Raw genomic sequence first — 60,948 nt, forward strand, 5'->3', positions numbered from 1 at the left:
AGAGTTATCATAAAGCGATTGTACATGTATCTGTCCGATATGACAACCCGGAGCTCCACTCTTATTTTGAAAATCTAATAATTGGCAATGATTAATATTGCTTATGATAGTAATGATTATGATAATTGTGAAATTAGAACATGATGAAAATGATAACAATAACCATACTGATGGTGTTTTGATAGTGATCATGTTTTAAAGAATTAGCAGCAGTCGTTCAAATAGTCGATTGAGTACTATGCGTATTGTTGTTATTATCATTATTATTAGTATTATTGTTTTTATTATTACTTTATTATCATTATTATTATCATTATTATTATTATTATTATCGTTATTATTATTATTTATTATTATTATTATCATCATCATCATCATAATCAATCAAAATAGAAGCAACAGCAGCAGCAGTAGTAGGTGTAGTATAGTAGTAGTAGTAGTAGTAGTAGTAGTAGTAGTAGTAGTAGTAGTAGTAGTAGTAGTAGAAGTAGTAGAAGTAGTAGTAGTAGTAAAAGAAGAAGAAGATATAGTAGTAGAAGAAGTATAGTTAAGACAGTAGACGTAGTTGTAGTATAAATTATAAACCTCGAATAAAATACTAGAGAATCGAAGTTATTTGTACCGTCTGAGATACAAAAAAAAACACTGACTTCAATTTTTTGTTCCGTCTCTTAACCATTTCATTGGCGGTTTTATTTTCAGGAACCCTCTGCTCGCCACCTGCTGTATTAGGTGGTGGATCAATAAGTTTTTCCCCCAACGAGACTTGCTATGATGAAGGTTCATCCGTGAACGTCACCTGCAGTGGATACCTATTCGGAGAAACAGAAATTGGAGAGTGCTTTAACGGATACTGGGAAACACCGCAGCAGCCAACATGCGAAGGTATAATCTCATATTTTCACCTCCTGAATGCTTATTATTTTTTGGATTGTGTAAAGAACTTTAAAACCATCAACGCGATTAAAATTTTGTGGTATTTTCAATCATAATGAAACCGAATAATTTACCAGGGATGTTTGATCCGATATGATTTTAATTCGGGAATGAACCAGGTGATGAAAATACATCAATAAATAAACAAACACCCCAGTACACCATAATCAGACCCCCCAAAATAAAACAATTTAAAAAAAACAATACACATACACTCACAAAGTAATGATGATAATAATAACAACAAGAAGAAGAACAAGTTTGAAATGAATGAATTGAAAATAAAATAAGACTATACACCAGGTTGTGAATATTTAAACAAACAAACCCACACCATTTTCTACAGGGAAACAACGAAAAGGTTTACTTAACCGTTCCAATAAACTATACTGTGCACATTCATTGCGGAATTTAAAAAAAGAAAAAATTATGCTTTGTCATAGCTGCTGTTTTATCCAGATCCTTGGAACAAATTTAATTTCAAATTCAAGTTCAAATTTGTTTCCACAGTTATAAATATACATATATACAAATCATTGACATTAAGAGATATATTACATATGGAGGGGTCAAAGAAAGCACAACTTCTTGTATAAATTGGCCCCAATGTAAGTACCACCACCCCCCCCCCCCCGAACAAAAATATTGTTCAGTTTAATATTATAAATGGCATTGTATTGTGGTAGTATGATGTGCATTTTTATAATTAATTAATTTGTTTCTTTCTACGATATTTATATTATGTAGAATCAAGTTGCCCAGTACCCACAGACCCCCAGAACGGCTCACTAAGCCCATCGGGTAGTAACTCTTTATACGATGAGATTGAGTACTCTTGTAACGAAGGCCTCTTCCTTGATGGTCCCAGCATGGCAGTTTGTACCGGGACGGGGCAGTGGTCTCCAAATACAATACCATCATGCTCTGGTGAGTACGGAGGAGGTTTGATAGAGATTGTTGGATGAAATACCTATAAGGAAAAGAATGGGATTTTTTTTTTCTTACCTGATTGCTAAGAAGGTATGAAAACTGAACCCGGATCACCGGAATCCAAAACCCCAGTTCTACCGACTGAGCTATCGTGCCTCCTCAAGAGGAGAAGTTTCTCAATAGTATTTATGATGTTTATCGTCAATTAGGCCTACTGCTGACTTTAGCACTTCTACTTCTACTAAGCATCCTATTTCTACTACTACTATACTACTACTACTACTACTACTACTACTACTACTACTACTACTACTACTACTACTACTACTACTACTACTACTACTACTACTACTACTACTACTACTTCTACTACTACTACTACTACTACTACTACTACTACTACTTCTACTACTACTACTTCTACTACTACTACTACTACTACTACTACTACTACTACTACTACTACTACTACTACTACTACTTCTACTACTACTACTACTACTACTACTACTACTACTTCTACTACTTCTACTACTACTACTACTTCTACTACTACTACTACTACTACTACTATTTCTACTTCTACTACTTTTACTACTACTACTACTACTACTACTACTACTTCTACTACTACTACTACTACTACTACTACTACTACTACTACTACTACTACTCCTACTACTACTACTACTACTATTATTACTACGGCTGCTTACATGTATACTACACTTCTTCTACTGACTACTACTTCTTCTACTACTACTTCTACTACTACTTCTACTACTCCTACTACTCCCACTACTCCTACTACTACTATTATTACTACGGCTACTTACATGTATACTACACTTCTTCTACTGACTACTACTTCTTCTACTACTACTTCTGCTACTACTACTACTACTTCTACTACTCCTACTACTCCCACTACTCCTACTACTACTATTATTACTACGGCTACTTACATGTATACTACACTTCTTCTACTGACTACTACTACTACTACTACTTTTACTTCATCTGAACGTATAATTCTAGCATTCTATTATTTATTTTCGTCTTGAAGGGAACTGCACGATTCCTGTTATTGCCAATGGCCAAGGTACCTCATCTGATGACGTACTTCAAGAAGGGAGTCAACTGACTATCACGTGTTCGGAAGGCTATTCTCTGATTGGTATAGCCAATGTTACGTGCCACAGTGAGGAATGGAATCCGGCAGTTGGGGAGTGTTTAGGTAAAAAGTTTCATTGTCTTATAAAATGATATTTCCAGGTTCCCCATTCATCCCCCTTTTCGCCAATTTGAATATTAGTTACGTTACACAAATGAGAATCGATATTTTCATTTCCATTAGGCCATAAATGATAGATTACCGCACGTGTATTAAACTAATGAATATACAAGGCCGACAGTTTTTTTTCCTGTTGTGGTGGTATTATAGTTTCAAGTTGGACGTGATTTTCTTAAATGGTTAAATATTGAGAACATCTTTTAAATTTGACATTGCTTCAATTTTGACATTTCTTCAGCGAATTGCCCCTCTCCGGACGTTGCGAATTCGGACTTTGCAACTAACCAGGGGGAGATCAACCATGGTGATTACATCATTCTCACCTGCGACGAGGGTTTCACTTCCGGTACGGGGGAAAACGTGTCAGAGCCATTGACCTGCGGTAATGGTACATGGGATACAAATGTATACTGTTATGGTAAGTTTTTTTTATCCGTGTTATTTGTTTCCATTGGCATACAAAGTTGGCCTTTATGTACAGTTCTGAAGACTCTATACCTCCTATTGTATCATTATTTTCCAAAGTCATTTGAATAATTATTTGCTTGATATGTCAAAGCTAGATCTGTAATAACATAAAGAAGATAAATTTTATGCAAACATGCTAAAGAAAATATAATAACAACAATAATACTATCGTCATGTCAGCGATGTCAGGCTATAACCAGTTTGTCTTTCATTGATTGGTTGACTAATATCTACTCGAATTCATAACATGAAGTCCAATGTTGACGTCTATATCTTTTAAACTCCAATAGCCATAAAATAGTTCCATTAGGTAAGAGACTAACACACAATTATCAGGGGGATCAGCTAAAAATGTACGGATAGGCGCCAAGTTTTTTGATGATTAACAGCAATCGGACGGGTTAAATTGGGCGATATCATTTTCGGTGTTAATCTTTTGGTGCCAGCACCATTCTTATCATAAAGTTATTCATGGGATTCATCTCACCAGGCTTTGAGCCATCAATGATATAATTTGGATTATTTTAGTAACCTCCAAAATTTATAGGAAATCTAGATAAGACAGTCTTGTGCTTCCAGTGCCAGTACTAGTGCCAAAATCAAATTTGAAATCATGTGGTGCCTTTAATACATTTCTTTTAAAAGCTAATTGCCCATCGATCTCGTCCCCTGACGATGGATACGCTAACAGCCTCGTCGAGCCGTTCTATCATGGTCGTATCGTGACATTTAACTGCAGCACTGGGTTCACTTTGGTTGGGGATTCCAATTCGACGTGTAATGATGGAAACTGGACGAATGCCGTTCCCGAGTGCAAAGGTATGGAATCCGTTTACTGTAGTAATTTCGTACGTTTTAATAAAAGTTTTGTTTTTCTTTATGTCGACCATGATGGTGTAATATTCTTTCATTTCACAATTAAAATTCGAATTACTAATTAAAACTCGAATTACTCACTACTCCGGCCTGCAAAGCCATTGTGATTGGAGAATTTACAGACCTGCTAATAACATGAATGATTCCCGGCACTGCCCTAGGCCAAGGCAATTTGATCTACATTGCTCTTTTATCTTGCAACAAATAAATGAAAACGCTTCATGCATTATTTACACCAAAGTGTGCACGTGTTTTTTTTATTTGTGTTTTTGTTTTAAGTAACCAGGTCATACCGTCAAGACAGCGGTGGCGATGCGGCCTTTGTAGTATCGCGAAACGCACAAGTAAAGTGAATAATGCCACTTTTTTTTCAGCCTTTGAATAAAAAAAAAACAGAAGGGTAGGAGTTACTCGTAATAAGCTTACACGAAAAAGAAAATCTTGATTGGGCTCTGCTTTTATTTTATCAACCATTTTTTGTCAAAGTGAAGAGTTTTGAAAGCATATTGACCAGGTTTTTTTTTGCATGAACCCATATTTGTTTAGCCGACTGCTTGGTGCCTTACATTGGGAACTCCAACCTGAACGACACGACGAATAGCACGTACGTTCCACACGGTAGCTCAACGATGGTTACCTGTTACGATGGCTTTACGTTCGGGTTCCGATCTGACTTCGATGGCAACCTTGCATGTGATGATGGGGTTATTGATAGCTCCGGAATAGCATGCCTCGGTGAGTTAACAGATATACACGTTTAAAATGCTGTGCAACATACTGTCCACTGTGTTGGGTAATGTATGTTGGTAAAGATATATATATTCTGGGCAATTATTATCTAATTGAGCAAATTTATTACCCAATTTGGACAGATTTTAACCAATAGTTGTGTGGAGAGTGTGTTGCCCAGTGATGGTTAAAGATTTGTCTTTTTGGGCCCAACCTCTTTAAGATTGTATATTACTGCGAGAACAATACCACTATCGAGAAAATCCCGAAATGTACTGATAATAGCATTCTATGTTATTCCTTTCAGAGAATTGTGCAAGTCCCACAGTGCGTAATTCTAACTGGGCTAACCAAACCGACGTATTTCCATATGGAGCGTCACTTGTCGTTGAATGTGACGATGGCTTCAGTTCTGGATCCGGATCGTTACAAAACGAAACACTCGTCTGCGAAGGCGGCTCTTGGAATGACAGTGTAAACTGCTACGGTAATATATGATCCGTAATATTGATGAAAATATGTTCTCGAAAACACACAAAACTCCAGATCGGAATTAAGAGAAGTGGAGAGATATGAAAGAAAATATAACAAACTACACTCCTTTTCAGGTCGGTATACCACGACATCTGAAATTGCGCGTTTCGCTCATATTTTGGTTGCTGTAATTCGTATTGTATACATGCTTGCAATAAAGTGCTAAAATTAAGCTTTTACAGGTCAGTATATAAAGATATTCATTTCTGCCTAATGAAATACCTAGTCTTGTTTGTAAAAACAACATACTAAACTTAAAGTTTGGACATTATGACGGTCAAAGTGAGAGGGAGAGAGGAACATCGGTCTCTCTCTAAACCAACTGGGCTGTCGAATGCTAAGTGACGCGATCACCCCCCCCCCCATTACGTGATCCACGGTACGCAAGTGGTATGATTCTGCCTGATGTGGTAAATTCAAATCAATGTTTAACTTGAAAGAAATAATAATGCAGAAAAAACAAACACCTTTAAAAAAATATATATATACTAATGTTGAAAACGGTTTTCTCTTTCATGTGGAGGTAATATCTAGAATTATTTCTTTAACGAATCGTCTCCATTTACCTGTTATTTCAGAAAATTGCCCCACTATATCAGCACCAGATGGAGGTAATATGTATCCCGATTCCGCATCATTTTACCACTCAAACTCGGTCTACTTCAACTGCAGCGAGACCTATCTCTTCGTCGGCCAACCTAATCTTACTTGCGACAGCGGTACTTGGTCCGATCCTGTACCAGACTGCAAGGGTAAGCTCCTTCGAGTTAAGGGGTGCTGAACTTAGAGCACGGTGTATACCCTGAAATATGCCTAGGATGCTTCTTGATAGTGTTGAACCATTATACCCTTTCAACAAAACGATTTATTTATTTTATTTATTTATTTATTCATGCTTATTTTAAACAATTTAATCTTTGGTGAATAATGTGTTAGATAGTACGATGATCGGAAGGAACATATCGATTGTATAGTGGGGGTTTGATATAAGACTACCATCAAAATCTGGTGCAGCTTCATAATTATGAAAGGGGTCAAGCCTGGAGATGGCGCTGTCTAAAATTGGCAGGTGGACATTTACTTTAAAATATTACAGAGTGTGCTTGGATGTTTTAACACGTATGTATAATGTCATGTGTATGTGTAAGTGGGGGGGGGGGTGTGTGTATGGGTGTGTGTATATATATTTGTTTGATATTTTATTCCGCTTCTTCGCGTTAATGATTTGTAGCAAGCTGTGTAGGGCCGGATGTGGAAAACTCAGACTTTACCGATTCGACTGACTTGACCCAACATGGTAGCTTCGTTGAGGTGCAGTGCAATGATGGATTCACATCCGGTGCCGGGGATGAGGCGGAAGAGGTCGTATACTGTGACGATGGTAGTTTCAACAGAACTGTTTATTGTTATGGTAAATAAGTAGGGGTTTTCTTCTCTGAAAAAAAAGTTTGTTTAATTAACAGGATTGAGTTAAAAGTTTGAGATCAGCTCCGAAATTAGTATAATTCGTAGTAGTCGTAGAATTAACAGCAGGAGCAACAGCAGCAGCAGTAGTAGTAGTAGTAGTAGTAGTAGTAGTAATAGAAGTAGTAGGAGTAGTAGTAGTAGTAGAAGTAGTAGTAGTAGTAGTAGTAGTAGTAATAGAAGTAGTAGGAGTAGTAGTAGTAGTAGAAGTAGTATTATTAGTAGTAGTAGTACTGTAGTAATAGTAGTAGTAGTAGTAGTATAGTAGTAGTAGTAGTAGTAGTAGTAGTAGTAGTAGTAGTAGTAGTAGTAGTAGCTGTAGTAGTAGTAGTAGTAGTAGTAGTAGTAGTAGTAGTAGTAGTAGTAGTAGTAATACTAGTACTAGTAGTAGTAATAGTAGTATTAGTAGTAGTAGTAGTAGTGATAGAAGAAGTTTCATGTGTCAAGTTTGGTTTCTTTTCCTCGAATGAATTCAGCAAAAAAGCTCCACAATCATTCAATTTCATTTGTTATTCCCTTTTAGTTATTAACAATCTCTATTTTATATGAATATTTACTGTCTAGTCCTTCTTTCTTAGTTATCACTATATTTGTCTCATTAAAAATGGTCACTGTCTGGTTCTAAATCTAGAAAATTGCCCGAATATAACTGGGATCGAGAACGGAATTGTGGAATTATCCGGACCTCCCCATTTCTACGGGGACAGTGTCAATTTCACTTGTCTCACAAACTATACACTCGATGGTAATCAGACGGTCACGTGTCTGGATGGCGAATGGAGTTCAAGCTTCCCAGAGTGCAAAGGTAATGTTTTTTGTGGTAATTTGTTCAAGAACTAGTCTTTCGATAAAAGACCAGAATGTTATAGCTTACCCACATAGCAGCTCATTAATATTATGCAAAAACAATTCCAAATCGGTTCAAAAACTGATTGAATTTTTAAGTAATGTCCATTTATTAATTCATTTGAATATGAAAAGTATGTGTTTACTAGGTCCATTTACCAATGAGGTAGTGTTAGTTATTTCAAGTTTTTATTTTTATTGGTATTGTATTTTTATCGCTTAAAATATTAATTAAAATGAATTAAATTATTTTGCTGCGTTGGGGATGCCAAATGCAAGCCAGGCATTCCTGCTTTAATACCCTTTCAATTTCTAGCATTTAATTCACTAATCAAACTATACCCAACGTATTTTATTTCCTAAACCGCCCATTGATTGTAATCATTCATTTTGGGGGTTCTCTGATGTCACAGCGGACTGCCGAGATCCAGGCACACCTGTCAACGGTAGCCAGGTCGCTAATTCCTCGTACTCACACGGAGGACAGGTCTCTTTCGAGTGCGATGCCGGGTTCGATATCCTAGGCTCGGAGACGATAACTTGCGACAATGGAACCTGGTCAGGTCTTGTCCCGATTTGTGCAGGTACTCACATTCCTATGCCCATAAGTTTGGTTTAAACAAATGAGAATAAAATCCGATATGAATCAATTAAATTACTTGATTTATCAAAAGTGAACTAATCTAAATTATTAATGTGAATTAACTTAGATAAAAACAGAATAATTTTCTAATGACTTTAAATAGCAGGTACTGTCCAGATTCCCGACGTAGTATTAACCCGTAAAGGTCTAAATTAAAAAAAGCAAGCCTTAAATCATGTCATACTTATATCACGTATATACTTAATATACTTTAATACTTATCAAAAGAATGGCTTTTACGGTTTCAAGTTCAAGTTTCAAGTTTGAGTAATGAAAAAAAAAACAGACGTATGAGAACAAACGAAGACCAATGAACAGATGCTATTATAAGAAAGGTTTTATGCACGTAATGTAAATATTTGTACAATTTCAGAATCCACCCTGGTAGATCAAATAACCCTGACATGCGCGTATGATAGCTTCACGGTACAAGTTCCATACGCATTGCTGGACGGGCTGACCCCGGAACAACTCGTGTTGGAGAACGACGTGAACTGTACTGGGGTAAACGATTCCTCGGGTGTAGTCAACATCACCTCCAAGCTTGGAGATTGTGGGACTGAACTCATCGAAGAAACGGACACTGATGGCGTAAGTTGATAAAGCCCCTCTTACTCATTTTTTAAAAGCTTATTGGTGGGACTTCTTTTCAAGGTTCAGAGCGGAGTGAAAAGGGTGATACAAAAAACAACAACATTTTTTTTTCATCGACAGGGAAGCGGGATGAGATAATCGGATGTTATAACAATAGCCCGCCAAATGCCCCCTGGTGAAAACATATCCGTTCTAGTTGTCACTATTGTTTACTACTTGAACCCATATCTATTTTATGGTTGGATGATGTACATTTTAGATTCTTCTGAATTAAAAAAAATAAAAATATGAATATAATATAGGAACATCGGAATGGCCTTTGGAAGGGGGAGGGGAGGGGGATGATGCTGACCATGACTTTTGTTTAAAAAAAATAAATAAATCAGCTGGCAATTCTTATGTTTATTTGTACACGTTCAATGAAAGAAAGGTTTCGGCGACCCCTGTAATATAATACCATTCTGACACCTTTTTTTACATAAAATCCTGTCATTTTTTCTTGTCAATAAAAATATATATGGTATCACACCATGCAGATTTTATGATGATAATGTATATACTATGTAGCGAATGATAATTGACAAAAAAAAATTACATGAAAAAATAAAAATAAAAACATCAACGGTTTGATACAAATATGAGGTTCGCTAGAAACCTGTACAAATAAAGGAGTCAATAAATGAATATAAACGAATAAATAAATAAATACAAGAGTAAATAAATAAATAAATGGATAGGTAATGTGATATTCTTAAAAAGTACATGAAATATGACTAAAACAAACGCGATTATGATTTTCGTAAACGTACTCTCATACTTTGCATAGGTATTTTGTAAATTTTATTTTTTGTAACTGTGAAAAAGAGTGTAACAACATGTTTTTTATACATTGAAGGTCGAGAAAGACACAATCATGTATAAAACACAAATTATTGATGTTTTTGTTTCTGTTTAAGGTTGAAACAACATACTACGACACCTACAAGAATCGTGTCATAGCGTACTCGCCAACTGGTCTGCTTTCTGGTCCTCAAGTTAACTTACCCCTCACCTGCACATACGATCGGGAACGACTACTTGATGGAGTCAAATACCAACTCAACAACTACACCATATCCCGTTCCCTCGCCGAAGACGGCACTTATCAGTTCTTGTTCGCTGTCTACGAGGACGAGAACTTCGACACCGTCGTCGACGACAGTGTCGTTTACGTAGATTTGGGAGAGGATGTGTTTTTCGGAGTTTCGTTGATGGGCGCTGGAGGGACGCTCCGGGTCAACGCCCAGACTTGCTGGGCGACGCCCTCCTTCCAGTCGACGGATAGTATCCGTTGGGAATTGGTCGCCAATGGGTAAGTACTTATATATCCATCTCTCCCCCTCTATTTCACCCCCTCCCCCGTCTTTAATTTCTAAAGAATGTTCAGATCCGATCAACCATCTAGCTCTTATAAGATCATGAGTAATGTCTTGATTTCAGAGCTAAACGCATTGTAGGCATGGGCACTTGCCTTTCTTCATCGACCCCCACAGAAGCTTCAAGAAGATTCCCCTTTTACTAATATACTATTCATTTCCACGTCATTAAATGTGTATATCTTCCCCAATTCATTAAATCATTAATAAATATTGTTATATGTATCGTTGAAATAGATTATAACGTGTGTCCTTCCACGATCAAGATGACCAATATTATATGCTGTAGCGATCAAAAAATATTGTAAATACAATTAATGGCAAACCGAACATACCTATTTCACAAAGCAACCCGAATTCACTTTGCACAGTGCGGTCTTATAGCCTTTACCAGGCGCGATAGCTCAGTCGGTAGAGCGGGGGATTCGTATTTCGGTGACCCGGGTTCGATTCCCACTTGGTGCGCTAGTGCCCTTTGGTAAGGCATTAATATTCAGTACCAGGTCCTTCGGAGAGGACCTTAAGCCGTCGGTCCTCTGGTTACTTTCTTACAAGCATTCATGCTTTCTTAGTAATCAGGTAAAAATTCACCACCAACCACCAATATTTCTAGTGCTCTTACTTATTCTTTCGGCTTTGTCTTTGCTTTTGTTTGTATGACTAATGATTATTGAGAGCTATAATTATTGACGAGCAATAATGTGGTTTTATTTCTGCCTTCTTGATTGATTTCTCCAAATAGATGTCCGAATGATGATGCTTTCCTTTTCTATGAAGATGCCACACGTGCTCTTTTCAGTTTGTCAAGTTTTCGATTTCTAAACAAAGGTGACTCGGTAAGAATTGATATTTATACTATCATTATTTATTATTATTATTGTTTGGCGTCACCTGTGCGTGTGAGGCGAAAGGCGAACTAAATCACTATTACCCGCAGTTCTCTCCTCCCGACATATGCCCGATATAACTGACTGGGGGAGTGCAGGTGGACCACTACACCCGGGATTCCCCCTACTCTTATACGAAGAGTGCAGTGGGTTCTTAACGTGAAAAGGTGGTGACTCTCTTCTACACGGGGCCTCCATTTAATGTCCTGTCCAAGGGACGGAGTGTTTTCCACTGTAACATAGCCTGCATCTACGGAACAGGGGGAGAGACGTTTACACACCGGCTTCAGTCATTCGACCGGGGTGGAATCGAACCCACGATCTTTGGTTCGACAGGCAGACGCTTTACCGACTGAGCCAACTTCGCTCTCGTGCTCAGCCAACTTCGCTCTCTTACTGGGCCAACTTCGCTCTCTTAAATTGATAAATGTCAATAAATTTAATGAGATTCTAAGTTTGATATAATAACTGTTTTGGGATCGATGAATGTTTCTGATGAGTACATAAACCTGTTAAAGATGGTCTGTTTCAGAGTCTGCTCTAGTTAGGGAACATAATCCGGGAACATACTGCAAGGCTGTGCGTTAATAATCTGAAAATAATTTTCTATCATAGGTGTATATCCATTGTGACGTATTGGTGTGCGAGCTGTCAAATTCGCAGTGTAATAACCCTTGGGAAGATTGTGCTGGTTCGAATAGTAGACGACGACGGAGAAGTGCTGCACACATTGGCCCGACTAAGAAAAAGAGGTTGAGAGTTGGGCCGTTCAGACGATTAGAATCATCGTACTCGTACAGTCGTCATATTTTGCCAGATTCCTCGCAACACGCAGGTATTTTATAGAGCCAATACTTATTTCAAGTTTAGTATGTGATTATAATACAATCACTGGCGGATCCAAGGGCAAGGCACAGCCGGCTCGTGCCCACCCCCCCCCCTTTTAGAAGCAAAATTAAAATTTGTAATGTAAAAATGCCGTAGAAACAGAAGTGTGCCCCCCCCCCCTTTTTTTGACAGGGAAGACCTTTTTTTTGCTCGGAAAAATTTGCCACCCCCCTTGAAATTCCTGGATCCGCCCCTGAATACAATACAGTAATTTTGTTGGGATCCAAAACGGTTCATATCATTATAGCAGTTCTCTATTTTTTACATTAATAATTATGAAGTCATATCTAGATTTTATGGTACAATTTGACATAATTGCTTACATTTAGCCGGCAGTCTCGGAATTATTTCCACTTACCAACGCAGACATAACATATTCCGAATCCCATTAACAAACTTTAGAGCACCGCAGATTGACTTGGGGGAAAACATGGTAATACCAAGTTTTCCCCACGTCAATCTCACTATCAACGACACTACAAACAAATAATTGCAAATCAAATATAACCATACAATTTCTCCAACATAATTATAACAGTGCAAAAAAATAAGATACCGAAAAAATGACTGGAAGCTCTTGTTAAAGGTGACTTTATTTTTCTTTCACATTATACAAACCATTAATGAACTAAACAAATATCAATATCATCTTTGAATAAAGTAATGCAAGATCGAAATAAAGTAATATAATATCAAAGTATAATAAAAGTAATTTATTAAAATTAATTTATTTTATTTTCTATAGGGTTGCCGCCCTCTGTAGCCGGATCTCCTACCGCTTATATCGTCATCATTGTGAGTTTAGCTGCAGTATGCTTGGTCCTCATCGCCAGTCTTTCATTTGTAACCACGAAGTTGCTCATGGCGAGAACAAAGTAACAACCGTTAATCATCGACGTTTACTAATACTACCTGTATTAGATTGAACTGAAATCAGTATATGGTCAACCATCTCCCAGATGGATGCGATTTGATGATGCTTGCTTTACTGCGCATGATCAGATCAAGTTGTAAGAACGATAAACACAGAACAACATTGGTTACAGTAGTGTGACGATGACAAGCAGGGAAAGTCGTCACTTCATCGCGCTTTTTTAATCCTGAGCAGGTGTCTTTTCTCAAACAGGATTCATGGAATTGTTACCAAACAGAACTAAGTTAGTCGAATTCTCGAAATTTATTTAATGGGAATTCTGAATGGAATCATTTCTATGGGATCATCATTTGCTTCATGGATCTGCACCTTGATAACAAAGCTATTTTTGAAATTCCAAATTGCAGCTATCGGTATTATGATAGGAAGTAATATCAAGAAACAAATGAAGATTGATCATATAAGAAAATTATATCACCGAGTGTGCTTGGTTAAAACGAGAACTACATATTAATTAATCTATCCTTCGAATTCGAATATGAAGCGTCAACCGTGGTCCATCCAATCAAAGGGATTGATTTGTCTTAGTCCAACCCAGGTCTTCCATTAAAAAAAATGATGGCCTCTTCCTGATATTTTATTGTCTTTTTTTTTCCGATCGATGGTTGCATAGAATTGAACTTGAAACAAAAAGAAAATCATTTCAATTAAAAACGCATCAAAGCCGGATGTATTATCTGTATCCGCTGAATATGAAATAATATCAAAATGGCGAACGTTAATTTCGTTGGCATTCTACCGTCAGTCTGAAATGTCAAACTTTAAACGGTATAGCCTGGGTGATGGGGCACTTAAAAAGCATGCAAGGTAATCTGTTGGCCCTTGTTCAAGATATATATTTTTTGGTCACCCATAAGTTTTTCTTCTAATCAGCATTTTTTTCATGAGACCATCACCCCCCCCCCCCTCAGGGCTTGTACTTGTCACACTTTCGATAAGTTATTTGTTTGAAAAAACAATTTTAAGCATAAATAGGTAAGATGTCTTATAGTAGAGGTTGAAAATTATCTCTATTCTCTGATGACAAACATTGGTAGTAATTGTAAAGAAATGTATTATCAATTACATTTATGAAAGAACAGCTTTATAATAAAAGAATCGATGTTTACAATACCTATCGCATGAAATTGAATGTAAAAATGCATAGACCGTACATAATAATGATTGTTTTAGAAGCATTCTTTACTTGCTGAAATCCCATTCTCTTTTGATTGATTGATTGACAACGAATTTATTCATTGCAAAATTTTCAACAAGGTTACAAAGTAAAGCAAAATATAATATAACATTATGAAATGAAATAGAAACCTTCTGAAAAGCAAAGCTTGTTGTTGAAGGTTTCCTTCATATTTTTCATATTTTCATATTTTTATCGAGAAAATTGTACCAGAAATGATAGCTAAAATGAAGAAAATCTAGAAAGTATCTTCAATTCAACAACAACAAACACATCTTTATAATCTCAAGTGTGTCTAAAGTAGTAGAGAACCTGTTTTGAAAACAATATTTGTATATGTTTTATTACTCAGACTATGTCAATTGTGTGGCACTTTTATATCTAATAACTTATGATCCGATGTCTTTTGCACTTTAATATTATTAGCATTTTCATTTTGTTTTGTTTGTTCTGAAAACAGAGAGGCAATCAAGCGGCAGAGCACCATAGTATGTTATTAATCAATTCCAATTCTTTTCAATATACTGTCGAGTCTATCATTTCATTGTCCGGTAATCACTATCAGGATATGTCAATTGGCTTTTTCATTCACAGTAGCAGGTAGAACAAACATTAATGTTCTGCCTGGATATTTGCACGCAAAGGAGTTAATCTTAACGATAGTTGTACCCAGTTTATTTTATGGAAACAGTTTGGAAGAAGACCAAACATATTTTAAACGCATGCTTATTTAAATGTGATTGATAACTTGTCTCCTACCACACGCTTCATGTATTTATAAAAAAAAATCATAAAGCAGTATAAATGTTTTATATGGAACTTGTAATACGGAATCACTAGTCAGGCGTGCTGGTACTCTCTTAAAATTTTTTGGCTACATACTGTCCACACAACAATTGGTTAAAACTTTATTCAGTTCTGGGTAGTTTTAAATCAATACACCGTGTTTACATGTGATCGGCTTTTCCATCGGCTCGCGGTTCTGAACCGCGAGCCGATGCAGAATCGGCTTTTTTGTTGCGTGTAAACGCGATTAACTTGCATCGGCTTTCGGTTCAGAATCGGCAATTCTGCACCACCAAAGTAGTAGATTCAGAACCGCGAGCCGATGCAGAATCGGCCTTTTTACTACGTGTAAACAGAAAGCCGATTCTGCATCGGCAATTTCATTTACTTTACCATTATGACGTACTTCAAAGCGCACGGATCCAGCGTTGTATTTATTAGGACGTATTGTTGGTGTGCGGATCATTTCAGGTTTTTGACACGCGAGCCGATTCTGAACCGCGAGCCGATGCAGCGTGTAAACGCGGTGCAAGATAAACCCAAAAGCCGATTCTGCATCGGCTTTTGGTTCTGAACCAAAAGCCGATCACATATAAACACGGTAAATGTCTGCTTTGGGTGAAAACTACACCGTATTGGTTGAAAACTACCCAGAGTTTAATACATTTTTTAACCAATTGTCGTGTGGACAGTATATGTTGCCCAACATTTCAAGAGTGTGTATGGATGTAATGATTAATGTCTGATACAATTCAATTCAATTAATTTTGCATTTATTTCATTCTCGCTTACATAATACAAGATATGCGAAGCTATTAACAAACAATTAAGAGTGAAATTGGAAATAAAATGGGAAACTGCATGAATAAAGCCAAAAAGACTGTGTGAGCTTGATTAGTTGGAAATAAGACTTAAAAATATTAATCGTGATTTCAATGAAGTATTTGTCAGGTAAGTATTCGAGGATCTCGATTTATTTATAAATGGTTCATTGTTTATTAAAAAAAAGATTTAAAACAGGGAAGTGATTGCACCTCTTATGTCAAAACATATTGTTTAATAAAATAACTGGATGTTTATATCAATTGGATTTGTGTAAAACAATGTAAAAATTATGTAAAAAATAATACCTTTATAATGCCTGGATTTACATCTCTATTGATGTTGTTGTTTTATTTAAACCAAACCAGATCAGAGTGAAGCATTCGTTTTGTGGCAGATTAAGTGTTTCTTCTTTGCCCCGTCTTTCAAAGAGCAATTTGAGATTGATTCAAACCAATTTCAAATGGCAGTTGATCTACATTTGTGAAATAAAGAGTAAGTTTAGATCAATTTCAATTTGAATTTGATTTGAATCTATCGTAACTTTTTGTAAAATGGGGACACTTTATATGAAGGTAACCAATGATCTCTCTTTTATTTTAAATCAGGCTTAATGAGTGTTACTAAAATCCAAGCTATTAAGATACAAGTATTTGTTTTATAAAATCACGAAATTCCAAGAGAATTTTATTTTCAAACAACATGCACAAGTCACGATAACGTAATGACGGGTTTGCGTATGAACATCACACACAACTTTTGTTTCACAGAAGGCACCACAAATTCCATATAGTTATTCAGTGAGAAATCTAAAATCGTGGGGGAAAAATTTCCAATACGATTTTTTTTGCTTTTCTTCAAATTCTTAATACTAAATATTATGCTGAGAAACTGTCTGAATATACAGAAATGATACATTCACTAAACGCTTGCCTCTTTTATTCTCGAAAACTGGCAGCTTTCAATAGGGATTAATCTAGTGATTCGCGATATACACGGTGTTTCTTTTAAAAAAGAAGAAATAATGCGTGAGAGCGCACGCGTGTGTGTTGGAGAGTGAGAGAGAAGGGGGGGGGGGGAGTCAGAGAATGGAGTATATTATGGATATGGCGACCTGTATGTTCACATAATCTATACAACCCAGTTTCGCCTCTGCTACAAAAAGTTTTTGTCCGATCTAAATAAAAAAAAGAGTTGTTCTAAGGTCCCCTGATTAAAAATGATAAGTATCTATTTTACACTGGGCTCCAATTCCTAGATTGGTTAAGATAATGTTACAATACTAAATACATAAGAAGCTGAGAAAATATACATCATAATATCTTCCCCCTTGGCAAAGATATTAGAGATGTTAACAAAAATACCCTCATGACCATGATCTTGCTAATTATAATTGAACGATTTATCTTGAAACTTATAGTGGCATGAAAGGGGAAAAAGTTTATAAAACTTTGATTTCGAGAATACTCTTATTTATTATGAATAAGTATTAAAAATCAATTTTACATGGATATCTTGATCTATCAGCAAACTGGAGGAGCAAACTGTTTTGCTCCTGTCAACTATTCTTAGCGAGCAAAACGGAAAATGAGTGTCAACTGGTTGGTTCAAATTATATTGTCTTATTACAGAAAGGTAATTGAAAAGGGGTATTTAGCGGTCAGAATGTTTTTTTCAATATTGGAATATTTTCAGGAAATTAACGACCACGTCTCAAGCGAGAAATGTAGCGAGTAAGCCACACAACTGTTGAACCTTATCAAAGGAAATGTTACATGATTAGCAGTCTAGCCAATATTTGCATATCATTATTTATTACCCTCGCTTTTAACATTGAAATTTAGAAAATATTTTTTCAATTTTCTAGTTTTAGTGAGAAGAAATATGGCTGTTGATTATTGAAGGGATATTTACTTTACATGAATCCAGGGGGTCCGGGGGGGGGGGCACATCCGGCTCGTGCCCCCCCCCCTTTTTGGGAGCCACAATCAAACTTCCTAATGTAAAAATGCAATTTTTACCCAAGTGTGCCCCCTCCCCCTTGAAAGCTAAGGCCCTTTTTTTTGCTTATCAAATTTGTTGCGGACGAAATAACTTTAGATTTAAGGTAAAAAACCTTTTTTCTTTTTTTATGCTTGTCAATCTTTTTTGCCAATGAAATTACTTTGAATTTTAGGTGAAAACCTTTTTTTTTTCTTATCAAATTTTCCTCGGGAAAATGTGCACCCCTTTTGGAAAATCCTGGATCCGCCCCTGGTTATTATATAAAGCCATGGCCACATATTCTGATAGGTAAAGCTGCACCGTACATGAACTCTGTATGCAGGGATAGGCCTCTTATCTCAGTGGAACAACCAAACATGAGTTCTGAATATTCAGTGGCATCGGCACACCACAATCACAATCCATCATAAGAATACCACATTTTCTTATATCGGTGGGGTGGGTTGGGACGGAAGCATTTCCAAGTATAGCACAGGTTTAGATATGGACCTTCGTAGTTATTTTTTTGGAAAACCCTACACTCACTCATTGCAGGTGCGCACACCAATACATCAGCCCTCTCTCTCTCTTTTTTTACCTTTTTTATCTTTCAATATTTATTGAATATATAAATCAGCATCAACAGTTATGAAATAATTAAAGATACAAAATTACAAATCATGGAAAAAAGAAAAAAGAAAATTATATACACAAAGCAACCGGGGGTGAAACATTAATAGAATTACGTATTCAAATCAAATATAGTATAGGGGGAAGGTTAAGAGAGAGAGAGAGAGGGGGCTGATGGTATGTATACAATACGCAATGAGTGCATATAAGACAAATAACTAGTAATGTCCAGATCTAGAATAGCATAGCACATATGAAAAAATGGCCCAAAATTTTACGTCTTCTTTTTCGAACCACAGTTCATTTTTTTGACGTATACTTACTATAGGTAGACTACGGTAAAATAATATGCTTTCTCCCTGCTCAACAAAAACAGATATTCTTCTACTAAAGATGTAAAAATGTACTGCAGCTTTTCTCTATCCAATATTTGTAAAGAAAAATGACACGAAACGAATGCCAATTCAAACTTAAATATAAATAAAAGCAGGGCAGTGGCAAATAATCATGCTACGTGTTTGAAAACGACCTTCCTTTTTTCAGTCACATTGCCCGTGCAGAAAGCCAAGCCCTCTAAATCAACACAATTGATGATCCATGACGTTGCTGCACTTAGTGTTTTATATTTTTATCATTTTATATGTGTAGGAAAAAGAAAGACGGAGAACAACAGACTAGGGAAAATATCACGGATACAGAAGTTGACATACCAACAATTCTTTCAGCGACCCTTTTTATTAACCCCGTATCCGCCTCCTGTTTAAATATGCCGACCTGTTAACATTGAAGAGAAAACTTGAGATTCTGTTTACCAAACCGTACAAAAGCAAATTACAAGATGAATACATGGGTTATTCAGAAGTACATATTAAACAAAATGCTACAGAATATTCAAAAACTTATAATTACTTTAAACATGTATTTTGGCATCTGGAGAATGAATACCCGATCACTGCACTGTCGGAACAAAATACAGGGACCAGCGATGTATTATTAGTAACATTACCACTATATTCTAAAGCAAATATTTCGAGGAAATCTCAATATTACCTTTATTATTACATTAAGCAAGGGACAAAATGATAATTTATGTTTGTGTTAGCATATTCGCTCTATAGTTAAAACAAAAATCATGTTTGAAAATGGAAATATTGTACACATAAGCTCAAGGTTCTTGCGTAATTAAATTCCATAATCTTGAATTCAGATTTGCTAAATCTGGATTACGGACATTACACAAAAATGAACGCAGATTTTAGAATTGGGCAATTATTTTGAAGGTTAGAAATGCGGGGGGGGGGGTGTATGAAAACATTTTGATTTTTTTTATCAGCCAGGGATTTATACCTTAATTACAGTGTGTTGTTGGTAAAATAACGCCACAGGGTTTCAGTTGACGGAGCCGTCGATTAATTGGCGCAACAGAATTGCGGCGCCAGACACAAAGAGAGCAGGAAGCAGTTGCTGCGGTAGCTTGCGGTACTGCAATAAGAGTGCTCAGAATGAATATTTATAGAATAATAGAGCAAGTACAAGTAAATGCCATCTTAAAGGCAAATACGGCTCACGCCCATTTACCAACGATTGTTGATTCGCCTCAAATACCACTCACTTGATTCTCTTGAACGTGATCCTGTTGAAAGAAAGTTCAAGAGTATCTCATTGCAATAGTTTATAACCTCTTCCATATTCCTTTGGAGGCTTACATTGGCAGGTCGTGTATATTTGTATCCCGCTTAATTGGGGCCGAAAGACCGCTGACATCTGCTACAAAATTAATTAATAATGTATCGTTTATTTCTGCAAGGTGTGATCTTAAGTGTCATATTCACCGGTAAGTGATGCAAGTGCTGGTTTTTCAAATCAAGCTAAAATTATGACAAAATAACTTGTCACAAAAAAAATGGCGGGAAATTGATCATTATCATGATCTCTTCCTCCAACGATTTGCACAATATTAGATTAAAGAAAGACAAGGGGGCTGCTCTATGGAATATATTCGTGTGTCATATGAGGACGTTTAACGTTTTTTTTTTTAATAAATTGGAAATTTAATGTCAAGTAACCCTCATTACATAGTACAAAAATAAAGACTTAAATTCAGTTGATTGTTTAAACCCATAATTAAAACCCCCTTAGATGAAATTTCAAATCTAGTTGATGGGGATTGAAATATTTGAGAATTTGATTATCACTTAGGAATATGATGTCGTCGTTTATAAAATAGCATTCTCAAACACAATTACCTGCAGTAATATTCGTTTATTGCAGTTTTCAATAAAGAAAAAAAAAGGAAATACAAAATCACTAATGTAGGCCATAAACGGAGAAAAGCTTGTGGGTCCTTCTATTATATGTTTTATTGAAACAATTCGAAAGAGATGACGAGTTTAACAATCGTATATGAATAATTCGTATATATATATCCTCATGGTGCTCGGTTGTAATATTAATGCCTACATTTCTTTCAATTTCAAACTTGTGAGATTTTCTGCTCCAGTCCAAATCTCGTGACTTTAATATTTAGCTTCTAAATTCACATTTAAATTACTATACATAAACCCTTCTTAATTGTTACTCCTCGTTTAATTCTGTAGATTAATTTAAATGCACTTCGGTTTCTTCACAAATTATTGAATTTTGTATTCCTTTTCTCAATCCAGTGCTTGTGAAGGCAGAATGCGGAGGAGGTAAGTCCTTTTATTTGTTTCGTATAGTTTGTATTTTGCATTTTCATGAATAATATGAATATGATGAATGCCCATACCATAATCATGATAATATAGATATGTTGTAAATGCGGAACGTCATATACAGTTAGAAATTAAGATTAAAAGAATCAACACTGAATTAAAGGTATTGTTTAACTTTGTGAACAGCCGATTGAAAAAATTCTCAAACCAAGATGAAACATGTGTACAAGTGCATGTATTAGAACTAATAAACCCTGAAAACAACCATTATTGAGAATGAAAAGCTAAAACTACATGGCAAACCCCGATTTTGTAAATAGGCGTCTTATAGACGCCTAAATAGTACACAGCAGTGTATGGGATGAAATTAAGATGGTGTTTTCGGTCACTTTATATTTCAATTTTTGAAGCACTAAATAATTATTTTCGAACGCAATTTTTTCTGGGCTTCATTTTTGTAACATATCACAGACACAGGTGTCAAGTATGACCTTCTAGCTCAGTTTTTTTAAAAGTCAAACCAATGTTAACCAATCACTTTAAGGCTTCAAGAACTGTGTCTCGACCCCGCCAAATTGTGTTTGGTTCATATGGCGTTCTCACTACGTTCTTTCGGCTGCCTTTCAGAGGTAGGGTACGTTAATAAATCTGACAAGAGACCATCGACCAATCTGCGAGCTCACGAACGGTCTACAAACAGTTGGAACGCTTGTTTGATGAAGACTTGTAGCCTCAACATGTAAACCATAGAGCTATTAACAGAATAGCTCAATGGTATTACTAAACGTAATGTGATTAAATTTACTAATCTAGATGACCACTGTGGATTATTAAAGCTTCTTTCGCAATACGATTGTTTGGGAATAAAACAGTTTTAGATTCAGCTTCTTTGTAAGCACAACTTTGTAATTAAATGTTACCAACCTTATCTTCTTTAAGTGACACTTTTGATTCCCATGTTTATTATGTTTAAGATACACATAGTTATCTTGGAAAATAATTTCGATCAAAAATGGATTTAGCCCCTTTTGAATTTGAGATCTTCAATATATTTGTTATGAACATATAAACATGCAAAAAATAGTTTCCCCCTCATAAAATCAATTACACATAATTAAGAAAATTTGACGTGTCCAAAGGACACAGATGCCCCCGCTTAACGCGATCAGAAATCCATTCAATATGATTGAACTTAATATCATGCAGAAACCAATATACATATATATATAATTAACAAATTTAGACCTTTGAACCGACTTACATATATAATGAGATGTGACCTTTGACCTGCGGACTCCGAATTCGAACTTAGCCTGTATTTTGTGGTCATCTACCTACACACGAATTTTTTTTTTAATTCATTAAATATTTTTCGAGTTATTGCGCGGAAACCAAGTGGGGGGGGGGACGGACAGGGGCAACGCTTAATGCCCCCTCTGGGCTTCGTCTGTGGGGGCATAAAAACTCTAGGCCTACATGTACTCAGCAGGGGCCCGTTTCTCAACACTTGGACAAGTTAGTCATATAACTTTATCTACCAAACACAGAGTTAGTTCCAATCTTATACCCAAAAGGATTAACTAGAATCCATTGATATCGTATACTATTGGTGGAAAGTACATGAGACGTAGCCTTAGTCACAAAATAGCATAATTTTCAAAAAGTAAAATTATGATAAAACCTAATAATAATAATAATAATCCGCTTTTATATAGCGCTTAATACATCGGAATGACGTGTCTAAGCGCTTTACAGATATATTATTACCCCGGTGATCGGACTCAATCAGTCATTCCCGCACACAATGTGTGCTGTGCACATCCTCCACTCCTTCGGGAGTATTCCAGTCAGTGGCCAGTGAGGCGCACACTGTACTGGACAAGCTACAATGACTTTCACATCCTACCGGGTACCCATTTAGCACCTGGGTCGAGAGTGGCAAAGTGTGGATTTACGCCTTGCCAAAGGACGCCAGACCGCGGTGGGATTCGAACACACGTCCCTCTGATTACAAGGCGAGAGTGAGAACCACTACATCACAGCTCCTCTAAAAACGACGTATGCATACGCAAATATATGATCAATCACTCTATGCTCTCGACCTTACTAACCACAATCACAGATGTAACAGCTTGCGATACTACAGTGTTTGCAAGATACCCCGTTGAAGGTCATGGAGACGCAGGAAACATCACGTTCAGTCAAGAAGGATGTGTAGCTGCAGGCGGAAGCCTTTCAGTTACCTGTTCATGTACTCAACAAGGTCTGGATTCATTCGACTGTGACAGTGGGACCTGGGCTGCAGGTGCATCTCAGATTCCCAACCCCACTATCGTTTGTTTCGGTAAGTTGACAGCCTCAAAAATTTCGCTTGTTTATGATAATAACCACTGTATTCATACTTCTATTCATGTATTTAATATCATATGTCACTGTAAACACCCCAATAACATATGTCTATTACAATTACATTGATAATGTTGATTTTTTATAAGTTGGGGCATTGGGTATAGATTGTCATGTTTTATTATAATTATATGGGGCCAATGGGGCTAATGTTTAATTGTTGAAAATATTGGATTTGCCAGGTGCATAAACTTTGATAAAGAAACATAAAATGTTGCAATGTCATGCGTTACAATTGCCCCACAGGTGTGTTAAAATTATCCTTTTTTGTAACACTTGACCTCTTGTCAAGTGTTACAAGTGTAGGGCCCCCAAGAAAAACAGTGCTTAGTCCACTGATGGGGTTACCTGGGTAAACAAAACGAAATAAATAAATAAATAAATAAATAATTGCTTCCAAATCAATGTGTTTAACCTAACCCAGACCTATTCATATGTCAAGCCAAGATATTATGCATATTTCGTTTTATTTAGGTTTAAGAAGGTATTTAGCTTGATAAAGTTGACATGTCAAATTTGGTAAATTTTGTTACAACATTTATTTTGTAGTTAAACCCTTATTTCTATTTATTCATTTGTTTTTGGTTGCTTGACAAACAGCACCCCCAGTAACTCAATAAATAACATTGGCGTAAATCCTTGCGTCACACCTACTGTTCAGGGGGAGATGATTTATTGTTCCATCCCCCCCCTTGAATAGCATGACGTCACGGATTTACGCCCGTGGTAAATAAATCGATCCCAGGGCCATGCCCTTCCCGGGCTGACAACCGTTGCGCCAGTCTGTCTTATGGAAACATATTCCGCTTTCACACCAAGGTACAGCCGCTGGGTACGGTCGTAGAGACCGTACACAGCGACCGATCGGACGTGCTTTCACACCGTCGTCAAAATTTGGCCAGGCCAAGAGCGATCGGTCGCTGTATATCTGACCTAGCCGGAAGCGGAAGTAGAGATAGCGCGTGGGGGGGGGTCATTGCATTTCGATCGGTCGCTGGGTACGATGAAATACTTTCACACCATGATTCCATCGGTCGCCTGGGTACGGTCTCTGCGACCGTACCTTGGTGTGGAAACAGTATCAACTTCTCTCTCTCTCTTTAAAGCTGCTTGTCAATGCCCTGAACCTGAGGCCCCCACCAATGGTTACATCGTCGGTAATGACTACAATCTTTTCAAGACAATCAATTATATCTGCAATGACACATATAGAAGAATTGGAGCCAGTCAAGCCTCATGCCAGCAGGATGGGACATGGAATCAACAACCACCGGAATGCAAAGGTATTAATTGCACACGATGAACTATTTTCATGAACAGGGTTTAAGTTACGAATCCAGGATGGGTTTATTACCAAGAAGAACATGTTTTGTGTAACATTTTGGTAGTATTCGCACGATTTTTGTGCATTTTAAGCCTTCCTTTAACTATCGCAGATAAATATAATCGTCGTATTAATTGTAATATATTGTCATCCGTGGCAGTAGCTTACAATGTTGTAACGCTTTATTTTACTTTTTTTTTATGAAACCTTCACTGCCCACTTTCTCAGATCAACTTTGTATACCTGCAGTGGCGGACCGTGACCCGGAGGAGACAAAGCATTGGAGGGGCACAGCATTGTTCACAAAGAATACAGTGCCCCTCCAATCATTTGTCTCCTTCGGGTCACGGTCCGCCACTGTATACCTGTGACCTTGAGTCCATGGCATCTTACTACATGTATATCAAATACTAAATTATATATTCTTGTATGACGGTGCTTTCAAGGTGAATCTTCCTAATTATAATATTGCCACTCTCTCTGAAGATTGGCTAATCAAGTATCGCCTGTTTTAATGCAGCCCCATGCGCTAGACCAGATGTCAATGCAACGGTGACTCTTTCTGATCCAGTCGGCCCTTACAACGACGGCGATATTTTGAATTTTCAATGCGACGGCACCACCACAACCATGATAGGAGCCGATACCGCAACGTGTAGAGATGGAGTATGGGACCCATCCCCTCCCTCCTGCTATTGTAAGTTTTTTTTTGTATTTGATTATTAAATCAAACGGTCAATTATGGTTTAATATCATTTGGGATGATTACGTAAGCATTTGAAACAAAATTTATCTGTTCATATGTTGTACGTACGTGCGAAAGATTAGTATTAAAGCCCCCTCAAACAAGCAAAAGAAAGACAAACAATTTTTTCCGTAAACCGAATGACCGTATAGTAAAACACGTCAACTTGTACTTTCTATTTAAATCTGACGATGAAAATGTGCCGACCAGTTCTAATTCTCATTATTTTTCTGTTGTTATTCCTGAAAAAAAAAAACACATTCATTTGTTACTAAAAACTGACGAAGGGCGCGGTATAACATTGGCCGTATTGTGAGCAGAGGATAATGATATATCCTGACCCACTCTCGATCTCCATTTTACGTAAATCGTGTAGTTTTATGAAATGCAAGGTGTTTCCGTCAGCCACCGCATACACAAGAAAGTATACCTTGGAGATTTCATATAATGATAAAAATTATTTGTATTTACCCAAGGTAGCCACCTCAGCGCTGGATCGAAACGGGCACGGCGTTTGTGTTTTTGTAGACCACTAAGAAAACGGTACTTCCAAACAAAATATCACACAGCCACACACACCATCACACACACACCCGAATGCAAATACTATGTGCAAATACCCTCTTACGCGCGTACAATCCCCCAAATATGCCATCTTGTTAACGCTGTTTGTACCCAAACACACACTCGTATATACCCGTTCATCCATACAAATACACCCACACACACCAACGCACACACACGAATTAATATAGGTTACGTTTTCGTCACGGACAATGATATTTGCTTTTATATTGGGTGACTTTCATAAAAATAAAGTATGATTTAGTTAATCGATTTGATTTTTTATATATATTGAACAGATAAATGCACCATACCCGAGACCACAACAGCTACCCTTGGAAATGGACAAACGTCGGGATCAGTCGTAGATCATGAAACAATGATCGACTTCCAATGCAACGAAGGGCGGCACTACAATGATATCGCCATCGGCGATACTACTGGTTCCCAAACATGCAATAATGGCGAGTTCCCGAGCCCATTCGCTACATGTTACGGTAAGTGAAAGAACATTAAAATTCAATGAAGGTGAACTGGTGAAATATTTATTTTTAAAAAGAGTGATCTGAGTCATTGTAAATTTAACAAAGTAATTGATGATAAAATATTTATAAAATTACGGTGTAACTGAAATGAAACAAAGCAGAAAAGAAACACTTTCTTAATTCAACATGCAGGGACATTTAGGTTCATTGTCTGAAATACCCATTCCTTTTTTTATGACTGCAGATGGATATTGAGCAAAAGATATCTTTAGCGAGCAAGAAATAGCAAACGTAGCAAAAGTTCTAAAAAGATGCGAGTAATCGAAGCGAGCGAGCAAGTAAAATGCCTTTTCAATACACAAATATAATTTTGAATAAATTAAACATAAACATAAAAGCAGAAGAACAGCAGTATTCACGATAATTATTGTTGATAAAATTGCAAAATCTGAATAATAAAGAGGGACGAAAGCAGAAAAGAAAGTGCAAAAGAAGAAATTTAAGAGGAAGAAAAAGAAGGAGGAGGAGGGAACAACATAAGATGAAACAGGAATAAAATAATATTGAAGTATATATTATCATGCAAGTAATAAGAGTGCATATTTGTGTTATTTACATGATACCCAGCAAATTGCACAGCAGCTGACCTTGCCACTCCAGCTTTTGCTCAGTTAGAACCAGATTCACCGACTTACTATGACAAGACAACCGTTCATTTCTCCTGTGAGTCCGGGGTCTTGTCAGTGCCAAGTGCGACTGGTACTTGCGAGGACGGCACGTGGAGCGTCCCCGGTTTTGAGTGTGTCCAACCACGTGAGTATCATTTTGATAAATTTAGAGGCCAGCTCAATTTTAATGAACATCAACAATCATAGCAGTTCTACTCGTACAACAACCCTCCATAGTTTTGTACCAATTGAGTATATGACTGTAAAGCCAGTACATATCTTGGCCAAATTGAATGAAACGTGATATATTATTGCCAATCGTTGGTGTAATTTACAATGTATATCCCGGAATTCCACTCCAAAACTACTATAGACAGTTATGTACTGATAATACAATCACAAAAAGATCTTTTTTATTTTCTGGAAATGAAATTTAATAGACTTACGTCGTTCTTGAATTAACTACTTACAGAAAATGAGAAAAAAAAGTATGGGGCCAACGGTGATTTATTATAAGTGATGCTGATAGTTTGTTCCTCTTATCTCTCCTAAAAAAAACATAGTGAATTGTTCCGATCCCGGTTCCCCAACTAATGGCAGAGCAAATGAAAACGACTTTAGCCACGGTGCAGAGGTTTCTTTTACATGCAACGCTAATTTCACGTTGATGGGGCAGTCAAGTATAAGCTGTAACAACGGATCATGGAGCGGGAACGTACCGACTTGTAACGGTAGGAATTGGAATCTTTTGACTGTTTTGTCGTGATATCAGCTCTAGACTTTTACAGTTCATGATAACGTCTTGCGACCCTGATAGAGAGTTTACGATGGGCCCTACATTACGATACGAACGTTCGTGAGAATGTTAAATACTACAATGGAATTGAATAATTTATCATCTACTGGTAAAATATCAAGGCCAATGCTGGAAAAGGACCTTCAAGTTAATGACTACCGACAATACTTCTCATTTTCCCACTTTGAAAACAAGTAATGACACAAATGTATTATCGCTTATACCCTGTAATAGAGAATCCTGATCCAGTAACCAACAGGAGCGCTAGTCTAGAGTGCAGGAGTGATTCAATCCGGGTCACCATTGAGCGCTCTGTTTTGCCTGACCTAGCAGGAGATGTCATCAGATTTGAAAACGACCCGAATTGTACTGGTGTAATTGATGGAGACTTCATCGTTTTCACCACTATGTTTGACCAGTGTGGAACCACTAAGGAGGTCAGTATTACAAAAAAGCTTGATATTGATTACGAGAATGGATTACCATTTCTGGGAAGGAGGATTATTACCACGATTATTAATTATTAATTATTAATGCATACCCCTCTCCAAACATGCCTAATCCGGGAAATCATTCAATAGCCATATCTCTCTTTATTTTGTTTTTTGATATTGCATTTGGAATTCCATTATTTCATACATTTTAGTTAACACTCACTTTGAAAAACAGTGTACCTCGTTCTTTTGGCATCATTGACATGTTTATGTTTCTGTATGGACCCACGGACATGGCGATACTCGGAGTGTTTGATTCAACGCAATTTAGCGCCATTATGCTGTCGAAAAAAAGGGAACGCTTCAGTTCAATACTAACACGCACACTATTATGACATTTTAAATTTTTCAGGGTACTGAATGGCGAACACTTTTTACTATAAAAATATTCGCAAGTCTTTCTGAAAGACGTTCATAGAGTTAAATACCCCCCTATGAAGACGTTCCAGAGAAAGTTTCTAACTTATGGTTTCAGCCGATCACTCTTGATATACCAATAACTATTATCAAAACGACTGATATATATAACTTTGGTGTAATCCTTCTCCAAATTTGTAGGAAGACGGTGATTTAGACGTATACAAGAACCGCATCGTGAATGGGAAAAACAGCGGTAACGTCGTTTCGCGTGACATCACAGTATCATTCCCAATAACCTGCTTCTATGAGCGCGTCCATCGCCTGGAATATGGTTACTCTGCTAGTGGCAGCGCGGGGGTTGTTCAGCAGGCTCTCGAAGAGACAGGCTCGTACAGGTAAGGCTAAGATCGCCAAAAACTGATGATACTGGCAAAAAAAGTCCAGGGGGGAATGGGTTCTGACAAGAGAGAGAGAGAGAAGTTGTGTCTTAAATACAGTGGCGGGGATATTTTACTTTGTATTTGGTCGGGGGAGAGGGGTGGCCCTTTCCCATAGTCATCTGTACATATTAGGTTTGGAGGAGGGGCACATCCACCCCCATCACCCGGGATCTTCGCCATGTCATCTTATTTCAAGGGTCACATTTGAATATCTATTAAAATTTTATCCAACATTAAGGGGTTGGAGATGGGCCTGTAAGTGACATAACAGGGCGGTGCTTCGATTGAGATTTTATTTTTTTTTACGAATCAGGGAGTGTTACTCTATGTTCATGTTAAACATACGATTTCATTCTCCTTTTTCCACTTCGTCTAAAGTGCAACGTTCGACTTTGCGATGTATACCGACGATACTTTTACGACAAAAGCGGATTCTTCTGCCACCAACGTACCCGTCAACCAGAGAGCTTTCTTTGGTGTAGAAGCCACGACCGCTGCCGATCAACGGGTCGTCCTCGACTCGTGCTGGACGACACCCACGAGTGACCCCGATGATAATAGGCGTTACAATTTAATATCGGATGGGTGAGTTTTTTTCGTATTTACAGTCAAAGCGAAGTTTTGGCTTTTGTTCAGTCAGTGTTAATGCTGCAAGGTGCAACAAGTCGAAAGACCCTTCGGAATCTCGTTAACGATCGATATCACTGACTGCGAATTACTAGTCCTGAGGGGCAAAATATAAAGTCACCGCATTAAGAAACCCCTTGAATTGTTGGGGGTGTGCATTGATTGCATCCTAGAGTATTCAAGTGGGAAAACCATCCTCACATCAAGTTGGTTTTAATAAAAAAATAATGAATAAACATACTAGCTTTGGCGAACGTCATTCAAAATTAATGAACAGTGATGTTTTTACGTTCCGTCTCATGTGAGATTTGCACAACCCATAATTCATCATGTAATTTACATTTTTACAATAAAATACAATTATTTTACACTGTGCATTCAATTATCTTCAAACATCTCATTTCAATCACGAATACACAAGAAAATCATTTTCATGAACCATCCAAAAAGGATTAAATATCCGAATGTTATATCACGTCTGAGAATCAAAACCTCAACCACCGCATTATTATCATCATTGTTGTTGCCAAGTGAACTTGAACGTTATTAAAATGTTCTCGCCCAAATGTGGTGGGCATAGATGTAGTGGGCATAGATCTAGTTGACATAAATGTAGTGGACGTAGTGGACGTAGATGTAGTGGACGTAGATGAAGTGGACGGAAATGTAGTGGACGTAGATGTAGTGGACGTAAATGTAGTGTACGTAGATGCAGTAGACGTAGATGTAGTGGACGTATAGATGTAGTAGACGTAGATGTAATGGACATATATGTAGTGGACGTAGATGTAGTGGACATAGATTGAGTTGACGTAGATGTAATTGACGGAAATGTAGTGGACGTAAAGGTAGTGGACGTAAATGTAGTGTACGTAGATGTAGTAGACGTAGATGTAGTGGACGTAGATGTAGTGGACATAGATGTAGTGGACGTAGATGTAGTGGACGTAGATGTAGTGGACATAGATGTAGTAGACGTAGATGTAGTAGACGTAGATGTAGTGGACGTAGATGTAGTAGACGTAGATGTAGTGGACATAGATGTAGTGGACATATATGTAGTGGACATAGATGTAGTGGACGTAGTTGTAGTTGATGTAGATAAAGTAGACGTAGTTGTGATGTACGTACATTAAGTGTACATAGATGTAGTGGACATAGATGTAGTGGACGTAGATGTAGTGGACGTAGATGTTCATGTAGTGGACGTAGAAGTAGTGGACATAGATGTAGTGGACGTAGTTGTAGTTGATGTAGATAAAGTAGACGTAGGTGTGATGTACGTACATTAAGTGTACGTAGATGTAGTGGACATACATGTAGATGTAGTGGACGTAGATGTAGTGGACGTAGATGTACATGTAGTGGACGTAGAAGTAGTGGACATAGATGTAGTGGATTGAGATGTAGACGTCGTAGATGTAATGGACGGAGATTTAATGGACCTAGTTGAAGCGAACCGATAAATTGTGGACGCAAATTTACAAGTGGTGGAAGTAGATTAAAACAATTCATCTGAAAAAAAAAAATGTATTGGCAGCTCGACTTACTGGTTAACATGTTTGAATATATTATGTTCTTCTTGAGAACAGGGGAATCCTCTTAAGACCACATCTCTTATCCGGCATTGGGATAAGTTTATTTTCGTCTTAGACTACATCTCGGCGGCTAGCAATGTGGTGTTGTAAAGTTCCTGCATGCTAACAAATAATATTGTTTGAATAATTATATTCCTAGCTTTAAGATGCCCTGTCAGCAGGGAGATTTTCGTGCAATTACCATGACTACATAAATTCCAAATCAATGATTATGATCGGTGCAGAATGGTAACGATACGTCGCGATACACCTAAGATCAAATTGAAAGAGCTGAAGAAACGTTATTTGAAACGAAATTGTGGATAAATGAGGAGCCCATTAAAAAAAAAAAATTACGTCAATGACAACGTTATCCTTCCGCGATTTCAGCAACGATAACCGTTACGGCACATTTACAATAATCACAAGTCTTGTGAAAAAAAAGGCTCTCGAAGTTGTATCGCACAACAAACTTAGAAGTATCCTCTCGTTCGTAAATCATACGTTTATTTGTTCTTTTCTGTCCCTTATTTGATCAACAATTAAGGTGTGTGGTAGAACAGACAGTTATGCGCCATGATCTAGGGATGAATGGGCTAGCTGCATTCAGTCTCTCGGGATTTACCTACATCGATACTACTCAGGTTGGTTGTGAAGTCATTCATGGTGAAAATAATAAAGAAAAAACAAATAAAAAATGAAAGTTAAAAACAACTTCTCAATTACATTTAATGGTGATTACATTTATCACGTTAGAAAATGCACCGAGCTGCTACGATCGCTACCCTTATTATCCCGTGGCAAGTGGGTTGCCATTTTCTCTACTCCGCTATACAATTCAGCAGTGGAATAACTAAGAGTCAAAATCAGACGAAACAACATTATCATGTTACAGGCAAGAAAAATGAGAAATCCTGCTGGGTATTATTATCATCTCCATAGCTTTACTTTGTTGATTACAGGTTTTAAATAAAGTTCAATGTGAAAGGTTTTATTCATATGGACCTAGGTATGGAAATATGTGGCTTTAAAGTGATTGATATCCACAGATTTTGGTGACACTGAATTTCTTATGCATTTCTTCGTTTTAGCGGACCACCGAAAAAAATGCGGGCGGTCACCGGTAAAAAAAACCCCGTAACAACTCAACCCTTACAAGAATAATACCAATTATGATTATGATGATGTTACTGATGATAATGATGATTACAATTACCATAATGATGACGACCATGATATGATGATGATGATTAGAATGAAAATATTAGATAATTTGATAATCAGTTGATTTTTTTTTCATTCTTAAACTGAGTTGTTGATCGTTAACAGTTATATGTAACAGCCCCATGGACTTAAAGGTATAGTGTATGATTGGTTGTTCTCAGAAAAGGGCAATGAATCAATTTCAAAATTATTACATTAATTAAATACCTATATTATTGCTCGATTTTATCACGGAAAAAAAACTTGCATAACTTTTCTATTTTCATGATATTGAGGGGTGAAACATTTATTACCTATTTTTCGGTTAACCGTTAATACTTAGGACCTTTCTATTGACGCCCTCTCGGGTTAAAAAATAAATTGATCTTAGAACACTGTTCGAATAATGCATATTCATTACGACGTCATGCATATTGATGAATACGTCATCGCGCATGCGCAGTATCTAGAAATCCCCGTATGTGTGTAGCTGAGAAAGCAAACGTCGAACGGTGCGTGCAAGCTCAAAGCGCCGATGCCAGCCGGCTAGCGACTTGTTTACGCTTTGCACACAAGCTACCGGTTCACATCACAGTCACAGGATATTATCATCGCACGCGAAAGGATCGAATAACGGACAATAAGGATAAATTTAAATGGAAGAATTGAGGGACAACTCCAAGAAGGAATCGCTGAGAAGGTCGAGAGCTCGGTATGAAGAGAGAGAGAGAGAGAAAAGATCAAAGAGGAAGCATATAGTTTTGATGGAGAAAACTTTCCTTCAGTGGAATGAGACCAAGTCAAGGGGAGGCTTCGAAACGAGCGATGAGCTGGCGGAATCATTGCTGGCAATGTGAGTAACGTTCATGATTTAATGAGACCTTTTGTTCACATATTTATCGAATTTTCGGCGCTAATGCAGTTTCGCAACGACCAATTACCAGCACACCTCATCACCAATACTTGTTCGCGGATAGCTTGAATTTACCTAACCCAGTCCCAGGTAGCTCCCGCTCGCGAGCTCTGGGTTAGGATCATTCACCGTGCACAGCAATGTTGATAGGAACTGAAGTTAGCAACCAAATCATGCGAACATGTGGCGAACAAATTGCTAGTATGCCGCATGCGAATCTATATTCGCTGATTTGGTTGCTAACTTCATTTCATATCAACATTACTGTGCAAGATGAATCCTAACCTAGGGAGCTCCCGCCCGGGATCAGCTCAGCTTCCTGGGTCCCGTTTCTTACCACCTGGACAAGTTAGTCATGTCTTTATCCACCAACCATGGAGTTAGTTCCAATCTTACTAAATCTGTTTCACGAAAGGCTTCCAAACTAAACTACCTTGATATCGATACTATCGGTGAAAAGAGCAGACGAGACGTAGCCTTAGTCACAAAATAGCATAATTTTCAAAAAGAGAATTTATGAGAAATTATAACAAAATTGCAAACATTGACATTGTAATGACTAATGACAATGTAATGAATTGGGTATTAGGATGGGGGGTCGGATGTCCGGACAGTTTATCTTTTTGAAGCCTTCTTTTTTGTCTTTGGATTACACTAAAAATATGAATTCAATACTTGTAATCATCTTGTATTTTGTTCTTTATAATATTTCCTAACATTTTGTACTAAAAATTGATTAAACTTTGCTTGTCTTTTTTCCAAATGACTTTCTAAAATTGACCTGTCCGGACACACAACAACTGGGTATACATCTTTTGAAAATGATAGCACCTGTAAATTATGCATCATTCATACTTAGACCATGAAGACTGGAGCATTCGATTGCTGAGAAAATGGACTAATGAATAATTTATTTCATGACTAAAAAAATCACATTTGGACATTGAGATGGGTGCCCCTGGCCCTGGGATAACAAATTTTAATAGTTTACAAAAAGTAAGCCATTAACGATTTTCTTTGTAAAATGATGATAATTATACAGTATTTTATGATTCCAAACATCTTTTTTTTAAAATCATACTTTAGTGTAGATGCCGAAACTTACGATTTGACAAATTCTATGCACGAACTTTGCTCGAGGTAGACACTGACACTTGTGACTGTAGTAGTCTGTATAACTTCTAGTCAGGTCAGTGAGTATGTTGAGTGACACTGACACTGTAATGACTGTGTACTAACTAGATCTAATGTACATGTAGTACTATTGACTATAGCCTAGTATTATTCATTGACTATGTAATGACTAGTACCAGTAATACTAGGCCTAGTACAGGGTTAACCATGGAGCTCCGGCCCGCCGAGCGGTTCGGAGCCCAGGAATCATTAGTGAAATATTAGGCAGAGGGTACTCTCCAAATTTGGGTAGAATTGGGTCGCAATAGCACCCAAAATAAAACGGGAAAAAATAAATTATCCACTTAATTCAATTGTATGGATGAAGCCTGAAGGTAAATCTTGACACAGAATCCTGACATCGAGGCACATACTGGACCCTAAAAAAATAAAAGTTCTGGCTCGTGTTCATTCTCACATACTGGACCCCCCCCCCCAAAAAAAAAAAGTTCTGTCTCGTGACCATTCTCCTTTCAAAATTGAAAACAAAGTGGCCATTCGATATCGAAAATAAACGCGACATAGAGAGGTCTAACTCTAATCCTCCTTGTTTGGAATTGGTTTGTACCTCGATGTTGGGATTCTGTGTGATGATAGACCTTCATATAATCAAGGTAAATGCATAATTTATTTGTCCTCTTTTATTTGGAGTGCTATTTCTATACCCCATTCTACATGTACCCCATTTTGGAGAGTACCCAGGCCATGTCCGCCTAATATTACATGGGCGAGTCCGTGGAGCATTGTAGCCCAGTGGATTAGTCTCCGGACTTTGAAGCAGATGGTCGTGGGTTTGAATCCAAGCCATGGCGTAATTTCCTTCAGCAAGAAACTGATCCACAGTGTGCTGCACTCCACCCAGGTGAGGTAAATGGGTACCGGTAGGAAGTAATTCCTTAAGAAGCTGAGTGCGCTCTGAACGCCTAGCTTAGCCGGGTAATAAGGGAGCACCTAACAAAGTGGATATGTGCACAATATGAATACCCTATATTATTATTATATTATTTTTTATAATTTTTTTACAGACTTGACAAATTGCTAGGTTTGTAATAGGCCATAGTCTACCGAACATGTACATGTATGCTACTGAACATGTAGCTGATAGTAATAATGGTCTTAACCACCTGTCGTCTGGTGGGCATTGAGGCATTTGCCTGTAATCTAAGCTGCACTGGGAAAATCTTAAACAAATGACACATAGCTTTGGTTGAGGTTTGAGCAATGGTCAAGTCTTTAATTTTGTATGACAAAGATAAAGTTCAGTCCGGGTTCAGTCCATTTGTACATGCTCATGTACATGAAGGCTGACATGAAAATGAAATACTAAGCTCTTGGGCCCATTTCAGAACGCAACTCAGTATTCAGACGCCAACTTGACTTTCAACCAATGTGCGTGATATTTATAAATATTTTGACTTGCATTTGCAATAGATCTTTGTGCAACGTGCCCTGAATGATACAGTCTGTAAATTCGCAATTACTTTTGGGAAATTCCATTAAATATGTACATCCCACCCCCTATTTGTTGGACTTTAATGAAATTTTCTGTCTCTGATTTCTTGTTCTTTTGAGTTTTGACAGTCTATAATGCTCTCAAATGACCATGACATGGTCAGATTATGAAAGTGAATATTAATGGGGGGATGGACGTACAAAAAATTTGTTGTTGTTGTTAAAGGTCAAGTCCACCTCAGAAAAATGTTGATTTGAATCAATAGAGAAAAATCAGACAAGCACAATACTGAAAATTTCCTCAAAATTTGATGTAAAATAAGAAAGTTATGACATTTCAAAGTTTCGCTTATTTTTAACAAAATAGTTTTATGAACGAGCCAGTTACATCCAAATGAGAGAGTCGATGATGTCACTCACTCACTACTTTTGTTTTTTATTGTTTGAATTATACAATACTTCAATTTTTACGAATTTGACAATTAGGACCTCCTTGAATTCCATGTGTTCAGAGTGGAATGAAACTTCATTTCACATCACAATGAGGAGAAAATAAAAATATTTTTTATTTCAAATACATGTAATAAAATACAAAAGAAATAGTGAGTGAGTGATGTCATCAGTTCCTCATTTGCATACCCACCGAGATGTGCATACAATTGTTTTGTGAAATGAAGCGGAACTTTAAAATGCCATAACTTTCTTATTGTACATCCCATTTTGATAAAATTTTCAGTGTTACATGTATGCTTGTTGAATTTTTCTCTTTTTATTCAAATCAAGTTTTTGTTGGGGTGGACTTGTCCTTTAATTATTTTGCCACAAAAACCTTACCCAAATTGTGCAATGTAAATTTAAAAAAATACAATTTGAAATTGAATAACATAGATTAGTAGAAATTTAAGAACAGATGAGACACGTGAGAGTAAGAAAATGTTTTTTCCATGGGCTAGGCCTTGCAATAGTAAAATTCAGCACTATTGCTCAAGCATATGAGCTTCTCATACAAAAACCATTGAGAAGGAAAGGGAATACAATTACCAGTAGATGATTATCTAATTGCCTATTCAGTTGTATATCACATTGGTGTTTCAAGGTAGAAATCCTTTGATCGGTGCAAGAGCAGTGATCAATCTCTTGCAAAATTCACAGGGTTCATTTACTCTAGAGTGGCAGTGACTGAAAATTAAAGGGGGGATGGGAGAGGAGTTCTGAATATGGGTATAAACGACAAAATGTATTTACATTAAAAATAATATGTATGACTCTCAGTGGGAGGGGGGCAGAGGCTGGAAATGCCCCCCCCCCCCCCCATCTGCCAGTGTGCCAATACTTATAGATGCACTTATAAACAATAATCAGTTTGGGTTGAAAGTGGATATAGCCCCTTTTGGTATCAAGCTTTACATGTATGGTTCATGTTTTCAAAAATGAAAGATAGAATTATGTTTTTTTTTACAGGTTCATCACGCAAACGCCAGTTAAATCTGCTGAATCTGCCCATGGAACTAGAGATATGGAGATGTGAGTATTTATCACAATATTTGTTACAGTATCAACATTTGCAAATATTTGGGAACAATCGCATGTGATACATTTGTCAGGTTTAGATCTGTAGGTGGAAAATCAGGTAATCACGTTATCAAATGAAGCGCCACTCGTAAAAACAGGCTAGTGCACAGTATACATGTGAATCAATAATAGGCATGGAAGTTCATGGAACACATAAAATGGATAATTTTGCTTTACTTTTTCATCTCAGTAATTTATCTTTTTGTGAAAATAAAATTGTCACTTTTTGTGTAAGTGCTTACTTTATTATAATTGGGCATGACTTATAAAGGTATACAACAATTATTATTTTATGGATAATACCGTAGATAATAAAGTTTTTGTCTTCATAATGTTCTATATTTAACCTTTTCCTTCATGTATGAAGAAGAATTACTTTAATCTTGTTGTTATTTTAATAGGTTCCCGGTTACATCATCCACACCATTTCACCGAAAGAAAGACATTCATCTACACAGGTACATATTGTATTTGAAAATTGCTTGGAAGTAGGCATTACTGAAGTACAAGCAGGATCACTGTTCCCAAATACCTTTTTGAATCAGTTCATATATACTATCTGCAGAATGAATATCAGTGAATCTTGGAGCGGTTCTTACGTTATTATTAGAAAATTTGCTTTTGTGGACAAAGTCTACATGTACATGTAATTGCTAATTGTTTTGTCACTAGTTCATTAGTATATTTTGATACCTCCAACCTCCTTTGAGATTTGTAACTTTCTTAACCCTAAATCTCCTGTGGTATTGTGATTCTTGTCATTCCGGGGGGGGGGGGGGGGGGGACATAATGGCCCCCCTTAAGATCTCAGCCGCAGATTGCGCGATCACACCGAAAATTTGCATGATGGTAGAGAATGACATTATGTACTCATTTGGATTTCACTGAATTCATATATTTTTGTTATATGAATTATGCTAATTTTATCATGAAATCATGCTTTTTGTTCTGATTCCGTAAATAAAGCTCGTAGAATGCTATTTTTTTGGTGAAAATATTCTTTATAGCATTCCTAACAATTTTGAATGAAAAAATTCTGGTACCAAGATCAATTTCTCATGTATTTTATTTTATTTTTTAATCTGTTATGTATTTCCTTCTTTTTTTTCACTTTTTGTTTTTTCTTGTTTTTTCGATGGAAATCGTTCCAGACTTAATTCTGATCATAAACAAGGCAAAATTAATTAAGTTTAATCAGTAAAAGTAGAAATAATGATACATTTATGAAATTTGGCTAAATACACAATTTGCATTGGATTTGTACATGAAATCATGTTTATGAGCAATTTTGGGTCCAACATGCAGTTACATAATGTTGCGCAATGTCATAACCGCGTACCCGGGCGTCACAAATTTTGTCTCAAAATTTGCGCGAGACTTGAAAGTAAAAAGTCAGTGAGCGGCGAGGTCAAAATATTTCGCGCAGCAGGTATATCACGAAAATGGTCGAGGGGCCCCCCCTCGGGAGAATTAGGGTTAAATATCATGTAGCTCCACCAATGCTAGATGTTGGTGTATATGTAGTCGATTGTTTATCTTATTATTTAATATTCTTTAACAATTCATTATCGTCTATTGTTTAGAGTACTTTTCAATATTTTTAGGAAGCACAAAGTTTGGGTGTGGCATTGGTGAAAGCATCAATTTTGACATTGATTGTATTGTTGAGAAGTCAGCTGATTTTCATTAATTAAATTTTTTTCTGGGGGGGGGGGTCATCTGCTATACAGAAATAGTACACCACATACATGTACATGTATCAGCAGATGGAATATTTCTTCTTTGTATGAAGAACATACATGTAGTATAATGAGGTTGAGGATTAGTCTGTAAAATCTCTGTCATACTTTTAAAGATTTATATTTTTCTTCTCACACAGTTCCACAGCTGTCGATCCTCCCTCTGAAAATGGGTAAGCATTCATTTTTGTGCCCTATCCGCAGTACCTGTAGTGTTACCGGATAGAAGGCATCATATTCCCTGAACGTCTGTCATTCCTGTTTCTGTCCGCTACATAAATGTTTTGCTTCACACTGGTTTTGATCATGTGTGTGTATGTAGGATAGATAGGATTGTCATGACCTGATTTGATGTGGGGTCACATGCTCAAGTGTCGTGTAGGTCAGTGCAAGGACATGAATATAATTTGTATCTTAAAACATAAATAGTCGTTTGGAAAGTAAACGTGAAACCTTTTAACCTTTTATCATGCACACATAAATATGTTTTTTTTATAACTTATTCAGATCCAGTCCAACTGTGTCTGGGATTCATTCGCTGCATGAGGAGTGTGCAACAGTAGAGCTTGAAGAGCAGACACTGGTCAATCAGGGATTAGAGTAAGTTTTACCATTGTTGATTCCTATGTTCGTACACTTATATACCCAAGTAGGAAAGAAGAGCATTATTTTTAAATTTTCATGCAGTTCTTCATGATGGCAATATAGGGCTGTGTCGTGGTGCATTCAGTGTACATTTTATTTTTTTGCAATTTGATTGTGTTGCCTAACCTTGTCATTATGTTTTTCTATAGAATGAAATGTCTGGCGAAACATATCAAATAAAGGGGATATACCTTGTTAATCATGCAATATTCTGCCCCTAATAACCTGAGCAAATCCATTGACAGTATTTACTATTAGTGATGTTTTCCTGCTACCTGGTCTGTAGTTGTTAATTCATCGAAGACTGTTTGGCAGGCTTTTCAATATGAAGAATGTCCTAAAATGAATTTCTATTACATATCCTGAAAGTAAGGAGATATGCCTTCACAATGTGATGCAAGGCAAGAAAAATGTCTTACATGTCTAAAACTTTTATTGCATTCCCATTGGTTTTTAATTGAGTTTTGAGTTTTTAAAATTGGTATTGGGGTACATGTTATGCAGTAGGGTTGTATGGCATACATGTTCTTTCTTTATAATATCACAAATAACCAGAGAAGTGCACCTGTTGTGGTCAAGCTTTGTGCATAGTTGATTTTTTTTTTTTTTTGGGGGGGGGGGTTACACATGTAAGTTAATCAAAGAGCATCCATCCCATTCTTGATAAAAAAATGAAATGAATGTGCCAAAGATTAAATAAACTGAAGCTCTTGTAATATGCATTGCATTCTATTATTGATTTATCATGTTGTTTACATGAATGTGAATGTTCTGTTGATTTCATAATTTTCACAACAGTGCCAACATCAGTTATACACATGTGGCCACATCAGAGTGGTTTGATGAGGAGGAGGAGGAGGAGGAGGAATATGAAACGGCCTATGAAGCTGACAGTGACTATGAACCAGAAAGCGAATTTCAACCCGAAATTACCTTCCATGAAGGGTAAGTAGAGTTTAGTTTGCTATTTTCTGTACAAGGTAGTTTGCTACAGGAATTTTGCTTTTCTAATGGCAGTTCAACATTGAAAACTATTTCATGAATAGTGTGAAAAATAATTTGAAAATGTTCACTCTAGAGAAGTGGCCTTGCTCTAAAAAGATTGAAATTACATGTAAATGACCCTGCCCTTAGCTGACATGGTTGCATCTAATCAAGCACCAGTTTCAATTTGCTCAAAAATATTTCAGTTGGTTGAAAAACAAGGTGTGTTTAATAAACTGTAACTCTACATGATGTACATGTATGTTCCTGGGATATACATTCATGTCAGATATGGTATCTTCAGATGTCGCATGTGGAGTTCAAATGGCTGGGGCGGGGGGGGGGGGGGGGTGGGGGGTTGCCTCCTAGGCCCCCCCCCCCCCTTGAAATCTTGGCCATTGACCGTGCCAAAAATTGGCACACAGGTTGTCTTGGGCATTATCTACCAAATTGTAAAGTGATTTATTAATGCAAATTTCTAGCGATGATGCTAATTTCCTCTAAATCCATGAATGAAGAATGGTGAAGAAACACTTCATGGTGTTCTTAGCAAGTGTATGTCAAAAATATTGTGATGTCAGATCAACTTTTTATGTATTATATTTATTTTTGTAATTTCTTTTGTATTTCTTTGTTTTTCATTATTTTATTCTTTGAAATTTGTTGTTGACTCTTTTGAAACCATAATTGGCCTGAAACTAAACTATTTAGATCAGCGAAGCTGAAAATAATCATACATATATGATTCTTGGTTGAAAACACAATTCGCATTGACTTTGTACACAAAATCACGTTTTTGAGCAATTTTTGGTCTGCACTTACAAAATGTTGTTTAATATTGGAACTGCATACCCGGATGTTGCAAAATTTGTCTGAAAACTTGTGCAAGACTTGAAGGAAGAAATCCAGTGAGCGGAGCGGTCCAAAAATTTTGCGCGGCAAAAATAGTGAGCGAATCGTTGAGGGGGGGGGGCTCCAAGGAAACCCCCCACCCACCTAGATAGGGTTAAAATGAATAAATAAATCGGATTGCAACATATTGTATTTCTTTTAGACCACTCCCTAAGGACATCGATGTGATTGGTGCGGAGGAGGAGGTCTTAGGGGAGCTACCTCCACAACAGCCAGACGAACCATGTGAGGCATTCACAAGGAGTGGCCTCCATGCCAAAGTCACACCAGCACAGGCTGCAGAAACAAACTTCTGTATTGTCTCGTTGAGTAGACTCAAGAGCCTGTGTAAAGAAGTGAGGTCATCCTGCAAGTGCGGAAAAGATTTAGATGTCGAAATTACACCATCTGGCACATCTGTGCATGTCAAATGGGTAAGTATGTGTCATTCAAGCTGTATTAATTTTTTTTGGTCAAATCTACCTGATTTTCTGTGTTAAACATTTAACTTATTTTATCTTTTATTTATGACAGGTTTGCTCGGATGGCCATGTTACAAGCTGGTGTGGGCAGGAAACCCTACAAAGGTCTCATGTGGGAGACATGAAACTGGCCTCGGCTATTGTCATGACAGGCAATAATTTCAATAAGGTGAGCCTGTTAGCCAGATTCATGTCCCTGAACATGATATCTAGTTCAACTTTCTATGCACACCAGCGTAAGTACATTGCCCCGACCATCGAGAAGAAATGGGAGGAAGTGCAGGCAACTGTGTTGTCCAAACACAAGGAGGGAAGGATAGTTCTTTGTGGTAAGTAATAAATAATTATTTCAATTGTGTCATTTATGAAAGGTGACTTTTTTTGCTTCTATTTGGTTCCTTTTGTAAATTAATTAACTTGAATTCATATTTTCAGAAAATCTGTAGTTGTGTTTCTATTGTTTGTTGTTTTGAACAATGTTTTTTTTTTCTTGTAGGGACAGACAAGTAACAAATATTTAGAAATAGAATAGCATAGAATTCTGCCAGTCATGTCTAATATGTTAAAGTTTGAACAGTACAAATTTGACCAAATCAGGATCGTCATCTCCATGTACATGTACATCGATCAGGTCATACTAGGGCTTAATCTATAGCAGGTGTCAATATGATAAAACCCAACCAAACATCTTGCATAAGGATGCAGTTTACTTTGGTCAGTCAGTCGGCCACATTTTTTTCTCCCCTCTTGAAGATGTAATGGAATGCTCTTCTTTTGTATATGATCAGCTTTTGATTGATAGGTCAGTGCTGAAAATTTTGAAAGATGGTCAACAAATCATGCACTCAAAAATAGATGATCATTGAATCGAACCTAAGTAGAAAGAACAACTAACAGGTGTACTTTTCACAAGATTATTCAATAGCCAGTCCCTTTCATCTCTTCTAAACATGTAAACTGTATTTGAGTACATGTCTGTAGGGAAATGAAATGAGAAATAATGAAAATTTACTTCACATTTGTAATGCTTTCAAAATTGTTTTTTTGTGGGTAGGTGATGGTCGCAATGATTCACCAGGATTTTGTGCGCGGTACCTGACATACATTCTCATGGCACATGACACGAAAGACGTAGTTGACGTGCAGGTGGTTGAAAAGAGAGAAACCGGGGGGAAGAGCCCACTTATGGAGTTGGAGGGACTGAAGCGGGGTCTTCACAAACTTGAACAAGAAGGGGTGCAGATTGATGAACTGGTGACCGATGCTCATCCTTCAATTACCCGCTATATGAGTATGTAATTTTTATATTACTTAATAACATTGCATGGACAGGCGTGACAGAATTCTGTCGTAGTGCCATAATGACTACCCATTTTACCACACTTTTATTTATAATTTGATCCTACAAATTATGTTGCACATTTTGGCTTTCTTGACTGTCTCATAATGAATGAGGTATAAATTAAGTTTCTCCCATCACTGCATATTTCAAATCCATTGAAACAATGTCCATATGGAACTTGTAAGTTTACTTTTACTACATCAGTTAAACCATCTTCATATTTTTTCTATTTTAGAAAAATCTTGAATAGGAATTTGAAAGCTAAAGCTTGTCATGATTAATTGTTAATCTGGGTTCCGTAACACAAAGGTTAGCGATTAATCGCTAATTTGATAGACGAAGGGGGTGTTGCAAGAAAATATTTGCGATCAATTACTAATATTATGTTCCAATTTTACAACTGATAGATCAATGTTAGCTGTAGCAAATCAGATTAAGATTCTTGGTTCAAGGAGAAGATTGGCAATCAATTACTAATTTGCAATTAACTACAAGACATATGATTGATCTAGGGACCAAAAATAGATTGCATTTGATAGTCTGATTGGTTCCTAGTCAGTCTGTTAAGCAAAATTCTGATAGGCTATTTTATTTAGTGATTAATCGCTAACCTTTGTGTTACGGGGTCATGGACATTAAAACTTTATGTTTCAACTTTGAGAAAGCACTAACATGATGCAATGTATGGTAATATTTGTTGAATATGCAGTTACAATAATGTGGTGACCTTCATCTAAAGACACAACGTAGTTGGACACCATTTCCTTGTACAGTACCCCTTCATTTTTGTCCATCGTATATGTCCAGCCTTGTTACTACAACTTTGGCTACTAATTTAGTTCTTTGATAAATGAAGATTGGGCAACTGATTTCCATTCAAAATTCTATGATAAGTAATAGTTTTTTTTTTAATTCTAAAAACAGGAGAGAAAAGGCCCACCATTCGTCATTCCTGGGATGTATGGCATGCTGGGAAAAATCTTGGGAAGAAGCTAACCAAGGTAAGCAGAGAGAACAAACATGGAATTTCAATTGATGATTTATAAATTTTTGTATTATTTTTCAAAGTTTTTCATATTTGATGTTTTTCTTATGAATTGAAAATTTGAGTGTAAGTTATCACTAACAATTGTGTTTGTTCCTGTTATTAGGGGATTATGCAATGTTAAGGAATTCTATAACATTCATTTTGTCTTCATTTGCAGGCAGCAGGCAAGGTATCAACATGTGCACTATTGTATTGGGTGAGGCATGTCGTGTTTCACTTTTGGTGGTGCGCAGAGACATGTGGCAGGAGCAGTCGAGCATTTCTTGTAAGTTTGACGTTCCAACTTGTGAAAAGAAAGTATTGTTCCCCCCTCATTGAGAAAAATGCTGATTGGTCTACACCCGCTTTATATACATTGCATTTGCTCTCCTATCCCGCATATCTAATCCTAGTTTATTTAAAATCAATTAGTCTACTTTTCATTTACACTTGTGGTCTAATAACCATTTAGGCTTGAGCCCATTCACTATGTTTCCAGATTAGGCTAGAGCATTTTTATACTCTCTTGGCCTCATGTGTATAACCCATGTATTATTGGAGTATCAGAGATTACACCCCCCCCCCCCCCCCCCCCCCCCTGTTGAAGTTCAGGTTGAAGTTCAGCAGGAGCGGGTCAGTGAAATTTTTAATTTTCAAGTCTTAATTTTTTTTTTCTTTCTTCAGGCCAAATGGAGAGGACTGACCCATCATGTAACTGACAAGCATGAGTGGGTGTCTGGCTTGGATGAAGGCACAGTGACCTGCAGTCATGAGGAGTTACCTGAGAGGGAGGAATGGTTGCAAGCAGGATCTCCTCCACATCGTGCATTGGTAGAGTTATGCTATGAGAAGCGGTTTTTGTCAAACATTGAGCGATATGTGACATTTAGGTGAGTTATTTAATTTCCACAAAAGAACATTCTAACATTCTTTTCAAGTGTTCATTCCTCAATACGCCTCATAGCTTACAGTATGTCTGGAACTTTCATACTCTTGATGGTATGGCTTTAGGAGTTGTTTTCTCATTAAAGTGGTCAGCGATGATGAATAATAGTCAATGCTGACGAAATAGTTTTGATTGGTTGACTGGTTTGTGACTGTTTATATAGAAGCTTTCAAAATGAGAACTACTTGTCTATGCTGACAGCTTATCAAAGTGGTCTTCAGAAGAGCAATTGGTGACATTGTACGTTTCCTCATTCATGAAAAGTCTGCGAACTGTTCTGGTTGCTGAAGGCGATTGCCAGAGGCATTATGTCACATTTAAATTCTAAGAATAATTAAAGAATCTTTTGACTGATCAACTTCAAACTTGGTTGAAGTATATATGTATATATAGAAGTAATGGTCTGCTTATTTTTAGATGTTGTGGGTTCAAAGGTAACAGAAATCATTACCAGAAAGTATCTTCAACTCACGATAACTTTCTATTTGAAGGCTCAACTTGTCCGTTTGTGCAAATGGGAACAGCAATGATCACGTTAGAATTTGTGTTGAAATGAAAATAAATAATTCTTGTCATGACTGAATACCCCAACTTGAATCTTATGTGCATATAAGAGGGACACTGTTTTTATTTTACCTTACCACTCATGGGATGGAACACCCTATCGGCAAATGCTGTTCATCATGAAATCGAAGATCAAAGGCGTATTATCATACACATTGAAATACTTTGTTCTTGGGATAGCGAACTGTTTTCTTGGTTCATTTATGCATTTTGGAAATGGATTTTGGGGGTACGTCAAAATTATAATTTAGTAAGGAAACTAACTTTGACAATTAATTGCTTATGTATTCTCCAATATATAGACTTCCCCAAACATCAAAGGTTACTGTTGTAAGAACAAAACGGACAATTCAAGTAACTGCATGGATTTATAATTCTATTCTTATTTATTGCATGTGCTGAAAAATATACCAAAGATGGTCTCCATACTTACATTTGGATTTTGATTGTATGTGCTTTTCATTATACGTATAATGGTATCACGATCAGTGTCCGACCATCTGTCTGTCCGTTAACTTTTCCTTGTAAACGCGATAACTTCAGTTCAACTGAACCTAGGCTCATATAATTTGGTGTGTATGATGCTAGCATAGATCCCAGGAATTCTATTGATTTTGAGGTCAGACAGTTAAAGGTGAAGTCGCCTCTTTCCACTTTTCTTGCTTGACCGATAAATCCTTTTTGCGTGTTACAGGCAGGTGCATTATATACATGTACTTGCCTTAGCGACTCTCTTTGTTAAATAAATATTTCATACATGTTTTTTGGTATTTATGTCCTCCCAGGCACACTTCCACCATTGAAAGCCTGAACAATCACATTCTTATGTATGCTTCAAAGCGATATTCATTTGGGTAAGTAGACATTTTTGTATAAAATTTACATTGTATCTGAATTTTTTATTTTTCAATTTAGAAGAACAAATAAAAAAAAAAGGTTCAGTTTGGGTCATAAGAATAAGATGTTTTCTTTACTTACAGGTGAATAGCAAAAAAATCAATGAAGAAAGATTGGATTTGCTTAGTAAATCTCTTGTTTTATTGTATGTACATTTACAATTAAATATCACAAATTTTGGCCCCTTCCTAATATTTTACACTCTAGATGATCCTGTTTTTCGTTTTTACAATTGCCCAATGCATTGAACCTCATAAGTATACCAGTTAGTGTGACATATTTATGTGATCTATTTTCACTTTCAGGTATCGTGCATTTCGGGCACGAAACTTTATGGCAGTCATTGATTACCAAGCCCACAAGGATAGACCTTACAAGAAGGATGCAAATGGCGAAAAAAAGTAAGTACAAAGTTACTCTGTCATAGTCATAGGAAGTAATGGTACATTTTGAGCATATAAATGTAGGGGAAGGTGGGGTAAATACTCCGGCCTAGATAGGGTTAAATACAGGTGAAAAATATTTCAAAAGAATCCGATTTTTAAGGCTAGGTACTCATTTCTACAAGATCATTAATCATATCAATTCCAACATGCAAAAAAGCAAAGTGTCACAACTTACCCCGCCTTCCCCTTACCTATTCCTCATTGTCTTCCACACCTTATTATCATGTAAACTCTCCTTATATTCCTTTTATTAGTGTGAAGGTATCCTAACATTTACCTTATTTCATATTTCCAATTAACAGGCACCAAATCAGATGGTCCAAACATGCAAGGCAGTATGTAGCCGTTGGTGTAAAAGAGGCAAAAACCTACCCCTACCTGAGAGAAATGATGGAGGAAATCTTCATCATGCGCGCAAATGATCCTCTGCCACTCTCCTCTCCTATCGAGATGCTGGAAACTGATCCACGCCGTATAAGGCCACGACTTGAAACAGCAATGCCTCTACCCAATGTTCAAGAAATTTTGGAGAGAAGGAGGAGTAGATTTGCCGTATGAACTTTTCAGGAACGTGACCATCTCGGACCCATTGTTGGAATCATTCCAAAATAAGTTGCAAAATGGAAACGAAGCTAAATGTTGGTTTTCTTTCATCCAATCTGAGACGCTTGCAATTTTCTTTCCTGATTGTAAACCAGTTCATATAATCCAGAAATGAACTTATTTGGATTTTCTAAACCCAAAATACTGGACCAGTCACCATAAGGAACACAATGATACATGCAGTTGTGCACAAATGTATAAAATTGTCTTGGTAAAAAAAAATCACTATATAAGGATTTCAACTTGTTGGAATAGTTGACTGTATTGCATAGCTGATATTAATTTTCTTTTTCCTTTTTGAGTAAGTTGTAAAACATAATTTAAATGAAACCATATGGACAACAGCTGAAATCAGTTTTTTATTCATGACTCCATCTACTTGAAGCGGTTGGCAGAGGCACTAATCTTTGAGGGCGTTTGTCCTTTGTAGTTCCATTTTCATGATAACATCTGACGGGTCAGTGTCTGACTTAGTCAAAGTTTACATGTAGGAGTGACAATTTGAGTAGTGTTTCGGATCATGTGATGTAATTTACAGAGGTCATTGCATACATTTGAATATCTCACTGTCATGATATTGATTGAAGGACTTTTGGGATCCAATTCAAATTTACATTGTGTACATATTGCAATGATAATGATGTGATTAGCTTTTAATGACACAGAGGTCATAATGTAGTGCTCAAAGAATATATCTTTTTGCAATAGCTAAAGAACATTTTTAGTATGTGTGCACATAGGAGGACAAAGATCTGAAAGACTTTTCTGTCATAAGGTCAAAGGTCACAGGGTCTTCTATCTTTCTCGTAATGAATGATGTTCTGAGTGATCAACAGCAAACATGGTTCAAGTATTCTTGCACTTTTCAAGGTATTGTTGATTTTATCTTCCTATCTTATCCATAATAGGGAGAAAATTATCACCAAAATTGTTTTTGTGAAGATGGCCATTTGTAAGTTCCATACCAATAGGTCGTTGCAAGAAACATTGCAAGCCACGTTCTAGCAGCACAAATTAAATTGGTGATCGATTTGAAACTCTGCTTTTGTGCCATGAAATCTTTTGTGCAATGAAGACGATACCCCCCCCCCCCCCTTTTTTTTTTTTTTCGTTTCATTTTCCTTGGTATTAGGACAATTCTATTATCACAAACTTTGGTTGAATGAAATCAACCACTTGTAATTTCCACTTTAAATTTTGTCATTTAATGTAGATAATACTCCTATCTCCCCCCATTTCACGGTATTGTTGGTTATCCTACTTTTGAAAGAACAACAATACCATTATTACATATAGAGTACCAAAGACTCATGTCGTCAATTTTCCTGTTTTGCATGTCAGCATTTTTTACACATTTTGGTATAGCATGATTAAAAAACCCCTATAAGCCAAAGTTGGTGGGATTGGTTCATGGGGCCTTAAGATATGAGGTCTTATCTTCGAGCCCATGGACTGATTCCCACCAAATCGGCTAATAGGCATTTTTCACATGCTCTACCAAAATATGGTATCGAATTCGATGAAAGCCAAGTTTTTTGTGACATCACTTGGGTACTCTATTTCATTGAAGAAAATAATTTGTATTGTCCACACAAGTTGCTCAAAATCAACTTTAGAACTGCTGTAAATTGCAACACACCATCCTTGCAACGGCCCATTAACTTTTTTCACTCAATGAAGATGTAAATATCCCCCACTGCCTTCTCTACATTTTCTTTTAAACTCTTTCCTTTTCTTGTAACCATGATATGCAAATTACCAGAGACTACACCACTCACACGTTTTATCGGGGAAGATCAACAAATATCTTTGGTTTGGTTTAATGAAGAATAACATATCAAATATAGGAAACATGCAAAAGTAAATATTACAATTTTTATTTTCAAAAGTCCAAGGAATTTGTAGACCAGTGGGGTGTTTCACAAAGATCTTTTAAAAGTAAGATTTTTAGAGTTGCACTTAAATTTCCAAATGCATGCATTATAAAAAGTATCACATGGTCAAGTCATGTTATGAAAGATGACATGCTCTACTGCATATCAATTAATCAATTAGATTGCGTGTCACACTCGACTCCTTGTGAAAATAAACTCCAAAACATCTATTGGAAAATTGATTTGATCTTGTCGCACTTATTCCAGTCGTTCAAAGTACAGTATATGTTCTTATTTTGCCGCACTTATTCCAGTCGTTCAAAGTACAGTATATTTTCTTATTTTGTGACAAGCTGGATATCAAATCCTGTTTATTTCTGTTATTCTCAGTTTTATGTTGTCCCTTTTGTCACCAGCAATATTTTGAGAAGGAAATAATTCTACGACCAAAAAATAATGTTCCTCTTTAGAATAGCTGTACAGTATTTGTCCTATGATTATTTTTACATGACATTGCAAACTCATAAATATAAGCAGAAGCCAGTATTACAACTGAACCCAAACCGTTCAACCATTAGAAGAACATAAGTTTGTTCATGCTTTTATATGAGGCACCTGTGGTGTAACTTGCCTACATCGCCAAAAGAAAGTTGTTGTTTTTTTCTTTCAAAGGACATGATTTTATGATCATGGCATTCTTTATACATATAATCGAGGTACAAATAAATGTTTAGAAATAAAACTACATGAAAAAATAATGGTCCTCAGTTGCATATTGTATAATCATTCGTATAAATCCTTTCACTGATACATTTTACAGTTTGTCTCTATTTTCTCTCAATCAGAAACGGTTACCTTTTATCATTACAACTTTCATGCTTATACAATGTACGAGTATGTTTTCAACTAAGGTTGCATGTCAAAATAAGGTCCATCAATGAATGTAACTTTAATTGCATTGATCTACAGTTACAATGTGCATATACATGAACAAAATATATCTATATCTTGTCAGTTGCTATAATGTAATGACATGGCAATGTAATTAAGTAAGCTACTTCAATATGGTGTATCTGATCAATATGTCGTAAGAATCAAACATATACCATGGAAAATGACATAGAACATGTGCACCTTATAATGTCTAAAACAACTCATTTTTATCTTGTGAAAATAACCGGTCAGCCTGGAAACTGGGCACCATGGGAGATAACTGTATCTTTGTTACCACACAGTTGAAGTAGTTTCAAAGAGAAAAGTGGTGTGTGTTGTCAGTGGTTCATTTATATATCACCCCTGATGCGTATGTAACTTGTCAAACAGAATAAATCGTAGTGATGTAATTTCTTCTTACATCCCATCTTGATGAAATTGAATTTTTTTGTGTTTGATTGATTTTTGTTATAATCCGACCCGGTGTTAGGGTGAACTTTTCCTTTTGATAACATTATAAAAATATTTTACTTCTTGCGTTTGAATAGAGCTTTAAAAGAGAATGAAATTTTGGAAACAAGTTAGCCAGTGCGAAAACAAACAAAATCTAAGACACTAATCAATAAGAGTTTCTATTGAACTACAGAAGTTAAACTGAAGATGAGGAATACCGAGCTAAACAAATCTTCCTGGGATGAATCCAGTGTACTGATCATTAGGGGATGGGTATCTCTCATGAATCTTGTCCGAACAGCAGCTCGGGACAACTCTTCTATTACCCCTTCCCAATGTCCCATGCTGCCAAAAAATTACAGACCTATAGGCCGAGTGCCTCATGGATTTATTGGCCTGGCCTGGTTCCTCAGCTGCCACAAGAAGGTTGTAGGCATCGTTCCACATTGCCCTCTGGAGTGCCAGGTTTGCCTCATCTATTATGAGAGCAAAGGTCTGAAAGGAAAGCAATAACAAGAAATAAAATATTTGATAAAATTTGTATTTTTTTGTAACAAAATTCTTTTAAAAAGACTTATCTGAAAATAACAATGAATGTAATACAGAAGGTGTAAATTTAATTTTCAGCCATGAGTTATGCTATTGAAAATCATTACATCATGCTAACAAATTTTTGAATAATCATCTTTGAAAAAAACACAATTTAGATCTTGATTTGATACAAATGTAAGAAAGAAATTAAAATGTTTGTGTAAAAGAAGAGAAAAAACACCAAGGTATTGTTGGATGTTGGGCAAAGTCACACAAGGACTAAGAAAAGGATGTTTGATTCAAAGTGGGATAACAGATATTATATGACACCAAGATATTCCTTGTCATTTGATTGGTTGTTCAATATCGATCATTCAGCCCATTTTACAATGATGTCATCAACCGTGCAATTTTGGATCCATACAAGTTTGTCCATTGCACGCCACCGAGCCACCCATGCATAAGTGTATACGTGATAGTCAACAGACCGAGCTCGCACAGCATAAGCATATTTTGCACATTTTGCATCAACATATGAAAAACAATCTATTTAAGGTGTCATATAAACCAAATAATGAATGTTCTTTTCATTCGTGCAATGGACAGAATACTTCATATGGTGAAATATGAAATGAATGATCCACTCAATTCGGCTTCACCTCGTTGAATGGATCATTTCATCTTTCACCTCCTAAAGTATTCTGTCCATTGCACTCATAAATATTCATTATTTGTGTACTATGTACATCTCAAAATGTGCATTTGGTTAAACATCTGAGAATAGTTGCCTATTCAATTGTGAAGAAATGTGGTCTTTCAAATCCCTTGTGCAGGACATATGAATTTATTTTGGATTTGTTTGCTTAAAACATTCCCATCCTAATACGATTCTCCATCAAGTGAAGTTGACTTACACCATGTCTTGTGAGGCACTCATTAGGTGTGTATCCGCAACACACATTCTCCCGATCTGTAGGCTTCACTGTGCAATTGTTGCACACACACCATGATGGGATGTCTCGTTGTGTTTCACCTGGGGATGGGGGTGTTGCCTGGCCCTGGTTCATTAAATCTATGATAAGCCCTGGCTCCCTCTCCACTTGCCTTATGACGAGGTCCTCCAATTGTTCCCTCGTCATATCTCTTACTTTCACCTAAAAAAAGCAGAATGAAAGGGAAATATTGTGATATAAGTCTGCATGATCCCAATTGAATATTTTTTTTTCCTCATTTGACAAAATAAATATTTCCAACCGGTATATACATCACTGAAAATTCACTTATGCAAGTATCATGTCAAGTTTGTGTGGGCCTACATGTTTCTTTTATATTTGTAAAATAGTGAAAGTCTGCAGGAGAACCAAGAAAGTGGTTAGGACATGGACGACATGATGAAAATGGATAGCAAGAGGATGGTATCTGAGCCAAAAGTGATTTTATAAGCTCAAGTGGTCTCTAAAGCACATGCTCCGTCCTTAGAATTTGAAGAAAAATATGAAAAAATGAAATCATTTCTTAAAGGTCAAGTCCACCTCCGAAAATTTTTTATTTGAATCAATAGAGAAAAATCAGACAAGCACAATGCTGGAAATTTCATCAAAATCGGATGTAAAATAAGAAAGTTATGACATTTCAAAGTTTCGCTTATTTTAAAAAAAATAGTTATATGAACAAACCAGTTACAGTTACACCCACATGAGAGAGTTAATGATGTCACTCACTCTTTCTTTTGTTTTTTATTGTTTGAATTATACAATACTTCAATTTTTACGAATTTGACAATTAGAACATCCTTGCCTGAAGCAAAAAATGTTAAAATAATGAAATTCCCTGTGTTTAGGAAGGAAAGAATTTTCATTTCACATGACAATGAGGAGATAATTAAAATATTTCATATTTCATATCATAAAATACAAAAGAAATAGTGAGTGATGTCATTAGTTCCTCATTTGCACACCCACCGAGATGTGTATATAACTGTTTTGTGAAATGAAGCAAAACTTTAAAATGCAATAACTCTTATTTTACATCCGATTTTGATGAAATTTTCAGTGATATGCTTGTTGAATTTTTTTCTTTTTTTTTCTCAAATCAAGTTTTTGTTGGGGTGGACTTGTCCTTTAATGAATTTCAACATCATTGCTTACACAGACTAGGTAAAAACTGTTTTTAACAAAATTCCTTTCTAGAAATACTTTAATTGCTCTTATTGAGGGTCTGCATCTATATCTATATAATATAGATGCAGAAGATTATGTCTCCTCACAGCGTTTCTATTAAGTCTTCTTTTGTTTCTACATTATGACACTGACGCATAACTGTATATATATATATATATGTATGTATATACATACGTATATATATATTTTTTATTTTTTTCTCCCCATAAATGACATATTTGGGGGGGATATAAAAAAAACCCACATAATTGGAAAAATTGGCATTAGACCGAATGAAAATAAACCGACATGGATTACCCCCCCCCCCCCTCCTTCCCCTGCAAAAACATGTTTTTAACTTTTTGGGGCTTCTTTTCACAACTTTCCACTTGAATCTATATCTTGGAGAAGCAACAAGTAGGGATTTATGACTCCATTTTGCAGTTTTGAATTATTATGATCCCTTTCGTTTTACAAAACAAAGAGTCCTGAGGTGTATAGAACTATTTATGTCGAATTATGTAACAAACCTTCAATCTTTCACGACGATCTTGACGCAGACCTTCAATTCGAGCAACCTCGGCATCATGTCCTCCTCCTCCTCCACGTCGACCACGGCCTCTGCCTCGGCCTCTGCCTCGTCCTCTGCCTCGTCCTCGGCCCTGTCCTCTGCCTTCACGTTCAATGGGGCCCTCTCCACCATCTCCTTGGTTGCTGCTGCCTCCTTCTACACTATCTTCTGCATAGCCACTACCAATTCCTCCAAGTCCTTGTCCAGTTCTAGAACCTCTGCCTCTACGCCCAACTTGAGACACTCTACCTCTCCTTCCTCTGTTTCCTCCTCCAATTTGTCCTTCTTTGCTGGTGCCTTCGCCTCTTCCTCTGCCCATGGCTTCTGTTCCAACCTGTCCTCTGCTGGTTCCTGCACCTCTTCCTCTGCCTATGGATTCTCTTCCAACCTGTCCTTCTTTGCTGGTTCCTGCACCTCTTCCTCTGCCCATGGCTTCTGTTCCAACCTGTCCTCTGCTGGTTCCTGCACCTCTTCCTCTGCCTATGGATTCTCTTCCAACCTGTCCTTCTTTGCTGGTTCCTGCACCTCTTCCTCTGCCTATGGATTCTCTTCCAACCTGTCCTTCTTTGCTGGTTCCTGCACCTCTTCCTCTGCCTATGGATTCTCTTCCAACCTGTCCTTTACTGGTTCCTGTGCCTCTTCCTCTGCCAGTGCCTGTTACAATGCTTACTCTTTTTCCTACCCGTCCTTTGCTGCCTCCTCTGGGTCTTCCTTTCCCTCTGCCTCCTTGACCACCTCTGGATGATTTACCAGTACCTTCTCCAACGTGACCTTCGCTGCTTTCTCCATGGCCTTGTTCTTTGTCCCTCCCTACTCGCCTACCTGCTTGCAGTCTGTGGGTACCTCCTTCCTCTCCTATATTTTCGTGTGATTCGGCTGGGTCTGATATATCACTGAGCTGTAAAACGACAAACAAAAATATGATTTCACAACAGCTATATATACATAGATAAACTTTGCCAAAACATGCAATGAAATACAATGGTTAACACGGTATTGCTTGACCAAAAAAATTCCCCCCCCCCCCTTCCAATTGGTCAATTCTACCCCAGCAAAAAATTGATTTGAATCAACACAAACAAATCAAACAAGCATAATGCTGAAATTTTCTTTGAAATTTGATATGAAATAAGTTATAACATTTTGAAGTTCCACTTATTTATATAAACAACACACTTATATGCACAAAACTAAGTGATATGCAAATGAGAGAGTTGGTGATGTCCCTTACTATTTCTTTGGGATTTTATCGCTTGAATTATTCAATAGTTTAATTTTTTAAGATTAGACAATAATGACCAATTTGACTGGAACAAAAATTATTGTTTCACATGTTCAGGGAGGAATACAAACTTTTTTCATATGACAACTAGACAATAATAAAGTACAAAATACATGTAAATAGAAATGTCATCAGTCCTCTCATTTGGATCCCAACCAGGATGTGCATATCTGTTGTGTACATTTTAGTCAAACTCTATAATGTTGTTTCTTTTATTTTACGTCTAATTCTGATGAAATTTTCAGCATTATGTGAGTTGAATTTTTCTCTTCATTTAATGAATTCAATTAATCAACTTTTGGTTGGGGTGGACTTGTCCGTTAATCAAAACCCGACGATTCCTGTACAAAGTCTATAGAAAATGCAGAATTCAGAAGTCATAAAGAGTGAATTTAAGAACAACTGGGGATCCTTTCCGATCCTTTCTTGTGGTCAATGATATTCATGGATAACCAGTCATTCTTAAAGTCACTCTTCACGAACAAACAACTTTATAAAGCACCCACCAGCCATGGTTGTAGACTAAAAATTTTGGATGGTGTTTCTGGGAGCTTGAAATGTTTTCAGCATACTGCATTGGTTTATTTAATACAATGTATTAGTAAATGACCTATCGTGGGCAGCATTATGCGTAAAATACTACTTTTGACGTGACCAAGTAGCTAGTCTCCCCCCCTTCCTCCCACCCTCAAAAAATATTGTTTTATCAAATACTAGTAACCAATCATCTCCCTGCATAACATCCATCAGGTGATGATGGGTGTTTTACTTGAAGATGAGGGTATGTTACAACACATTTTGGTAAATTACCAAAATATGCCATTTACACAAACGTTATGTAACTATTTCATGGCACAATTTGGTAACTGCAAAAAGTGCTGATAGTGCACCTATGCCTAAAGGGTTTTTATGTTACTAGTACCAAATTGTGGAGGATGTGCCAGCTTTGTGGCATAATATAAATAATTATGGTATCGGGTTTGAGGCCTTCCCCCCAAAACAAACAAAGAATAATAATAAAATAATGACTGTGTCGAGGTATCAGGCGCTGTGTTGTAATGGTAATGACATAAAATAAAAGAATTAATGTCATCACATAATGTTTCTCACTGAGATCATCGCTGTTAACCCCATGGGTATTTTTTGTCATTGAGAATGAAGCTTTGATTTGGCAGGGGTAGTATTTATCTGTGTTTGAGTGGGGGGGGGGGGGATTTGCCTCTACATCCAACGCCATTTTGTCAATTGACCATGTAGTCTAATGCCTTTTAGTCAAATATCATTTTTGTTGAATAGTACTTTGTCCTATATAAGCAGTTGGTCTAAGAGAGCGACTTCGTCCAAGAGCCATTTCGCCTAAATGCCACTTTGTTCAATGGATATTTTGTCCAATAGCCAGTACAGGTACCCACTTGATCCAATTGACAGTTTTTCCAATACCCATTTGGTCCAATTCTCACTTGGTATAAAAACGTTAATGGGGGCAATTGCACCAAGTGGGTATTGGATCAAGTCCGACCAAATGGACATTGGACTAAAGGATATTGGACGAAATGGCTATTGAGATTTAAATGAAATTTGACCAAAGATTAGTCCAAGGTTATTGGACGAAATGGCATACAACATTCTTGCCATAATCCGACCAAGTGGGTATTGGACCGTGCAGATCTTAGATCAACTGGTGGTGAGACAAAAGTAATGGTAGAACAAGTGGGTTTAGGCGATGTGGTTACCAAAATGTGTTGTAACATTGTGGCGGCACATTTTGACAACTGCACATTCAGATAAATTACCAAATTGTGCCACAACAGGGTATGCGATAAGGGAATAAAAATTGAGAAAGGGATGACTTTCATTGAGCTTCATTTATGAGCCCAAGGGCGTAACAGTGGTTGGTGGTGGGGGGGTGGTCAAAAACCACAAATTTCCCTGTCATAGGTGAACAGGATTTTTAATGGTTGTATAATGCAAGCTTTGGGACAAAGCTCTAGGCGGAAGTAGCATGATGTAAAAAGAAATGAGGACAGCATAGCGCATTGGGGAAAGGTTTTCATAATAAAAGTCCCAAGCAAGCAGAGTGAGCTTGACGATTTATCAACTTAGTAGAAAGTAGTATCACAAACAGTTGTTTTTGTGAATTCGAATGAGATACAGGAACAGTAAACATCTAGTTTTAATGTTTAGGCCCTAACTTTACTCCTTTTCCTTGTCCTGTTCTGTTGAGATGGGAGAACAAATGAAATGTATCGTACGGACCAGGGGCCGCGGAACCGGGGGGGCTTCAGCCCCCCCCCACTTTTTTCCAAAACCGTGTACAAAAACGTAAAAATGACCATATGATTGTGATTTTTAGCATGGTCGGCCCCCCACTTTGAAAACCGTTCCGCGGCCCCTGCGGACTACGGTACTCACGCAGTCTCACTCTCGAGTCAGACTCATCTTCTCATAATCATCTCGCCAGAACTAATGTTGTTAGATACCGTAAGGGCACTAGTATTCAACCCGTTTGGAGAGTTTTCTCAAATACCATATAGAATTTACCTGATTTTTAGACCCGTCTTATTTCCAAGAGCTAATGCTGGTTATTCTTTTTCCGTCGACTGTGTGCACTGGGCAATCGAATTATACGGCGATGGTTTTTGGCACTAGTATTCAATCTGTCCGCAGTAGTATTCAACCTAGCGATGAAAGATGACCCGGTCTCTCAATCTGCCCTTGTCCCATCCGACTATGGACTAGACCATTTGAGATGAGACCAAACAGGGAATTAATCAAAGCCAGAGGCTTACATAGATCTAGATCTAATTTAGCAATCTAAACCATTTTGAGATTCGCTATCTATCCTCACAAACGTTAGGTTGAATACTAGTGCCATTCAAAGGCCATAGCCGCATAATTCGATCCTCCGCGCAAATAGTCGACAGATTGATCAATAAAATACCGACAACAGATTACCCTGGAAATAACAAAGGTATGAAATCAAGATAAATTCCCTATTTATAAGTATTTGGGGGAATATTTCAAAATCCTTGAAATATGCCGAGTTGAATAGTAGTACTATAGACTTATACTAAGTGCATGCCCATACGGTATACTACTACTAGTAGTAGGATGGGGGGGGGTGGTGGGGTGTCCGGACACTTAATATTTTTGAAGCCTTCTTTTTTGTCTTTGGATTACACTAAAAATACGAATTCAATAGTTGTAATCATCTTCTGTTTTGTTCTCTATAATATTACCTAACATTTCGTACAAAACATTTTATGAAACTTTGCTTGTAAATTTTTCCAAATGACTTTCTAAAACTGATCGTCCGGACACACAACCTGTCCGGACACACAACAACTGGGTATACTAGCCTAGCCCTAGGCCAGATCTAAGTAAATATATCTAAGGCAAGCCTTTTTTTTAATATGACATTTCGATGACGACCTACATCATTCCCATGGCCCAGCCACAAATAAATAAATCTTACACGTTTATTATCACGGAGATGTGACTCTTGTCTTGTGAGGGTACATCACATTTTGATTAGGCCGCTGTAGCCTGTAGCAGTCGTCCGATCCACAGACCCTACCGCCCGCACCAGTACGGTACCGGTATTGGGACAGCCATGCAGACATCAGAACCCATCATCAGAAAAAAGAAAGAAATAAACTTACCTCTTCCTCTTCAAAATACGCATATCGCTGGTATACATCTTCTTCAATGTCTGAGAATGACGAATCCATTATGATATGACTTTTATTTTAGACCTAGATCTATCTAACTTGTAGAGATATCAAATGCCTGTTGAGGCGAATCATCTGATGAAAAGATCAAAACTTTTACAGAGTTGAATTGAAACCACCATCTGTACACACAAAAGTACACGTACGAGCTGTTGATTTGTGCAAAGTACGTGAGTATAGTCTACACATATAGACCGAATAGTGCGTGTATGCGAGTATCGATGCACGTTTTGGAATTTTAATTCACAAGCAGATGATGAGCAAAGAAAATTGAGGGATGGGGCAGACATGACGTACTCGGCAAGATTTCAACAACAACAAAAAACAGTGACAAAATAGCTATTAATTTTGCAGCCCTGCAAGGAAACTTGCATCTCGATTTTTAATAATGAGAAGTTCAGTATTGCTCAGCAGTAAAAGTGTGATTTTTATCTGGGGATATATATATACAGGACCGAACTCTGTGCTATAGACCCAGAGTTATTAATTCTTCTTTATTTGCTTGTTTAAAAAGCACAGT

General features: G+C 37.0%; 4 protein-coding genes across 5 annotated transcripts in view; 3 read left to right on the forward strand and 1 right to left on the reverse strand.

Annotated features, from left to right (window-relative positions):
• The window catches only part of LOC129261547 (sushi, von Willebrand factor type A, EGF and pentraxin domain-containing protein 1-like), an 18,360-nt gene extending 1,813 nt beyond the window's left edge, over positions 1-16,547 (forward strand). For both annotated transcript variants that reach the window (XM_064100266.1, XM_064100267.1), the window contains 16 exons: positions 703-885; positions 1,684-1,863; positions 2,933-3,103; positions 3,399-3,578; positions 4,274-4,447; positions 5,051-5,239; positions 5,541-5,720; positions 6,346-6,519; positions 6,999-7,178; positions 7,863-8,036; positions 8,491-8,661; positions 9,094-9,311; positions 10,271-10,665; positions 11,472-11,565; positions 12,232-12,451; positions 13,250-16,547. In XM_064100266.1, coding sequence (XP_063956336.1) covers positions 703-885; positions 1,684-1,863; positions 2,933-3,103; positions 3,399-3,578; positions 4,274-4,447; positions 5,051-5,239; positions 5,541-5,720; positions 6,346-6,519; positions 6,999-7,178; positions 7,863-8,036; positions 8,491-8,661; positions 9,094-9,311; positions 10,271-10,665; positions 11,472-11,565; positions 12,232-12,451; positions 13,250-13,383 — 3,017 coding nt within the window. In that variant the 3' untranslated portion in view covers positions 13,384-16,547. The remainder of the gene's footprint in view (positions 1-702; positions 886-1,683; positions 1,864-2,932; positions 3,104-3,398; positions 3,579-4,273; positions 4,448-5,050; positions 5,240-5,540; positions 5,721-6,345; positions 6,520-6,998; positions 7,179-7,862; positions 8,037-8,490; positions 8,662-9,093; positions 9,312-10,270; positions 10,666-11,471; positions 11,566-12,231; positions 12,452-13,249) is intronic.
• A 7,006-nt stretch (positions 16,548-23,553) lies between these two features.
• LOC129262105 (CUB and sushi domain-containing protein 3-like) lies at positions 23,554-33,591 on the forward strand. The gene is made up of 11 exons (XM_064099469.1): positions 23,554-23,873; positions 25,042-25,218; positions 25,780-25,956; positions 26,868-27,065; positions 27,681-27,866; positions 28,285-28,452; positions 28,752-28,954; positions 29,570-29,766; positions 30,190-30,396; positions 32,563-32,659; positions 33,562-33,591. The coding sequence occupies exons 1-11, from the start codon at positions 23,606-23,608 to the stop codon at positions 33,589-33,591; spliced, it is 1,908 nt and encodes a 635-aa protein (XP_063955539.1). The 5' UTR covers positions 23,554-23,605.
• A 141-nt stretch (positions 33,592-33,732) lies between these two features.
• Positions 33,733-52,144, forward strand: LOC135154285 (uncharacterized). The gene is made up of 15 exons (XM_064100270.1): positions 33,733-34,071; positions 38,218-38,280; positions 38,730-38,786; positions 40,208-40,240; positions 40,575-40,667; positions 41,511-41,657; positions 42,751-43,021; positions 43,122-43,398; positions 44,124-44,360; positions 45,336-45,412; positions 45,617-45,724; positions 46,123-46,328; positions 47,734-47,802; positions 48,151-48,246; positions 48,594-52,144. The coding sequence occupies exons 1-15, from the start codon at positions 33,875-33,877 to the stop codon at positions 48,847-48,849; spliced, it is 2,187 nt and encodes a 728-aa protein (XP_063956340.1). The 5' UTR covers positions 33,733-33,874; the 3' UTR covers positions 48,850-52,144.
• LOC135154286 (spidroin-1-like) lies at positions 50,682-60,545 on the reverse strand. Its single transcript, XM_064100272.1, has 4 exons — positions 60,360-60,545; positions 55,375-56,313; positions 53,600-53,839; positions 50,682-52,649 (listed from the first exon to the last, which is right to left on the reverse strand). The coding sequence occupies exons 1-4, from the start codon at positions 60,426-60,428 to the stop codon at positions 52,377-52,379; spliced, it is 1,521 nt and encodes a 506-aa protein (XP_063956342.1). The 5' UTR covers positions 60,429-60,545; the 3' UTR covers positions 50,682-52,376.
• Positions 60,546-60,948: the final 403 nt, after the last annotated feature.

Source organism: Lytechinus pictus, chromosome 5 (assembly GCF_037042905.1).
Source record: "Lytechinus pictus isolate F3 Inbred chromosome 5, Lp3.0, whole genome shotgun sequence".
Lineage (NCBI taxonomy): Eukaryota > Metazoa > Echinodermata > Echinoidea > Temnopleuroida > Toxopneustidae > Lytechinus > Lytechinus pictus.

Bases quoted from the DNA above. Each gene is read 5' to 3' on its own strand.
- LOC135154285 (XM_064100270.1), top strand. From the start codon at position 33,875: ATGGAAGAATTGAGGGACAACTCCAAGAAGGAATCGCTGAGAAGGTCG. The intron at 40,241-40,574 runs GTAAGCATTCAT...TAACTTATTCAG, and splicing joins GATCCTCCCTCTGAAAATGG to ATCCAGTCCAACTGTGTCTG. The intron at 48,247-48,593 runs GTAAGTACAAAG...TCCAATTAACAG, and splicing joins GATGCAAATGGCGAAAAAAA to GCACCAAATCAGATGGTCCA.
- LOC129262105 (XM_064099469.1), top strand. From the start codon at position 23,606: ATGATCAATCACTCTATGCTCTCGACCTTACTAACCACAATCACAGAT. The intron at 23,874-25,041 runs GTAAGTTGACAG...CTCTCTTTAAAG, and splicing joins CCCCACTATCGTTTGTTTCG to CTGCTTGTCAATGCCCTGAA. The intron at 28,453-28,751 runs GTAGGAATTGGA...ACCCTGTAATAG, and splicing joins GAACGTACCGACTTGTAACG to AGAATCCTGATCCAGTAACC.
- LOC135154286 (XM_064100272.1), bottom strand. From the start codon at position 60,428: ATGGATTCGTCATTCTCAGACATTGAAGAAGATGTATACCAGCGATAT. The intron at 56,314-60,359 runs GTAAGTTTATTT...GTCGTTTTACAG, and splicing joins CGTATTTTGAAGAGGAAGAG to CTCAGTGATATATCAGACCC. The intron at 52,650-53,599 runs GTAAGTCAACTT...CTTTCCTTTCAG, and splicing joins AGTGCCTCACAAGACATGGT to ACCTTTGCTCTCATAATAGA.